The sequence below is a fragment of the Pongo abelii genome, chromosome 7 (assembly GCF_028885655.2).
Source record: "Pongo abelii isolate AG06213 chromosome 7, NHGRI_mPonAbe1-v2.0_pri, whole genome shotgun sequence".
NCBI lineage: Eukaryota > Metazoa > Chordata > Mammalia > Primates > Hominidae > Pongo > Pongo abelii.
Window position 1 is genome coordinate 71,832,668 of NC_071992.2, and position 72,089 is coordinate 71,904,756.

At 38.4% G+C, this 72,089-nt stretch overlaps 1 protein-coding gene and 1 pseudogene across 1 annotated transcript; both read right to left on the bottom strand.

Annotated features, from left to right (window-relative positions):
- Window positions 1-9,299: 9,299 nt before the first annotated feature.
- LOC112134641 (histone demethylase UTY-like) lies at window positions 9,300-13,318 on the bottom strand (annotated as a pseudogene).
- BPNT2 (3'(2'), 5'-bisphosphate nucleotidase 2) lies at window positions 9,300-44,979 on the bottom strand. The gene is made up of 5 exons (XM_002819105.6): window positions 44,593-44,979; window positions 31,446-31,608; window positions 29,462-29,557; window positions 17,572-17,733; window positions 9,300-15,453 (listed from the first exon to the last, which is right to left on the bottom strand). Exons 1-5 carry the CDS (start codon window positions 44,977-44,979, stop codon window positions 15,182-15,184), a joined length of 1,080 nt encoding a protein of 359 aa, XP_002819151.1. The 3' UTR covers window positions 9,300-15,181.
- Window positions 44,980-72,089: the final 27,110 nt, after the last annotated feature.

Consider the following 72,089-nt stretch of genomic DNA (forward strand, 5'->3'; position numbering starts at 1 on the left):
TGTTCATCTCTTTCTCCATTTAAACCAGATATTTTTTTCCCAAGAAGTTAACCTGGAGTGCTCTTCACATACCCAGAGAAGAATTTCCCCCCCGACTTCAATAACTAAGCAATTGCTGGAGTCAATAAATATTGTCTCTGAATGAACTAAAGATAAAAACCTTTTCTGTGCAAAAATAAATTTATTCTTTTCTGGTTAGAAACACTTTTAATTGCCTTCACAAATGAAAGAACTCATGCCCTAAGTTGACTGTTATTCTGCTTTTATTACCATATAAATAGCTTTTAAATTCAATATATGACTCAAGTTCATGCAAATTATAGAAATAGAAAATGTTCATTTTCAGAAAACTAAAGTCTAGAGTTTACATTTTTTTATACTCCAATAACTAAGCAGTTTAAATTATGAGCATCACAGGAATCCTGACATTTTTATTAGACTACCTATGTTTAATCTTAAAGTGCATATTAATTCTCAAGACATTGACCATCAAATTTCATTCATTATAAATTATTCTTGGTTTTAAAGGAAAAAATAGTAGATAAACTATATTTGTAGATCATGCTTTACTTTCTCTTCATTTTCTGATGTTTTGTAATAAACAAGTGATAAAAGATGGATATTCAACAAAATGCTTAAAAATAAGTTAGTAAATATTATGTCCTCTGGAGCAGGTGTCCCAAACCCCTGGGCCATGGACCAATATCAATCCATGGCCCATTAGGCACTGGGATGCACAGCAGGAGGTGAGCTGTGGGTGAAGCAAAGCTTCATCTGTATCTACAGCCACTCCCCATTGCTTGCATTACTGCCTGAGCTCCGCCTTCTGTAAGATCAGTAGCAGCAATAGATTCTCATAGGAGTGCAAACCCTACTGTGAACTGCACGTGCGAGGGATCTAGGTTTCACACTCTTCATGAGAATCTAATGCTTGATGATCTATCATTGTCTCCTGTCACCTCCCAGATGGAACCATCTAGTTGCAGTAAAACAAGCTCAGGGCTCCCACTGATTCTACATTATGGTGAGCTATATAATTATTTCATTATATATTACAATGTAATAATAATAGAAATAAAGTGCACAATAAATGTAATGTGCTTGAATCTTCCCAAAACCATCCCCCTCCTGCCTTAGTCTGTGGAAAAATTGTTTTTCATGACACTGGTCTCTTATGCCAAAAAGGTTGAGGACCACTGCTCTGGAGAATATGCACCTCTTAAACAAATTTAAAATTTTGTTGAAATAATTTTTCATTGCTCAAGATGCTGACTTCTTGAAATCAAAAGGAACTACACATGCAAAGAGTCAGGAAAATAAATTTCATAATAAGAAAAAAAATTATTTTTTGAGACAGGGTCTTGCTTTGTCACCCAGAGCCACTGGAGTGCACTGGAGTGCCACTGGAGTGCAGTGGCACAATCTCGGCTCACTGCAACCTCTGCCTCCTGAGTCCAAGTGATTCTCCTGCCTCAGCCTCCCAAGTAGCTGGGATTACAGGTGTGCATCACCATGCCCAGCTAATTTTTTGTATTTTTAGTAGAGATGGGGTTTCACCATATTGACCAGGCTGGCCTCGAACTCCTGACCTCCAGTGATCCACCCACCTCTGCCTCCCAAAATGTTGGGATTACAGGCATGAGCTACCGCACCCAGCCTCATGTCCTCATATTTCAAATTCAATCATGCCTTCCCAACAGTCCCCCAAAGTCTTAACTCATTTCAGCATTAACTCAAAGTCCACAGTCCAAAGTCTCATCTGAAACAAGGCAAGTCCCTTCTGCCTATGAGCCTGTAAAATCAAAAGCAAGTTAGTTACTTCCTAGATACAATGGGGGTACAGGTATTGGGTAAATACAGCTGTTCCAAATGGGAGAAATTGACCAATACAAAGGGGCTACAGGCCGCATGTGAGTCTGAAATCCAGCAGGGCAGTCAAATTTTAAAGCTCCAATATGATCTCCTTTGACTCCGTGTCTCACATTCAGGTCATGCTGATGCAAGAGGTGGGTTCCCATGGTCTTGGGCAGCTCTGTCCCTGTGGCTTTGCAGGATACAGCCTCCCTTTCAGCTGATTTCACAGGCTGTCATTGAGTGTCTGCAACTTTTCCAGGTGCACAGTGCAAGCTGTTGGTGGATCTACCATTCTGGGATCTGGAGGACAGTGGCCCTCTTCTCACAGCTCCACTAGGCAGTGCCCCAGCAGGGACTTTGTGTGGGGGCTTCAAGCTCACATTTCCCTTCTGCACTGCCCTAGCAGAGGTTCTCCATGAGAGCCCTGCCCCTGCAGCAAACTTCTGCCTGGACATCCAGGCATTTCCATACATCCTCTGAAATCTAGGCAGAGGTTCCCAAACCTCAATTTTTGTTGAGCACCGACAGGCTCAACACCACGTGGAAGTTGCCAAGGCTTGGGTCTTGCACCCTCTGAAGCCATAACCTGAGCTGTACCTTGGCCCCTTTTTGCCATGGCTAAAGCAGCTGGGAGGCAGGGCACCAAGTCCCTAGATTGCACAGAGCACGGGGACCCTGAGCCTATGAAACCATTTTTTCCTCCTAGGCCTCTGGACCTGTGATGGGAGGGGCTGCTGCAAAGATCTCTAACATACTCTGAAGACATTTTCCCTATTGTCTTGGTGATTAACAGTTGGCTCCTCTTGCTTATGCAAATTTCTGCAGCTGTCTTGAATTTCTCCTCAGAAAATTTTTTTTTCTATCCCGTCAGGCTGTAAGTTTTCTGAACTTTTATGCTGTTTCCCTTTTAAAACTGAATGCTTTTAACAGCACCCAAGTCGCTTCTTGAATGCTTTGCTGCTTAGAAATTTCTTCCACCAGCTACCTTAAACCACCTTTCTCAAGTTCAAAGTTCCACAAATCTCTATGGCAGGGGCAAAATGCCACCAGTCTCTTTGTTAAAACATAGCAAGAGTCACCTTTACTCCAGTTCCCAAGAAGTTCCTCATCTCCATCTGAGATGACTTCATCCTGGACCTTACTGTCCATATCATTATCAGCATTTTGGTCAAAGCCATTCAACAAGTCTCTAGGAAGTTCCAAACTTTCCCACATTTTCCTTTTTTCTTCTGAGCCCTCAAAACTGTCCCAACCTCTGCCTGTTACCCAGTTCCATAGTCGCTTCCACATTTTCAGGTATCTTTACAGCAGCACCCCATTCTACTGGTCCCAATTTACTGTATTAGTCTGTTCTCACACTGCTGATAAAGACATACCCAAAACTGAGTAATTTATAAAAAAAAAAAAAAAAGGTTTAATGGACTTACAGTTCCACATGGCTGGGGATGCCCTACAATCATGGCAAAGGCAAAAGGCAAATCTTCCATGGTGGCAGACAAGAAAGAAAATGAGAATCAAGTGAAAGGGGTTTCCCCTTATAAAACTATCAAATCTCATAAAACTTATTCACTACCACAAAAACAGTATGGGGGAAACTGCTCCCATGATTCAAGTACCTCCCACTGGGCCCCTCCCACAACACGTGGGAATTATGGGAACTACAATTAAAGATGAGATTTGGATGGGGACAGAGCCAAACCATATCACATTTATACGATAGAATCCTATTCAACAATTATTTTTAAAAATTCAATTGAGTATTTCTAGACAAAGAAAGACTAAGCAAATAGAATACAATATAAATATGATGGGAAACATATTGATAAGAGGCAGGAGGCAGACAAAGGCCTAGGCAGATAGGGAAGGGTCCCCGGAGAATCTCTGACCCTCCCCACAAGTGTTTACCTGCACAGGGGGCTTGCCTGGGCATGCCCGCAGCAGACTGGAGGCCCACAGGCACTAGGGGAATGGGGTGGAAAAACCAGGAATTCATGCCTTATGCAGGGGAGGGGGCTGGCCTCTTAAGCTTGTGTATGGTAGCCCTGGTATTGAACTGTGACAGGGAAACCTGCTTGAAGAACCCCTCTCTTTGCTGACAGCTTTTCTTTTGCTTAATAAATTCCACCCTCCTCACCCTTCAATGGGTCCATGTGCCTAATTTTTCCTCATCATGAGACAAGAACCCGGATGTAGCTGAACTAAGGAGCAAAAATCCTGCATCAATATGTATATAGACATACAAAGAAATCTAGGTTAGAAAGACATACACCATTTAATGGGACATACCCATTCAATGGGTCCACGTGCCTAATTTTTCCTCGTCATGAGACAAGAACCTGGATTTAGCTGAACTAAGGAGCAAAAATCCTGCATCAATATGTATATAGACATACAAAGAAATCTAGGTTAGAAGGACACACACCAGTATGCAGTAAAGGATTAACGTTGACTAGGAATATTTGGCTCTTGACTAATTTCTAGGAAGTAACCTCTAATCCTTGAAATACCCTCCCTGATAGGACAGTATGTGTTTACATGGGGGCTGTGAGCCACACTAGATAGTCTAGGCTAACAACATAATTTATGGCAGGGACTTTGGTTCACATGGTATCAACCTGACCTCTTAAAGAGCTGTAGACTAAAGTCAGTAATGTGGCCTACCAATCATCCTTAAGTAATCCATCCCAGTAAAAACCCTGGACACCAGGGCGTGGGTGAGCCTCCTGAAACAAACTTTGCAAAAATTATAACAGTGAAAAAATTGTAACAGTGAAACAGATCTGCTTTAACCAATTCCATCTTGCCTTTAACCTCCAAACTGTCCTTGGCCATTCCTGGGCTTGGGCCAAGCTAACTTTTGGATAAATTTAGTTTGTAGTTTAAATAATAGACCTTTCCAGAAACTAAACTGCCTTTGTAAAACTAATAAAAGGCCACCAGGTTAGGAGGGGGAGGGAGGCTTGAATTCTGCGACAGATAGTAGTTACATGATTACTATCTGTTATTCTGGAGGTCACAAGATTTCCAACTCCCTAATTTCTCCTATAAATAACATCACTATTGTAGGACTGAAGATTGGCCTTTTGAGATGTCTTTTCAGGCTTTTGCATTTCTGATGACCAGATGGCCCCACCCAGACCAACAACTCCTCTGGTGGCCCCCGTCCAGAAGCAGACTCAATGCACAAGGACTGATTTTCACACCCCTATTGGTTGCATCCCCAACCAATCAGCAGCACTCATTCCTTAGCCCCTTGCCCATCAAACTATTCTTGAAAAACCCTAGTCTCTGAATTTTCAGGGAGGCTAATTTGAGTCATAATAAAGCGTTGATCTTCCACTTAGCCTTACACAGGCTCTACATGTATTAAACTCTTTCTCTATTGCAATTCCCCTGTCTAGATAAATTGGCTTTATCTGGGGAGTGGGCAAAATAAACCTGTCTGGCATTTACAGTCCCAAGGTGGCAATACTCCATGCATGTTGCCACATAGGGTTGATGACAGAAGTGCTGTCTGCATGACTCCACTGGGAGAGGACAATTAGAAGCTTATATCTAGAACTCTTATGGACTCTGCCCTATGACCCTTTTCCCATTATTAATCTTAATCTTTATCCTTTTGCTTTAATAAATAATTACCATATAACAGTTTTACTGAGTTCTATAAATCCTTCTAATAAGTTGAAGCTAAGAGTGGTCTTGGGGAGCTCTAGAACTTGCAGCCATTATGTAGTGTTTGTCTGGGTGGGGTTCTGCAATTTTGGCTGATCTATAAGTCTTCTATGATAAACATGTATTACTGATTTTATCAGAATGTTTCCACTGCTTTAATCCTTTAAATGTGTGTATTATTTTATATAGAAGTAGTTTAAGGAAGTAATCCCAGGGGTGATCATTGTAATGTTATTTGTAATAGCTAAAATGGGAAATAATTGTACAAAAGAGGATACATTAAGTAAATCATACACATCTGTATAGTTGAATATAAGTTTTATAACATGCTATAATGAATATCTACTGACATAAGAAATCAAAGCTATATTGCTAAGTTAAAAAAGCAGAGAAAAAACATATTTCTATTATTATTGAAATACATAATACAATTTATATTTCCATAGGAAAATATAGACAAAAAAACAATAAAAATGTGAATCACAGTTTTCTTTGGATAGCAGGATTAGGGTGGTTTTTATTTTTTGCATTGCACTTATCTGTATTTTACTCATTTTCTTTTTGAGCATGCATTGTTTTAAATTAGGAAGACAGCCAGGTACAGTGGCTCATGCCTGTAATCCCAGCACTTTGGGAGGCAGGTAGATCACCTGAGCCCAGGAGTTCAAGACCACCCTGGCCAACATGGCGAAGCCCTGTGTCTACTAAAAATACAAAAATTAACCAGGCATGGTGGTGCACGCCTGTGTGCACTTGATAGGCTGAGTCAGGAGAATTGCTTGAACCCGGGAGGCAGAGGTTGCAGTGAGCCAAGATTGCGCCACTCCATTCCAGCCTAGGTGACAAAGTGAGACCTTGTCTCAACAAAAACAAAAAAACAGGAAGAAAACTTACTTGGAAAAAAAAATTACTTTCAGTTCTACCCCTCAATTAATTATTTGTAAATCTTCTAAACCAATTTAATGATAGAATCTAAAATTGTTCAATGGCAAATGGAAAAAGAAATAGTCTCAAGAGACATTGGTGAGTATAAGTTCTTGAAGATGGGGTGAAAATAGACGCAGACAATTAGAGAAAAGTGATGAACATATCTCTAAGTTTCCTAGTTTGGGAGGCTTTTGGACACTATTGTCTTTAGCTAAGGAGACTACCAGAGGTTGTGTACTGCAACATAATTACTTTAGATTTGAACATACTGAATTTGAGGAGCATGCAGTATAGTCAATTAAAGATATGCATTTGAAAATATCGGTCTAAAGTGTAGGATAAATTTAAAGCAGGGATGCATAAATCTGTGGTCATCAGCACAGGCGATATTTGAAAATTGCTCTGGGAGAATATGATGAATGGAGACCCAAAAATGGAAACTTTGAAAACACAAACATTGAAGTGTGAATTGTAGCAGAGGACACAGTAAAGAAACTGAAAAGCATAGTTGAAGAGGTAGGAGGATAACCAGGAGAAAACAAGGTCACTGAAATCAAAGGGGGAAAAATAGTTCCCAGAAAGCATTAATTAGCCACAGCAAAGTTCAAGCCAGACAGCAAGACAGGAAACCCACTGGGAAGTTCGGGAAGTCACTATTGGCCAGTATGAAGACCATCTCTAAAATGGGAATATTTGCCTTCCCCTCCATGGGCTGTAAGTAAGGTTGACATAAGAAATGTAAAAATATTATACAAATTATCTAACCATCCTCAGATGCACATAATCCAATTCCCCACCCTTTTATGTGGACACATTACATTTATCTTCAAGTAACTATCAAATATCCACTGTACTCTCTTCTGCTTTTTACCAGCTTACCTTCTGTGATCTTGACTCTTCTAGGTACTACTTGTTTTTATGTAATCCATGAACAAAGGTATTTCAACACAAGAAGCTAGACTCTTAAATATATATATATATATATATGTATTTTGACATGGAGTCTTGCTCTGTCACCCAGGCTGGAGTGCAGTGGCACAATCTCCGCTCACTGCAACCTCTGCCTCCCAGGTTCAAGCAATTTTCCTACCTCAGCCTCCTGAGTAGCTGGGATTACAAGTGCCCGCCACCACGCCCAGCTAATTTTTGCAATTTTAGTAGAGACGGGGTTTCAGCACGTTGGCCAGGCTGGTCTCAAACTTCTGACCTCAGGCAATCCACCAGCCTCGGCCTCCCAAAGTGCTGGGATTATAGGCATGAGGCAATTACAATATTCTAAAAATATAAACCCAATACTCCAATGGACTCATAGACAGTAAAATATTACTTAGGTCTCTAAAAAGCATCAAGAAGTCATGAACTTCTTGTAATATTCAGGTATTTTCTGCCTCTATATGCAATTGTAGCCTGGAGAGTGTTCTTGGAAGTATATGGAAGGAGTGGTAGTGAATTCCAGAACACTGGCCACCTAGACAACACAGGCTGGGGCAGAATTCACCAGCATTCAGAGCAAGCCCACAGTCTCCCCAACCCAGCCATCTTTACATGCAGCTTTGTCAATGGGGAAGTACTAACCTGCAAAGTCAATAAATACTTTTTCCAAGAAGTCCTTAGGAAATTTAATGTGCAAAATTTCAGTCATGCAACATTGGAAAGAATGTCAATTTATACTTAAGAACTATAGCTGAAGAAATTAAGATAATGTTGTGGGTAATAAAATGTTGCTCTCAATGGACTTAAAGAGAGAAACAGTTTGCCAGTGATGGAATGAGAGGTCTTGCTATTTTGAAGCTTGCTTTATTGATCCTCAGAAGAAACTTGAAAAATTTTAAAGAGGCTAGATGATGCCTAACACCTACAAAACTTAAGAACAAAAGCTTGTGTAGCCTTTTCATCATACTTTTTTTATTAGTGAAACTGGCTCAACTAACCAATAGAACTGATGTTTATGGGATTTTTTTCAATCTACATAGAAATTGACCCTCCTGGGCTTAAAGCTTGAAACTTACATTTGTCTTATCTGAGTTCCTTCAGGCCTCCCAGATAATATTAATAGCAAGGAACTGAATCTTACCCAATCATCTCATCCATCCAATGAGATGCCAGACCATTCATTCAACCACTTGCTGCCTGCTGACCCACTCTATTTCCTCACCCCTCCTGTTTTCCTTCTCTGCTACATAAACCTGTAACTTCAGTCAGGAATTTGGGGGGGTTCAGTGACAGACAGATTTGATAGATTTGAGACTTATCTCCCATCTCCCTGACTTAACATCACCCAAATAAATAAAGCCTTTCTTCCTTGGCAATACTCATTGTCTCAGTGATTGGCTTTCTGTGAAGCAAACAACCAGACCTAGACCAAAACCCTGATGTTCAATAACATTACCACCTTTCTACATTTTTTTCCTTTCTTCTTTTGTTCTTTTTTTATCCTCCATCTTACTTTCTAAAAATCTCAGAAAGGATTCAAGTTAGTTTTATAATATGTATGTCATGTACATCCATTCTCAAACAGATGACTTAAGAGTTCAAAATCAGATGAACTCAGAGACAGAAAGCTGAAGAGTTACTAGGAGTTGGCTCGGGGTGGGCGCAGGGATTTTAGCAGTGGCTGGCGAGGATGGTGGAGAATGAAGAGTTACTATTTAATGAGTATAGTTGGTTTAGAAATGATGAATAGGTTCTGGAAATGGTTCCAGGTGGTTGCATAACACTGTAAACGTACTGAATGTCACTGAACTGTACACTTAAAAATGGTTAAAATGGTAAATTTTTATGTGCGTTTTACCACAATGAAAAAAAAAGGGGGGGGGGCGCAAAAAAAGGAGATGCAGCACACCATCTCTTTTAGACACGACCAATTTATTCAGAGAATTCAAATTTCGTTTGGCAAAGTATATCCAGGGCAGAGAGTTTGGGATAATTATGTCATTGGAAGCAATCACATTATCTACAGCAAATTGCCTGGGGTAGTATCTGAAGGAAAGGCAAAACTTTTAAAAACAATTTAGTATGTGGGGGGGGGGTGATAATCATAAATATTTGCAAAGGTAAGAAAACAAACAACCAGCTTATACAACCAAGGCACGAAACATGCTAATGCTAATAATCCTTTATTCAATTTAGCTCAACACACATTAAGTACTTAATTTGTGCAAGTGCTGGGGTTGAGGTGGAAATACAAAAACACCAAGATGCAATCCCTCTCAAGAACTGTATAATCTAGTAAGAGCACATATAGAGATGGTGCTTGCAGTTAAAAACTGCTCTAAGACCATGGGGAGAGAAGAGTTTACTTCCTTCCAGAGGGTGAAGTCGGGACCCATTTAAAGTTGGTAGTATGGGTGAGGAAGGTCATTAACACGCTAAGTAAACTGGTGTCTAAGCATGTGACGGCAACAGCTAATGGTCTAGTTCCTCCATGGCTTTAAATACATGAAAGGGAAAAGAGTATTCAAAGGTATTTTTATTTTAATTTCTCATTGTTAGCCCAGTATAAGGCAGGATGACAAAAAATAAATAAAAGTATGAAGATGCAAGAACATAGATTGAACACTCCATTTCCTAGTTTTAGTGTAAACTCAAGCCCTTGTGCATACACATCTAGTTCCTGAAGTCCACACTGCCAAAAGGGAAAAACAAGAAAAACCAGCCCTAGCAGTGCCCTGTCATCATGGCAGAGCACTGTCTCTTCTGTGGGACTGCAACAGCTAGCTTTGGCTACTGCCAGTAGTGGACAATACGGCACATGGAAATTAAAAGTCCATAAATGTGCCCTCCTAACACGAGAATAAGAAAGGTGGCTAAAGGAGATAATTTTAGTGACGGAGGGGATGAAATATTTTTTGGTTAATTGATGTAATGATGACTCACTACGCCTTATTTCCTATTTTTAAAAACACAGAATGAGCAAGTCATTCCTGAACAAAAATTTACTATGTGTATAACATACACCTCAAAATGAATTTTAAGAGAACATCTTACTAATCAAATAACACAGTTTATGTTTTTTCAATTTCCACAAATTGTTAATTATGATACTTAAGGGAATCCTTACAAACACAATATATAACAAGTCATTTCAATATTATTCATCATCCTTAACTTATGAAAGTTTGGTTTATGTTATCTTATCTAGAAAGAAAACTACTTACAAATCTCATTTTCCCACAAAATTAATTCAACATCCAACCTTAAAAATAAATAAAGCTTTGCCAATGGTAAATTGGAATGCATATACCTGCCAGGCTTTGATGAAATAAAAATAAACAATTTATATAAGCAGTACCTGGTAAAACCAAAACCTCCTTTTGAAGTATAAAATTCCATTCTTTTTGCCCTCTCAGAACTGCCAATCAATTAGAATCCTCTCTCCCAGGAACTGTTCTGGTTTGTAATGTCATACACAGTATTTTTTAACATTAATAAATTATTGATATGCTACCATAAATAAGTAGTCACTTTTTAAACCAAAATGACTGCAGAGGACTAACAGCACACTGAAATAATTTATTTAAAACTAAGATTTGTAAAAACGTGATCTATCCTGGTCTAATATTATTAAAATTAAAAATCAAAAGATGAAATATTATTTCAGACCTATATACATCAAGATGCCAGTTCTTATAAAAAACATACTTTAGTTGTAAATGCTAGGTTATGCAAAAATAATTTTATTTCAATTTAATGAACCTCCCCCAACTATAATATTAAAAACATCAAAAGAACTTAAGTTTTAATGGCAAAAAGTTCCTATTTTCCCCATCTACTAAAAAGATTGTTTTCCCTTATTAACATACAATGCCCTATTGTTAAGGCACAACTTTTTTTAGATTAAAAATGAAACCATAGATTAGGTTTATTTTATACAACAGTTACAAGACAGACTTTTTGTAGGCATATAAATACATCTTACATTCAATCAAGATCTAAAATGAAAAATTATTTTTTCTTTCTAGGATCAATCAACACATAGCCCATAGGTAGTTACAGCTAGAATAATTCCAACAGTTCCTGTTTTAACCCGTCAGATTGTCTCCAGAAGGCCATCTTCAAAGTGCGATCTAAGAGAGGAAAGCTGAATATTTTCCTTTCTGCAATGGCATTCCACCTTTCTTTACTTATGCTCAGCTATCAGAGATGGCTGTCACCTTCAAAGCCTAAGTGAGCTCCAATTTTTGAATTCAACATGAGACAAGGACAGATATCCTGACCCCTGGGGTGACCAGGGGAGATGTCTGCTTTGCATCCTCCCTGTTACCCTTCCCCTGACCTCCCTCTAGCTTCTTTCTGACCCTCTTCCTAGTCACCACCTCTCTCCCTCTGACACAGTTCACAAAATATTCAAAGGGAGCACCTAACAAACAGGAGGAATTTGCACAACTGTTACTTGAAACATACAAACCAAAATGTTTTTGTCACTTCATTATATAGTATAAACAATCAACTGAATAATTACTGATTTAAAATAAAAAAAGAAACACTAAAATTGGGGTAGCACATACCAAGACAAACATGACCATCTTGTAGGTCCTTGTAAATTCAACTGAACTGGGGATACAAGTAGGAAAACAGTAAAAGCAAGTTTCCTCAAGCATGCGTATCTACCCAACTCTCTTGTATTTTTTTTTACATTTACATTCTTGAACAATGGGTAGAAAGAAATACTTTGTAAAAACACTTATATTAGACTTGACAACGTAAAGGTTTGTGGTTTCGAAGGTGATTTTTCCTTTACTTTCTGAGGAGTCTTTGTAATGTAATAGTTAACTAGGCCTCCTCCAGGATTGATCTCTGGTACTAGGAACTTTACCAGAGCTTCAGATTTCAGCAGCCAATATCCAGAAAAATGTATATCTAAAAGAATTTGGGAGTGAGAGTTGTGAGGGACGTATCCTGGCTAAGAAAGAAAAGCAGAGATAAAGGAGAACATGAACCGGTAAGGGAAATGGTCACAAGGTAGAAGAGATGAAGAGGGGCAGAGGAGGGGGACAGCTGATGGGTACTGAGATCACTGATGTCACTGCCTCTACTAAATGTGGTGCATAAAAGTCATATTTTAACGAAAAATTGCCTCAAAATAAGGGCAACAGTGAAGAAAAGACCAGGAGCTGGTGAGGTGTGGGTCATTAAAAGCAAAAGGTAATGACTTTGCTACTTTTTAGAAATAATTTTCATGTAATTCTGGGAGATTACATTACTCATTCATGAAGGTGTTTTACTAGTATGCTCTAGCACAATGTCTTGTGTAAATAAATATAAATACTGTTCCTAATTCTGCAATGTATATTGGCTTTTAAAAACAAACAATTTTAAAAATGAACTTTTTATAAAAGTACTTAAAAATCATTAGTAACTAGACTATACCCAACATATTATAAAAACAATGTATTTAACTCTCAACCAGTATCTTAAGTTTTGCACACAACACACATCCTTCACAAAGTCATTATCTACATGCAGATTAATACAATTAAAAATAAAAATAAAATCATCACTTTGGGAGGCCGAGGCGGGCGGATCACCTGAGGTCGGGAGTTTGAGACCAGCCTGACCAACATGGAGAAAACCTGTCTCTAACAAAAATACAAAAAAATTAGCTGGGTGTGGTGGTGCATGCCTGTAATCCCAGCTACTTGAGAGGCTGAGGCAGGAGAATCGCTTGAACCCGGGAGGCAGAGGCTGTGGTGAGCCGAGATCACTCCATTGCATTCCAGCCTGGCCAACAAGAGTGAAATTCTGTCTCGAAAAAATAAAATAAAATAAAATAATTCCTGCTAATATGAACTAGTTTGCTTCCCATTAAATCAGAGTTCCCATATAACATTGAAATTAAATTCCATTTTTTACTTGCCAGTCCCATTTCCCTAACTTTGACATACTATAATAAAAACAGATGCTTATACCACAGGACTCTGGCAACAGCATATACCTTTGCCATCTCTCCTGAAAAAGAAAGCTTCTTCAGCTTATTGCAAAGTAAAAAAGATGAGGTCTCTGATACTCTTTTCAAAATTTTCAAGTCCTATTTAAATATCAAGTGTTCCACCTACCAAAACTTTGAATGAATTTTCACTGAAAAGGCCTACTAATGAGGCCCACCACCTTCTCAAATTTGACCAGTTGGAAGAGATTGGGTGAAAACATTTGTGTCATATTAGATTCAGTAATATGACTAATAAGAAAGTAAAGGGCTTTGGACAATGTAACATACAAACCTAAAGTATGCACATTCCACCAGGCTAGAACGTACATTCTTTGGTCAATTTTACTTCCAAGATAGGAAAATAAACGGAAAGCTGCTTTACGGTTAAAAAATTTAGCAAAGAAAGAAACCATGAGAAATCCCTCTTCTTATCAGTATGTTATGGAATACAAGGGCACTGGAGTCACATGAAATAATGGCATGGATACTTTACATGAAGTTTCCAGATTTCACATTGAGAGAAACCATACATCCCAATGAAAGATAGTTCACAAAGCAAGGTTCTAGTTATGGTAACACAATGAATATGTCACAACTTTTTTTTTCTAACCAGACTAGAAAAAAATTTCATCAAAAAGTACCTCCAACCTTCTCTATTTTAATCTGAAGGGAAATTAAGAGAATCTCAAAAGTTACTACACTTTCAGAGTTTGGTTAGGCTAGATACATTTATTAATAGTAAAAGTAACCATGGCAAAAGCAACCATACTCATTCTTGATAATGAAAGGATCTTCTATATACAAACCTGGCAAATTTAAAAAAATATACTAAAACAAAGTATCTGAAAATAATGAAAGCTAGTTCAATTAATGTAATGTCAAGTAACTTTCAATTGTAATAGAATCATTTATATTCTTATAGTGCCTTACATCATATTTTATCCTTAATGAGAAAATGAACCAAAACTATAGTGCTAACCCTGAAACCTTAAACCGAACCTTACAAAGTTAAAGACTAAGTGTTGGTCAGAAGGAAAAGGATGCAACCATGCATCTTCCACAGGGAAAATGAAAATAGCAAGATAGCAGAAATGCTGAACTCATGGGTACAAACACACTTTTCTTTATAAAAACAAAACAACACACACACATACACACAGAAATTATTACAATGCAAACCATCATGTGTCTCTATTTCCTACCAGCTGGTGAACCTGTTATTAAAATTTCAAAGAAAAAATCAATTAAACTTTTTCTATTTTAATCCATAGAAATATTCAGTAACATAAATACAACATTTGTTGCATATTAATGAATGTGTGGCTTCTTGTGCTTTCCATCCAACTTAGAGGTAAAAATCCCCAATGACTTTATTTTCAATGAGATATAGTTGTAAAGTTATATTAAACATCTACACAAAAATCAATCTTTCCTTCAACCGAATTCTATATGAAAGTACTAACAGTGAAGATTCATGATGTTGTGTGAAAATGGTGACTCATAACAATGTAGACTCAGTTACAGATTTTAATTCACAAATATATATATGCGCCTTGTGTATGACAACTGTATGAAAATAGTCTCAAAAATAAAGACAATACTTGAGACACAAAGCAACCCATTTTCCCTGATCTTGCATCCTATTACAGGGAAAATAAATCTCTGATGCTTCATAAATACTTTAAAAAGTTCAGGATGGCCTTAACCATGCATAGTCTCCACCAATCTTTTGAAGCTTCCAGCATCTCAGGCTAATAACCATTTCAGCTGTGAAGAACTGTACCCTGTAGTCAGTTATGCTTATTTATGTCCTGTCTTTTCTAGATCTGGGAGTTTTCTGACCAGGGCCTGGTGGTTCATTCTGATGCTAGCAAGGAGTCCCCCTTCAATGCCGTCTGAACCAGTGTAACTGATTTCTTCACCACTCAGGGTAGTCATATGCCCCCCTAGGGCTTTTAAGATGGCATTACCAGCACATATATCCCACTTTTTGATGTATGTCACATGGATATATAAATCAGCTTTTTCTTGACTCTTATCAGGCACATCCAAAAGTGCTAAAACTTTATAACCTAAAAGATAAACAAAGAATTTAGGTTATTATTCAAAAAATTTTAAGAAAGTAGCATACTTTTTTGATTAAGTATCCTGTTAAAATAACAGGATGGGGTGTGCAGGAGCTTGCTGCAGTCTCTGCAACTGCCTAAGTTTAAAATTATTTCAAATTTAAAAAATTTTAAAGTAACAGTATAAACATTAAACTCAGAACAAAAATACATTGCAAAGTAACTTATTTTTTATTTTTATTTATTTATTTATTTATTTATTGAGACAGAGTCTCGCTCTGTCACCCAGGCTGGAGTGCAACAGGGTGATCTCGGCTCACTGCAACTTCCACCTCTCGGGTTCAAGTGATTCTCCTGCCTCAGCCTCCTGAGCAGCTGGGATTACAGGTGCGTGCCACCATGCCCTGCTAAATTTTTTTGTATTTTTTAGTAGAGACGGGGTTTCTCCATGTTGGTCATGCTGGTCTTGAACTCCTGGCCTCGTGATCCGCCTGCCTCGGCCTCCCAAAGTGCTGGGATTACAGGCGTGAGCCACTGCACCAGGCCTGCAAAGTAACTTATTAAGCTAGTCTCAAATGTAACCAAATATATACCTACCATTTAAAAATTTTAAATCTACATTGTGGTTATTTTCTATGGAATGACACATTCAGTATGTGCCATTTTCTATGGAATGACATATTATACACACAAGTTTTACCTAAACATCTAAGTAGGCCTGATGTGAAAGAGAACTAATAGTAACACTACCACTCTAAAGCCTTTCTGTAATGAGGCAGAATTTAAAAATTAAAGTAATAAAACAAATGCAGAAGAAACTGGGTCTAGAACCTAGTCATCTCATCCCTGCTGGGTATTCTGGACATTATTTTTCCTAACCAACCTAACAGAGAGCCTCTAAGAAAATAATGAAGCCATATGAAAGAAGGCAGATATATAGAACAGAAAATTAAAATTATTAGGCATAAAAGTTAAAAAGTATTGGCCAGGTGTGGTGGCTCACGCCTGTAATCCTAGCACTTTGGGAGGCCACAGCAGGCAGACTGCCTGAGCTCAGGAGCTCAAGACCAGCCTGGGCAATGTGGCAAAACCCTGTCTCTACTAAAAATAAAAAATTAGCCAGGCATGGTGGTGCATGCCTGTAGTCCGAGCTACTTGGGAGGCTGAGGCACGAAAATCACCTGAGCCCGGGAGGCGGAGGTTGCAATGAGCCTAGATCATACCACTGCACTCCAGCCTGGGAGACAGAATGAGACCCTATCTCAAAAAAAGAAAAAAAAAAAAAAAAGAACTATTACTTCTCCCTTTATGTGTGCTGAGGTGGTTTTCCAACACATTTATTTTCTGACCATAATTTGCTATTAACCTGAATTAAAACATTTCTGACATGTTAGACAGTACTCATAACAGGAATTGACAAACAGCCCCTCAAGCTAAATCCAGGTCATGGCCTGTTTGTACAGGGCTCTTAAGATGAGAATTTTTAAAAAAATATGTTCAAAAGTTCATTAAAGAAAATCAAAGAATAGTATGCAACAGAGACGGTATATGGCTCACAAGGCTTGAAATTTTATTATCAGTTTATTTTCTGAAAAACTAGGCTGACTATAATACAATAGTACAGAATATACGGTACGGTAGGTGCGCACTAGCCTCTCTTGCTCATCCCAGGCATGCAGGTTAAAGAGTTCAGGGGTGTTAAAAGTGACTTAGGGATTAGCCTTTCTAATAATACTTATGATGACTCCTGGCGTCTTTCTGCCATATGAAGCATCTTAAGTGCTTGATCTTTCTTCCTCTCCCTGATATTCCCACAGTTAAGTAAGACAATTATTTTGAAATCAGATTGCATAAAAAGCAATTAATGGTAGATCTAATGGGAATATGCTTTTGTGTATTCAAGAAAGAGAAATCACTGTTGTGAGATTGCTTCTTTCTAATAAGAAGGGCAGAGTGACTAAAATCCCACCCTCGAGGTTACCAAACAGGAGACCAAGCCTGCCTTGAAAGTACACCACTCCTCCTCACTTTCTTCGCAAGCATGGACAAGCAAATTAGTCTCCTAACATAGCCTTGACCATGCCAGGAACATTCTCCAGGGATCACACAGGAAGAGGAACATACCAGCACCACCAGCTGGGATAATTGTAGTCTGGTTTCCAAAAGTCTGAAGAGCGACCTGTTTGACCATCCCTGAATGGGAACGAGACACAACGATCCTTGGGGTCTTCTCATTGTAGGAAGAGCGGGCTTTCACATTTGAACCACCATCTACCATTGCCCAAGCTGAAAAGCAAATATAATATCCATTAATGGCACTGAAGCTTTAAAACTAAAGGTTATATTCTTCAGAACCCAAAGTGCCATGTATGACTGACAAAATAACTCTCTTCTAAAAAATTATTTGTATTTTCCCCCAAAACAGAAAGCTTTTTTTCCACAGTACAAAAGTAGTATATGTGTATTTGTAAAATAGACATGTATTAAGACAAAACTAAAAAAGGTCATGTTATCTTGCACAGCCAAAGACAATGACTATTAAATATTTGGCTTAAGGATTCCCATGCTCCACTGGGATGACACTGCAACTCCACTTCTCCCTGCATCTATCCCACTTCCTTCCCTCTCTTTCACAGTTGTGATCCCAACAGCACTCCCTAATAAACATCCCGAAGCTAATCTCCAGCTCCAAGTCTGATTCCTGGAGAACCCAACCTGCAACATAAGCACAAGTAACTTCCCTAACTCCAATTTTAAAACGCATTTTCTCCTATACTGCCTCCACTTCTATATACTCATGGTTTCAATTATTTGCATATTAGCTCAATCTCCTAAGTGACTTTATAAACAGAAAACAGTTAAAAGAGGTGAGTTAGGTTTACATATCAGCCTTATCAGAGAGTATTAAAGAAAAAGCCTTAGATTTCAAAACAGAATAGATTTTTTAAAAGGGAAGGGGATGTCAGAGATGGCTTCAGATGATTTTCTTGGTTTGGAAGTTTTCTTCACTGACTATAAAACTATACAAGAGAACAAACTTACTCAGAATTATCCCAATTAGATTGTTGTTTTAGCAGTCACTCACTACAGGGCAAGATATAGTCAGTCCACCATGGCTAGTAATGAAACCAGCTGCATCACCAGCTTATTTCTGGCTGCAGAGAAAAAAATCAAAAACATTAGCTGAGTTTGGGTTTCTGAGTTCCCCAAGAATGATGGCAGTCTCCTGGACTCTTCTCATACCTCCTTCTAAAAACTATACACAGCAACAAGAAGAACAAATAGAAATACCCATGCTCTGTACCTACAGAGTAAGTAGGAGACAGACAGAAGAGAGCTATCAACACAAACGTATGAGAAAGTAGGGAGGTAAACACTGAAGAACAGCAGGATAAGTGCTAGAGCTGACCCTAGTGTGAGGATTACAGCAAGAGCTTCACAGAGGTGCTAAGAGGTCAGAGAACTCTCAGTGGCTGTAGGACTCAGGTAACAGCAGCCAGGATTTCTCCCCAGAAGGAAGAGGTTCCATCTAAAATGGGAAGTACTGAAAAAGGCCTGAAACTTGGCAACAAAGCATCAAGAAGCAGCTTGGAGGAGACACGGGACCAGAATTGTAGTCTTGAGAACACCCTGGTGGCAGCAAGGGAGGGGATGATGATGTAAGACATCTTTTGGGATTTGGAAGGTAGCAACTAGAGCTGAAGAGAAGGAAGAGATTAAGATAGGGGCTTTATTGAAACAAGGTCAGATCAAACAAGAAAGAAGAGCTCTGAAAACCAAAAACCATACTGACAATGAAGATAAAGCCTTTCCCACACTAACAGAAATGAAAGCTCCTGAACTGAGAATCATCCAAACTCCCTTCCTGCCACCAACCTTCCATTAATCCCACAATAGCTGGCCCAAACAGGGATAAGAAGTATAAAACTGCAATGTCCACTGAAAAATATAAAAAGAAAACATAAAGAACATAGATTAAAACATTTCAGGATACTCAAATTTCCACAATGCAGAGAAAAACCATAAACCAATATTCTAACATGATTAAAAATAATAAGCAACAATATATTGAATAAATGCCATGAAACACAAGATCAACAACTCAGAAAAGATGGGCAAACAATAACAAGATGTAAAGTGGGAACTCATATAACACAGAAAAGAAACTGAATAAAAAGAACAGAACAAAATCACTGCAGGCTTAGCACTAAATCACAAGACACACAAAGGGCAACAGACTTCTCCAAAAGTATGGCAAGCAATGAGAAAAGCAAAAAGGAAAGTGAAACAAGTAAACAGATAAAAGGGACCACAGAGAAAGTGATAGATTAACAAAAAAAGAAAACAAAAAAGAGTCAACATACATATATAAGGAGTCCCTGAAAAAGAAAAATTAATGGGATAGAGCTAATCTTTAAAATTACAATTCAAGAAAATGTCCCTAAAAAACAAAAGAGAACCTTAGTCTGGGCTCAGTGGCTTGTGCCTATAATCCTAGCACTATGGGAGGCCAAGGTCGGAGGATCACTTGTTGAGCCCAAGAGTTCAAGGCTGCAGTGAGCTATGATCATGCCACTGCACTCCAGTCTGGGCAACAGAGTGAGATCTTGTCTCTAAAAAAATAAAAAATGTAGGAGAGGACCTAAACATCTACACTGAGAGACACACCGAGTACCTGGGAAATTTGCCCAGAATGCCAATTCTAAAAGACATCATAGTTACATCATTGAAGTTTAGTGGGTTGAACAGTGTCCTACCAAACTTCATGTCCACTTGGAACCTTCAGATTGTGAACTCATTTGGAAGTAGGATCTTTGCAAATGCAATTAGTTCAGCTGAGGTCATAGTGGAGTAAGGTGGGCCCTAAATCTAATGACTGGTGTCCTTATAAGCAGGGGAGACAGAAAGGAGACTGTCATGTGAAGATAGGCAGAGACTGGCTGGAGTGATGCATCTACTGACTAAGGAATGCCAACAATGTCTGGAGCCACCAAAAGCTGCAAGAGAAAACTTCCTTCAAGCACGCAGAGAAAGCATGGCCCTACTGACTCCTTGATACCAGACTTCTGGCCTCCAAAACTTCGAAAGAATAATTTTCTGTTGTTTCAAGTTTGTGGTAACTTATTACAACAGCCCGAGGAAACTAATACAGGGTGAACCAAAGACTGTATAACTAGCCAAGTAGTCTTTTAAGTATCAAGACTATAGACAAAGTTGTTAGTATGTACTCAGGGAAGATCATACCATGAGTTAGCTCTTCTAAGGTAATCTATTAGAGGACAAGCTTTATCCAACCAAGGGGTGACTGAGAAACTCTCAGCAAATGCATTGTCGGTTACCATTGAACAAATTTAACTGTGGATTTAAGGGGAAACCAAAGATGAGAATAAGGTAAAAGAATAAAGGTGTATAAATGGTTTTCTCATAGTTGGCTGATAAAAGTTAAAGGACACCATTTAACTCTGACAAGCTGAACAGCAGTCGAAAAGTAAACATCAAAAAAAAAACTGTCTAAAATGAAATGACGGTCAAGGATGAAATATGCTAATTTCACTGATGCTTATAGTAGTGAACCAAGAGACAATGAGACAATGTCTAAAGAAAAGGACTACATGAGTATGTAAAGAAAAAAGGATAAATAAACGCACTAGTAAAAGCAACAAAAAGAACAAATTTAACTTAAAAATAATAACAGTAGTTGTTTGAACCACATTGAACATATAAAATTCATTAAGATCATAAGAGTATTTTACAGAGAGAGAAAGCCTGTTCCTTCCTGGAAAAACATGTTACCGCTAGAAGGGTTCGATACTCTAACTCCTTACTCTGAAAATTGGTAAGTAAAGTAAAAGAATTAAACATTTATCCTGCTTTTCTAGAAAAAACATTTCAGGATAAACAAACTAATTCCAGTTAATAGAGAAAGTTCTCTATAGAAGAATTCATGCTAATATATGTAGAAACAACAGAAATAGAAAATCTCATTTTATAACATCTTTAATAGATCTTAAAACTATTATGCAAAAGGTTTAATAAAACTGGATCTCAAATGATGTCAAAATCTCTCCAGATTACCTGCTAGTAGCAAAAAAATAAAAATTTTGTAACTAAGAGATCAGGTCATGAACACTTTAATCATCTGAGCATCATGAATGGCGAGACAAGTATTATGTAATATGATGCAGTAGGAAGTATGTGAAAAGTACCTACAATGTATTCATGACAAAAATGCTTAACCTCAATCCAATCAAGGATTCAGATCTAATCTGCACTTTATAAGAGGATATAAAAATAAAGAAGTTAAATGACATCCTTTGGAAACAATCAGACAAGTCCAAAAGACGGACTATTCTAAACGAGAAATGACTTAAGCTTCCCAACATCAATGTCATGGGGGGCATAAGGGGCCTAGGGGTTGTTCTAGATTAAGAAACCTTAACTTAACAACCTATCAACCAAAATAAATGCTTGTTGGTTGACTGGATCTTGGTTTGAAGTAACCAGCTGTAAAATCCACTTTAGCAGCATTTGCTGTTAAATGGGGAAATGTAAATATTTGATGACATTAGGAAATAATTGTTAATTTTATTACATTAATATACTGCCCTTTTGTAGAAAATCTCCTTACTTTTTAGAGATGCATACTGAAGTATAAGGGTAAAATGTTTATTATGATCCTTATAATTTTCTTTAAGGTACATAGGCCAAAAAATAGGAAAGCAAATATGTAAAACTGTTATCAACTGTTAAATCAGGATGAAGGGGTATATAAGTATTCATTATAATTTTATGTTTGTTTGAAATTATGCATAAAAGTAAAAAAAAATGAAGAGGAAAAAAACAAAAAATCCTCTTAATGCTTTTTATAAATATTCCAAAAACCAGTTTTACTAAGTGAATTTACAGTGCTTTATCTCTAGAGGTCAGTACTGCGTAAGAGAATAAAAATATTATAGCATATCTCAGTACATACTACCGGAATAATGTAAGAATTGCTGACTTAGTATTTTTAAAAATGTTCTTCATGTTACATAAACTCAATACATTTATTAGTAACACTTACATGAACATAATTATTTCAAGTGTCTAGTACAGTAGGTGCTTAAATAAATATAAATGATGGATGATAATGAGGTATAGTGGTAAGGCAGAAGAGCAGCTACAAAATGTGTTTATTTTACCTGTAAGATATGCTAAAAAAAAAAAAAAAAAAAAAAAAAAAAAAAAGCCCAGTAGGAAATAAAAAGTGGTTGGTACGTTCCTACACCTACTTCAGACATAACAATTTATTATTAATAGCTACAAAATTTCCACCAAGTGAATATACACTTGACCCTTGAACAACACAGGTTTGAACTGTGTGGCTCCCCTTATACCCAGATATTTTTCAATAAATATTTTGGTAAGCTTTTTGGAGATTTGTGACGATTTGAAAAAAATTCACGGACAAATTATGTAGCCTAGAAATATTAAAAATTTAAGAAAAAGCTAGGTATGTTATGAATGCATAAAATGTATGTTGGTACTAACTTATTTTATCATTTACTACCATAAAATATACACAAAGTATAAAAAGTTAAAACCAAAACTTAGGCACACAAGCACTTACAGACCATACATACGTAGCGCCATTCACAGTTTAGAGAAATGTAAAGAAATATAAAATCATAAACTGCACAGAATTATAGTACGTATTACTGAAATAATTTTGTACCACCCCCCCCCCTCCAATGCTATTGTGTGAGCCCAAGTGTCATGAGCACCCACTTAAAACCCCATGTGACTTTGGGAGGCTGAGGCGTGCAGATCACGAGGTCAGAAGATCGAGACCATCCTGGCTAACATGGTGAAACCCCGTCTCTACTAAAAATACAAAAAATTAGCCGGGCGTGGTGGCGGGCATCTGTAGTCCCAGCTACTCGGGAGGCTGAAGCAGGAGAACGGCGTGAACCTGGGAGGTGGAGCCTGCAGTGAGCTGAGATCGCGCCACTGCACTCCAGCCCGGGCGACAGAGTGAGACTCCATCTCAAAAAAAAAGAAAAAAAAAAAAGGAAACCTATGTGATGTAATCATCTCTGTGTGAGCAGTTTCTCTCTCCGGCAAATTGCTTATCATGGTAAAAAGTGATCTTTTGTGGGTTTTGCATATTTTTCATAGTGTTTAATACAATTTCATAGTGTTTAATGAAAACTTTGAATAACACCATGAGACTCATTTGAAGAGCCACTAGTGATGCCAGAAGTGCTCCCACCTAGAGAAAAATCATGACATTACAAGAAAAAGTTGAATTGCTTGATATACACCACAGATTGAGGTCTGTAACTGTGGCTGCCTGCTATCTCAAGATAAATGAATACAGCGTAAGAATAATTGTGGAAAAAAAAAAACAAGAAAACTCATGAAGCCATTGCTGAAGCTACACCAACAGGTGCAAAAACCTTAACACTTTTTAATGAATTACCTTTTTATCTCATATTGAAAATGCAGCTATTATGTGGGTACAAAATTGCTATATGCCTAAAGGCTTTAGCATGATTCAAGAAAAAATGAAGTCATATGACAACTTTAAAAAAACAGAAGGTGAAGAATCTAAAGCTGTATTATTTAATGCCAGTAAAGGATGGTTTGATAATTTTAGAAAGAGATCTGGTTTTACAAAATGCCAAGATAACAGGAGTAGCAGCTTCTACTAACCAAGAGGCAGCAGACAAGTCCCCAGATGCCATTAAGAAAATCACTGAGTTCTGTCTGCTTGAACAGGTTTTCAATGCAGACAAGTGTCCTATTCTGGAAAAAAAAAAAAAAAAATTTAAAAAAAGGGCCACAAAATACATTTATTAGTAAGGAAGAGAAATGAGCACTAGGATTTAAGACAGGAAGGGATGGGCTAACTCTACTGTTTTGTATAATGCAGTCAGGTTTATGACCAGGACAGCCCTTATCTACAAAACCGCTAAACCCCGAGTCTTGAAAGGAAAAGATAAAACACCAGCTGCTTGCTAGTCTTCTGACTACAACAAGAAGGCCTGGACAACAAGAATCCTTTTCTGGATTGAGTCCACTGATGCTTTGACTCTGAAGTCTGAAAGTACTTTGCCAGTAAGGGACTGCCTTTTAAAGTTCTTTGAGTACTGGACAATGCCCCTGGCTACCGAGAACTCCACGAGTTCAACACTAAAAGCATCAAGTGATCTACTTGCCCCCAAACACTATGTCTCTAACCCAGCCTCTACAGCATGAGGTCATAAGGACCTTTAAGGCTCATTATACAAAGTACTCTATGGAAAGGATTGTCAATACTAACAGTAGAGAACCCTGACAGAGAAAATCATTCAAAGTCTGGAAGGATTACACCACTAAAGATGCCACTGTTACAGAAAAAACCCATGAATTCATTAAGCCCAAAATAATAAGTTTCTGCTGGAAAAAACCGTCCAGATGTTGTGCATGTCTCCACAAGATTCATAACAGAGGCAATCAAGAAAATCATGAGAGTGCAGATATTATTTTTAAAAGGTAGGGGGTAGAGGGTTTCAAGATAGGGATCTTGGAGACATTCAAGAGTGAACAGACACCACACCAGATGAATTAACAGAAGACGACTTGATGGAGATGAATGCTTCAAACCAGGGCTAGACAATGAGAAAGAAGATGTAGAAGAAGCAGTGCCAGAAAATAAATTGATTTTAGACAAACTGGAAGAAAGGTTCTCATTATTCAAGACTGCTTTTGACTTCTTTTATGACATGGACCATTTTACGATACAGTCACTGAAACTAAAGCAAATAAGGAAGGATTGGTACCATATAGTAAAATTTTTAGAGAAATGAAAAGTAAAAAAGTCAAACAGACATTACAACATATTTTCACAAAGTTACATCAAGTATATCCTGCCTCTCCTTCCACCTCCTCCACCCGAGACAACAAGACTAATAATCCTTTCTCTTTCTCCTCCTCCTCTGCCTATTCAATGTGAAGACAAAGAGGATGAAGACCTTTAGGATAAGCCATTTCCCTCTTATTCAATCATGTATTTGCTCTTATGATTTTCTCAGTAACATTTTCTTTCCTCTAGCTTACTTTATTGTAAGAAACAGTACATCATAAATATGCAAAATCTGTGTTAATCAGCTCTTTATGTTGTTAAGATTTCTGGTCAAAATGAGGCTATTCGCAGTTAAGTTTTTAAGGAGTCAAAAGTTACACACAGATTTTCAACAATCAGTGCCCCAACCCCTGCACTGTTCGTGGGTCTACTGTACTACACTTACTTATACATTTATATATTACTTCAGTAAAATACTATTCAAGTATCTCTTGATTCTAAGAATTTCAAACTCAAGGAATTAATTCTAATTAAGTCTGATAAAAATTTTTATAAGCTTTGCTCCAACTACTGCCAACAACAATAATATCTAGTTCCCACTATAGTGAAGTGTAGCTAAATTCTGGTAAACATACCAATACTTAACAACTGGTATTCCTCCAACATCAACATACCGTCTGGATCTGAAAATAATATTCCAGGAGGAGGGCACAAGCAAACATTCAGTGTGGGAATGGAAGGTCAACCTAACACAATTATAAACGTATTGATTATTTTAGAGAGTTTGCGGACTAGCAAGCACCTTTGTGTTCCAGTACATTGGGCAAGTTAGCTGCATTACAGAAGAATGGGGTATTATATTACTAACTTAAAAAGACATTTTTAGAAACCACTTTTTGCTAAGTTAGGGACGTTTGACTTCTTTAAGGTGGGTAAGCCTACAGATGAGACAAGAATATATATTCTTATTAAATAAAGGTTTCTAAAAAGGGGCATTTTATTATCCCTATTCTTCCCCCTAATACGTACAGATGTGGAAATCAATGCCCAGAGAATGTCAATCTATTTGCCTATCTAATATCAATTTCCTCTTCATTTCCTTTATTGAGCTTCCAATTCTCTTTGGAATAGCAGGCTTTGTTTGCAGCTAAGGGTGTCATGTGACATTCGGCCAATAAAATGAAGCAGAGGTTTAATGGATAGGACTTCCAAGATATTTTTTTCCTCATACAAAGAATATCTAGGGTAGACCTTTTGTCTCTCTTCTTTCTCCTTTCTTTCTGCCTAGAACAGAGAACATGGTAAATGAGAGGAGCCACCTTTGTGAACATGCAAACAAAAAGCTACCTTCTAAGAAAAAAAAGCAAAAAGAGAGGAGTCAGATCCTTATACGTATTATGGAGCCACTAAAGCACACCTATGCTTTGGCCTTCTTGTTAGTTGAGAAAAAGAAACCCTTGTTGAACCACTGTAATCAGATTTACACTGTGTGTAGCTAAATGCCATTCTAACTGATATAGTGAGATAATAAGGGACAGTGTCAAAAGAACAAGAGGGATTCAAAGACTTAAGCTCTGTATTTAACTTTTATATGCCTGTTTTTTTAATTTAAAAAAGTCATAATTTCCATTTTATATTCCTTCCAGAGTTACTGAAGACTGAAAAAACTTATGTCAATGCACTTCATAAACTGTGAAAATATAAAATAATTGTAAGATACTATTAAGGAGTGGTTAGTTCTTAGAGTAACATTTTGAACTTATGGTTTCATGATAGGAGCTCCTAAGTCCATTTTTTCATCTACAAAAAAAGATGTCTTTCCTTGTCACATAGTTACTGAAAGGTTCAAATGAGATAACATTAAGTATACTGCAAATTGTTAAACATGACATAAATGCTAGAAATTATGGAGTTACTATTTTGAAAGTGGTGTGATACTGATTTGAATAAAATTTCTATGGTTGATTCTACCACTAATTTACATGAATGACCTTGAGGAAGGTATTAAATTTTTGAGTCTCATTTCCTCATTTGTAAGTGAGAGTACTGATTTTAGAAACTGTGTCCCTCTCTCTGTGTAGCAGTACTATGCTGTACTCCAACATCCACTTTCCCTGTTTTCCTTGAATGACAGAATCCCTACATTTTAGTTTGGATGGCCATTGAAAATAAGGACTACATTTTTTTGCCTCCTTTGTGACTAGGTTCTAGATAGCAATGGGATGTGAGCTGAAGAGATGCATGTTTGACTTCACAAGTCAAACCCTTAGTGGGAAATGTCCTCCACGTCTTCCCGTTTACCCTTTCCACGGTGAAATACAGCTGAAGTGGTGAGCCATCCTCAGTTACACAGAGGACGACAACAGCAAAGCAGCAATAGAGATAGTACTGCATGCCTGGCACCAGGGAACTACCTTGGCAGTCATGGGCTGCTTATATACTGTCTGTTAGAGAAGAGAAAAATAAACTACTTTGTATTCAACCTCATATATTTTGGTGTACATTACAGCAGTCTAAATTAACGGCCTAGTGTGTATCTTAACTAATTCAGTAAAGATTAAGGAAAATATGTGAAGGTAATCCATAAGCCATAAAGCAATTATATAATTAATCTTACAGTATATTGTCATAGCAATGGCACAAATCTTTTGTAGCTTATCAAACCATCAACTTTAAAAATTATTTGAATTATAAAAAGAAGAAAAAAGGTCAGATAGCACAAAGTGGACTTGATTTTGAAACACAGAGCCAACACTCAAATAGATGTTTAGCCAATCTCAGAGCAGCCAGAATTTGGGATTCAGTTATTCAGCAAAACAAATACATAATTTTAGAGTAATCAAAAATTAACTTTGTCTTTCCGTTTCTCCCCACTTCACAGACAGCCTTTTTATGCAATTATCAGTCACGCCCTTAAGACACAATGGGGATGACTGCAGTAAACGACGGTAGTATGGGATGCCCATTGTATCAGTGTCCTAAAGCTGCCATAAAAAACTACAGGTTGAGAATCCCTAATCCAAAATTCCAAAATCTGAAATGCCAGGACAAGCACTGACATGATGTCACAAGTGGAAAATTCCATACTGGACCTCATGATAGCTCACAGATACAACTTTGCTTCAACCATAAAATTATTTAAAATGTTGTATAACATTACCTTCAAGCTATGTAAACAAGCTATATATGAAATATAAATAAATTTCATGTTTATACTTGGGTCCCATCTCCAAGATATCTCATTATATATATGCAAATACATTAAATCTGCAAGGTGAAACACTTCTGGTCCCCAAACATTTCAGATAATGGATACTCAATCTGTACCACAAACTTGGTGGCTTACAAAAATATATATATTTTCTTATAGTTCTAAAGGCCAGAAGTCTAAAATCAAGGGGTCAGCAGGGTGAGTTTCTTCTGGAGGCTCTGAGGGAAAATAACTTTCATGGCTCTCTCCTAGCTTCTGGTGACTGCAGTCCTTAGCCTATTAAAGACATCACTCCAATCTCTGCCTCCACCTTCACATCATCTTATACCACGTGTCTATGTCCTTTCTCTTTCTTATAAAAACACTCTAATTGGCTTAAGAACCTTCTCTAATCCAGTATAATCTCATCTCAATGCTTACCTTAACTTTCTGGGTTGTTATGATTAAACTGTGTCCCCCAAAAAGATATGTTGACATCCTCACTCCCAGCACCTCGAAATCTGACTTTATTTGGAAATAGGGTCATGGCAGATGTACTAGGTTGAGATGAGGTCACACTAGAGTAGAGTGGGCGCTGAATCCAATATGACTGGTGTGCTTGTAAGAGGAGAAGAGACACAGACACACAGAGAGAATGCCATATGATGATGGAGGCAGACACTGGAATAAGCACTTATAAGCCAATGAACACCACAGAATGCTGGCAAATTGCCAGCTAAGAGAAACACAAAAAGATAGTCCCTTACAGGTTTCAGGGAGAGCATGGCTCTGCCAGCACCACAATTTTAGATTTCTAGGCTCCAGAACTGTCAGACACTACATTTTTGTTGTTTAAGACACATACTTTGCGTTTTTTTGTTACAGCAGCCCTAGGAAACTAATACAGAAATGGACACAAATTTAGGTACATGACAGTAAACACTATAGACAAACGGTTCAACAACAATAATTCTTGAAAGCTCTAGCAAATTTCATACCTGTATATTCGGAAAATGGCTTATGTATAACTCCTAGCATGGGTTTACCATTTACAGCCACACACACCATAGTAGTGACGTACTTTCGAAGATCCTCTATGAGAAAAAAAACAAAACAACATACACAAATGCCAAAGTAATGTGCATAAATTCAGGATACAATATTACACTTTAGTTCATTAAAAAATTTATATACATGAAATATCTTTCCAAAACAATCCCTTCAAGCAAATAGAGTCCGAGGGCAAGAGCCCGTTTAAAGGAGTGGCTAACAGTTCTGGTTCACGATGAGATACCATCTCACACCAGTTAGAATGGCTATTATTAAAAAGTCAAAAAATAACAGATGCAAGTGAGGTTGTGGAAAAAAAGGAATGCTTATACAACGTTGGTGGGAGTGTAAATTAGTTAAGCCACTGTGGAAGACAGTGTGGCAATTCCTCAAAGGCTTAAAGAAAGAAATACTATTCGACCCAGCATTCCCATTACTGGTCCAAAAGAATATAAATCATTCTATTATAAAAACACATGCATGTGTATGTTCATTGCAGCACTATTCACAATAGCAAAGACATGGAATCATCTTAAATGCCCATCAATGATAGACCAGGTAAAAAAAAAAATGTGGTACATATACACCATGCAATACTATGCAGCCATAAAAAAGAACAAGATCAGGTCCTTTGCAGGGGCATGGATGGAGCTGGAGGCCATTATCCTTAGCAAACTAACACAGGAACAGAAAACCAAATACCACGTGTTCTCTAAGTGGGGAGCTAAATGATGAGAACACATGGACACACAGAGGGGGACAACACACACTGGGGCCTTTCAGAGGATAGAGAGTGGGAGGAGGAAGAGAATCAGGAAAAATAACTAATGGATACTAACTAGGCTTAATACTTGGGTGTTGAAATAAATCTGTACAACAAACCCTCATGACACAAGTTTACCCTATGTAACAAACCTGCACTTGTACTCCTGAACTTAAAAGTTTTAAAACAAATTGCATTTAGAGTCAAGACCCTTTTATATTATTAAAATCACACAAACAAAAGAGTTCTGGTTCTACAGGCATTACCTGGGTTATTCTCCTAGCCCACCATTTTGTTAACTGAATGTCTTTGAGTAAATTACTTAAATTCAGCTTCCTTGTCTATATAATACAAACAATAACTAAGCACTCATCTTTAGGTATAAATTAACTTTTAATTAAAAAAATCAAATTAGACTCTTAAGATAGTCCCTGCACAAGGGATGTGCTCACTAAATGTTATTATTATATGAACAGGCCAATCTCAGTTTAGGAATAACTTTTTATGACCAAATTTCTCAATATTCCATATTTCTATTATCTACTCCTGAAAAGTTCTGTGTTGTAATTTTAGTTACTATTAGATATATACATCTAGTGTCTTCTCCCTGTTCTCCAAAGTTATGTATTGATTGTTATGGTTCAAATTCAGTGCAAAAGCACTGAAATATAAAGGTAAAAAGGTAGAAGCCTCCACATTTAGGGAACTTACCATCTATCAGGATAAATAGATAAATTTTAACATATAAACCAAATGAAGAGTGAAAAGGCAGAAATTAGCTACCTCTGGGTAAGAAACAAGGCCTGAGAGGGGATCTACAAAAATAAAATCTGACTAGGACTAGGTAAAAAAGGGGACTGGAGGGACAGTAGTTCTGTTTTGTTACTTACTTGCCTTCTGGGTACCTAGAAATTTACTATTTTGAATTCCAAAGTCAGACGTACATGCATTAAAACTTAAATTCCTAATATCCCGAGTAAACATTAAATTCTGGCTAAAGAAGTTTCTTCAATTATAGGTGTCCAATATAAAACATTCCGCTACTACTGTTAAAAATGCTTCTTTACTGAACAATCAGTGAGCCACTATCACCTACAGGAAGTATGCCTTGGTTCTGGTTCTCTACTACTAAACGTCAATCAAATGTTTTGAGTTCAGTTTAAATGTACCTGTATATTCCTGTGTAGCATCAAGTGGGTCAATCCAGACAGTAACACTTTCTGCTGGTACCTCTTTAGGAGTAGTTACTTCCTTTAGAATATCCTCAGGAATCTTATGATCCCACAAGATAACCTCCTGATCAGCTGCATCCACGTGTTCCTCAGTATTAATCTGCATTAAAAACAGGTGACAGTTAAAAAAGATAAGAAAAACAATCACTATTTGATAAACTACAAAAGAAAAAGTATTTCAGACAAAAATCTCACAAATTATAAATAAGTAAATCCCTATTTTTATTTCTTTTGATGCTCCATATTGCAAAATGAAAATGACAAAAAAATCCATGACATCAGGTCTTTAAATGCTTCCCAATCTAATATTCAAGCCTGGTTTGTTGACTAATCAAGACAGATAATTCGGATATAGAGAAATATAGAGAAACTGAGCATTGAAGAAACAAGCTATTTAAACCTTAACAATGCTTTATGAAAGATAATAGCTCTAAAGTATGAAAATAGACAATATTCTGGAACACAACACAAGAAACTAGAGTTAGAAGAAAGACGTATCACAGAATAGGGAGGTACAGTCAAATTTTCTACCTTTTTTTTTTTAACTAAGGAACAAAATTAAAACATAAAATAAATTTGACTTACCATACAGATATGTAAGGATGTGGGGTAAGGAGAGAAATATAAGTAGAGAAAGGGTTGTTACGAGAATAGAGGAATATATTCTCTCCTTACCCCACACCCTTACATACACACATATATACATATACACACACACACACACACACAAACCCCCCTTACATATATATATTCTCTCTATATAATATATATTATATATTATTTCTATATATAACGTATATATACATGTGTTTGTATAGTACTTTATGTAAGTATTCTATTCATTTACAAACACATTACAGATTCCTTTAAATTGAGATTGGTCAACTTTGGCACGACTGACAATTTGGACTGTATAATTCTTTGTTGTGGGGCTGTCCTGTGCATTGTAGGATGTTTAACAGCATCCCTGGCTAAATGCCACTAGAACACACCAGATGCCAGCAGCAACACCCTCAGGTGTGACAAACAAAAATGTCTCCAGACATTGTCAAGTATGCCCCTGTCCCATCCTATGTAAAAAACACTGTTTTCAACCGTGTGCTTCTTAATGCATCCTAAAATATAGTCTAATTTGTAAAATAGTGTTTTAAAAATAATGTTTTGGCCAAGTGTGGTGGCTCACGCCTGTAATCCCAGCACTTTGGGAGGCGGAGGTGGGCGGATCACGAGGTCAAGAGATCAAGGCCATCCTGGCCAACATGGTAAAACCCCATCTCTACTAAAAATACAAAAATTAGCCGGGCGTGGTGGTGCATGCCTGTAGTTCCAACCACTCGGGAGGCTGAGGCAGGAGAATCACTTGAACCCCGGAAGTGGAGGTTGCAGTGAGCCAAGATCACGCCACTGCACTCCAGCCTGGCGACAGAGCAAGACTCCATCTCAAAAAAACAAAAAATAATAATAAAAAAAATGTTTTAGAACTGCATTTACTTTTGTAAACTGGCATATACCAATTGACTAAATCTAAGAATTGAGTGTTCTTTAAGAATTAAGTTAATAACAGATCATCAATCTTATTTGAATACTGCCTCACCACGAGACTTCTATCACATCACAATACACACACACAAGAAAAAATGTCCCCAAAATTTGGATTTTAGTTAGGGACTTACACTCTCAGCAGGACAGGCTGTTGGGTCCTGTGCTTTCTGACAAGCTCCCTTTCCAGAGTAGATCATGTTTATGCTACATGTGATGCCATGCCTAGACCCCATGCTACAATGCCAGAGTGATTACAGCATTGACAATACATGAGTACTGTCAATACACCATCTCTCACCTGTAGTCTTCAGAAAGTCACAGACACACAGACATGATTTTAAAAAATACAACTATTAGCAGTCTCCAGAAGGTACCCTGAAACACCCCAAATTATCACAGGAGAGGTTAAAAATAGTAATATTCTAGAAACATCAAACCACTTAAATCATTAAATATCTTTTTTTTTTTTTGAGACGGAGTCTCACTCTGTCACCAGGTTGGAGTGCAGTGGTGTGATCTCAGCACACTGCAACCTCCACTTTCCAGGTTCAAGTGATTCTCCTGCCTCAGCCTCTGAGTAGCCGGCACTACAGGCACCCACTACCACACCCAGCTAATTTTTGTATTTTTAGTAGAGACGAGATTTCACCGTGTTGGCCAGGATGGTCTCGATCTCCTGACTTCATGATCTGCCCCCCTCGGCCTCCCAAAGCACTGGGATTACAGGCATGAGCCACCGCGCCTGGCAAATCATTAAATATTTCTCAGTATAGAGCAAAGTAAACATTCAATTTATTCACTTATGTCTTTATTAATTCAGCAAATGCTTATTGATTGCCTACTATATGACAGACACAGTTACAGGTCCTAAAGATACCACAGTGATCAATGTGAGACAAAAATTTCTGCCCTGTGGAACTTAGATTCTAGTATAGATAAACAACAAGACACATGAAGAAACATGTAGTATGCTGGATAGTGATAAAGAGGAAAAAATAAAGACCAAAAGGACAGAAAGAGTGTTGTTGGAGAGTAGAGAAAGGACTGTTAGAGAGTACAGGAAGGGTTATTCTTTAAGAAAAAGGGGTAGATAGGATTAAGAAAGGGTGGCTAGGCAATTATTCATAATGGCTAAAACCAGAAAACTACTAATTCCATCAATTAGTAGTTTATCCATTATCCTGATGAATGGATAAATATATTTGGTATATCCATACAATGGAAAGTTAGCCATATATAGGAATAAAGTATTGATCATGCTAAATCATGGATGAACCCCCTTGCTTTGTGAAAGCATCAACATACAACAGATCATATACTGTCTGATTCCATTAATGTAAAATGTCCGGAAAGGCAAATCTATAGAGAAAGACCAATTAGCGTTGCCTGGGATAAGGGATAAAAACAAGAATAAACAGTTAATGGGGACAGGGGTATTATTAGGGTGGTGAAAATGTTCTAAAACTGATTAATGATGATAGTTGTACAATTTGGCAGTTCTAACAATTACTGAATTGTATACTTGAAATACGCAAATTGTAAGATATAAAAACTATGCTGCAATGAAGTTGTTTTGAAAAAAAGGTAATGTAGCTAGAGAAGCCCCTCACTGAAAAGACGGTATTTGAGTGAAGAGATCTAAAGAAAATAAGCCTGGCAGGCATCTAGAAGTGCATTCTAGCCCAATAAATAACAAATGAAAAGATCCTAAGGTGGGAATGTGCCTGGTGTGTTCAGAGGGCAGCAAGGAGGCCAGCAAGGCTACAGCAGAGTGAGCCAAGGAGAAAGCCTAAGGAGTTGAGGTCAGAGAGTAATGGAAGCCAGATGGTGAAGGACCTTGCAGGCTGCAACACAGAGCCAGTTGCCTTCCATCATAACAACTATTAACAATGTGCAGAGGGTCCTAGTCATTGCAGTAAGCTAAAGGGAGAGAGGAGCAAGTGGGGAGGTACAAAGTTTAGAAAGAAAGAAACCAATCCATAATATGAAGTTGATTATTGAGCACTGAGAAAATCTAAAACAGCTTGCAGATAAATGCAACTCCAATCAAAATCCCGTGTTTTTTGTTGTTGTTGGTTTTTTTAACCTTCTCCTTGGAAAGTGGACAAGCCATTTCTGAAAATTACATGGTAGAACAAAAAGTCAAGAAGCAACACAACATTTTGGGAAGAGCGGAAAAAAAATAGCATCATGGTGTGGTGACTTACCTTACCAGATATCAAGACCAGAATAATTAAGACAGTGTGGCACTGGTGAGGCATTTTGGCTTCAGAAACCACTCTTAACAACAATGCCAGACTACCTCAGATGAATGAAGGTAACAGTAACACCATGCAAAAAGGAATAAACTTAAAAAAAAAAAAGAAACGTGACTCCTAGAAAAGACGAAGTAGCTTATGGGCCCTAACCACTGTAGCTTACAAAAAAGGCAGTGCCAAGTCTGGCAACTACTGAGCTTCACTGATTTTTTGCACAATTCAAGTCAGCTTCTCCATATACTTGCAGCTGAGTATGAGCGAACACATTATAGAACAGTATTTGAAAAGATCTTCACTGAGAATCGGGTTAGGGAGAAACAGAGCAGGAGAACAAGAACATTAGCACAAATACCTAATCTGCTTTTGGGTAACTGCTATTTACAACCTGCCACAACCACTACACATCTACAAATTTGAAAAATCTACTACCCACCAATGTAAACAACCTTATCAATAGTTGCTATGGTCAACACCAGAAAGTCTTCCTCTATCCTTTTTCACGTGCCACATCCAATCAGTCAGTAAGTCCTGGAAATTCCACCTCCCAATTCTAAATATGTCATCATGTCTACCAAGAAAATCTTAGTTTAGGCCACCATCTCTCACCTGGATTTCTACAATAGTCCTCAATTGTTCTCGCCTCCTACAGTATATTCATTCACCCATTCGTTCAATATCTAATGGCTATATACTCTAAACTGTTTTGGGCATTGGAATACAGTAATGAACAAAATAGACAAAATCACTGCTTTTACAGAGCTTCCCTTCTCACCCCAGCAACCTGCCATCTTCCTAAATCAGACCATGGCACTCTAGTTTAAAACCTTCCAATGGTTTCTCATTATGCAGAGATAAAATCCAGACTCCTTATCATAATCTACAACATTAAGTTCCAGATGATCTGGGTAATGACAGCAGTAAGTGCTATCCCGTAATCTCTCTCTTGTTTGCACCCTTATTTACTGTACCCCAGATTTACTCGTCTTCTCATGGTCACTCAGCCTCAGGGCCTTTGTACTTACTGTATTCTTCTGTTTGTACACACTTTCCCAGATCTCTGCATGACATCCTGGTTCTTATTAAGGTCTCGGCTCAAATGAGACTGCCTCAAAGTGGCCTTTCCTGACTACCATTGATAAAGAAGGACCAGACACTCTCCCGGCATGACCCTATTTTTTCTTCTTCAAAGCCCTTATCAGAAACGATGTTACATTTACTATATTGTTTACATTTACTATCTTGATCAGCTAGAACGTAAATTCTGTGAGTGCAAGGACACAATTTTCTTCATTACTGTAGCTCCATCCCCATTGTCTAAACCAAAGTAGGTACTCAATAAATACACCTTAACTGACAATATTATTCTCAGCCACTGTAGTTTTTCATTTCTTCCCCATAATCCTCTTCCACTCAACCTACTCTTCCTTCCTCATCCTTACTGCCTGTCAAAGACCTCAACAGGGAACTGAAGCATAAGAAATCAACCCAAGCTCCAAAAACCCATACCTACAAACAGCCCTGGCCAATCCCTGCCCCCTCCCGACACCCAGCCAATCACTCCCAAAGAAGCCCATTATGGTGGGAATGAACAATGCACCTTTTAGAGAACCTATAATTTTAGAAGGGTAAGCATAAAAAGGTTCTAGAAATCAGAAAACACTAAACTGATCTTGGTCTATGCTGATACATAATAGCTCATCTTGCAGTCTCCACCTATACCTGGCAACTATCAAAACATTCTCAGATCCTTTTGTTAGCCTCTATGTATAGCAAGTAGGGATTTCTTTAGGTTAACTTGCCTCCTGTGTAGGCATTTCTAGTACTCACAATGTCCACTTTTCTTTTCCTTCGTGAACATCTGGGAGACTATACTTCCCATATGCCTCGTAGTTAGAGGCAAATGAGAGTAATTCTGGCCAGTAGAATATGGACAAAAATGTAGATGTACAAAATATGGACAAAAATGTGAATGTGCATCACTTTCTGGCTTAGGCAATAAAAAGAAAGCTCCTGCCCAATTCTCCAATCTCTTCTCTTTCCCTGCTATGTTGACATGGCAGAATCACATATCAACATCAACCAGGTCACAGTCACTTCACGGAGGACAATTGCTTTGTAGAGTGTCAGGCTTCTGAGAATTGGAGGATGTCGTTACTACAGCATTGCCTACTCAGTCTTTCCTGACTAATGCATTTTCCCTTTTATAAAAGTAAATACTCCTAAGTAGTTTAAGAGCCAGAAGAAATTCACACATGTGAATCAATTTAATTTGAGTCTCTTCCTTTAAACCTCAACCTTGCATCAGGAACTCTGAGAAAAAACAAAACAAAAAATTGTTGTTACTGGATGGGAGGTAGGGGAAATAGGAAAAATAATTTGGGGGATAAAATAGTAATAGCTAGGTGCAGATCTGAAGGCAAAGCACAGCTTAAATGAGGCAGCATTAGATATGAGAATAGGTACAGAATAGTAGGAGTGTTCCATAATTGTGAGGACAGAAAATGTTTAATCTATATGCTAAATAATACCTTAAAATTAGTACAACCAAGTCAGGAGTCAGGAATCAAATGCTTATGCAATACAAATGCTCCTCAACTTACAATGGGGTTACGTCCTGATAAACCCATTGTGAATTGAGAAGCATTTGTACTGCATAAGTTGAAAATATCTGAAGTCAAAAATGCATTTGATACATCTAACCTACCAAACATCACAGCATAGCCTAGCCAACCTTAAATGTAGTCAGAACACTAACACTAGCCTACAGTTGGGCACAATCATCTAACACAAAGCCTAATTCATAATAAAGTATTAAATATCTCATGTAATTTATTGACTACCCTATTAAAACTGGAAAACAGAACAGTTGTATGGGTACTACAAGTACAGTTTCTTTGCAATGAATGGCGCATATCATTTTTGCACCATTGTAAAGAAATCCTAAGTTGAACCATCTTAAGTTGGGAACCATCTGTACAAAGGTTCTTAAGACAAGTTTGTCTATTTAAAGATTTTATTTAATTATATGGACATATACACACACATATACATATACATATAATACATATACACACATATGTGTATCTAGGCTAGTCTTTTAAATTCCAGAAAGGGGAAGGAAACTATTCTCCATCAGTATTGTCAAAGTTCAAGGCCCCCAAACACAATCAATGCCATTAGTATGCTAGTTCAGTTACTTTGGGGTTTGAAGGGACTTCTGGTTAATGCCTTAAGAAGGAATCGATCATTTACTTCATTTCTCCATAAATCATTATATCCTAACCTCACACAGTGCCTATCATACCATAGGTGTGATAGTTAATTTTATATGGCAACTTGACTGGATTATGGAATGCCCAGAGATTTGGCTAACATTATTTCTGGTTGTATTTGTGAGGGTGTTTCTGGAGAAGATTAGCATTTGAATCAGTGAACTCAATAAAATAGACTGCCCTCTCTAATGTGGATGGGCAGCACTCAATGTTTTCAGAGTGTGAATAGAACAAAAGGAGGGAGAAGAAAGACTCTGCCCCTTCTTCTGCCTTACTGCTGAGCTGAAACATCAGTCTTCTCCTGCCCTCCAACTGAGACTACCACCACCAGCTCTCCTGGTTCTCAGCCCTTTGGACTTGGACTGAATCACATCACTTGCTTTCCTGGGTTTCCAGCTTGCAGGTTTCCAGCTGACAGATCAAGGGACTTCTCAACCTCCATAATCACATGAGCCAATTCCTTATAATAAATCTCTATTGGTTCTCTTTCTCTGGAAAACTCTGATCAATACAGTAGGCATTCAATAACTATTTTCTTTCCTTTTTTTTTTTTTTTGAGATGGAGTCTTGCTCTGCCACCCAGACTGGAATGCAGTGGTGTGATCTCGGCTCACTGCAAGCTCCACCTCCCAAGTTCACGCCAGTCTCCTACCTCACCCTCCCGAGTAGCTGGGACTACAGACGCCCGCCACCACGCCCAGCTAATTTTTTGTATTTTCAGTAAAGACGGGGTTTCACTGTGTTAGCCAGAATGGTCTCGATCTCCCAACCTCATGATCTACCCACCTTGGCCTCCCAAAGTGATGGGATTACAGGCATGAGCCACCACGCCCGGCCTCAATAACTATTTTCTAAACATATAAATAAACGTCCCTCTACCTGTCCTATTCTCTTCCCACCTTTACAGAAACCTTTTACTATCAGCTATTATCTCTCAAATATATCTCTATAAACAATTAAACATGCTGTAGTGTCTCATATCTTAAAAACAAATATACCAAAAAGAAAGCACAGAACCTTCTCTTAGGAAACATAATACACCTAACACCCCAGCCAACTTCCTTAAAAGCCCAATTTCTCACAAGACTTGTCTTTACTCACTGTCTCCATTTCCTCACCTCCTAATCATAGGTTGCCTGAGTTCAAATGCCAACTCCTCAATTTATTGGGTATATGAATAATTTAGGCTAGTCACCTAAACTTTCTGAGCTACAATTACCTCATTGGTAAAAAGGGACAATGATCTAGCTCCCTGTAAGGTTCTTAAGAAGACTGAAAGAGAAAAGGTAAAACAAACTTAGTACAGTGCTTAGCACAGAGTAAGCATTTAATAAAGGTTGGTTGCTGCTATTCTTCTTAAATGATTGTTTTCAGTCTTCATTATCCTTGGTTCAAGGCCCTGATATTCCCCTTTCATGTTATATTCTCTCCCTAACCAATTCTGTCCACAACCAGTTTCAATTAACATCACAACACCGATGACTCGCAGATTTGTATTTTCAGTTCAGATGTTTCTTCAGAGCTTCAGACTCATATATTCAACTGCCTCTTTGACAGCTCCCCTTGGACATATCAAAGGCATCTCTAACATAGCAAGTCTAAACTGGCATTCATAATCTGTCCCCCAACTTAACCACCACTCCCCTTCACCAGCAACAAAACCCCAATTGTGAAAGCTATAGAGGAGTTATTTTTGACATATCCCTAAAAATTCTTTCATTTCCTTCTACATCTATCTTCTCTACAACCATAACCCTAATTCAAAAGATATTAGCTCTCACCTGAAAAAGGGCCTCCTAACTGGTCTCCCAGTATTTACTTTGCTCCCCTCCAAACCATCCTCCAAGCAACTACTCTGAGTCCTTCCATTCATTTTTAACACTGTAGTTAAGAGTATACTTCTGTTACATCTGCTATACTGCCTTATATAGAGAATTAGACAGACCTGAGATGATTCTTTGATCATTAAGTTAATCTCAGTGACTCTAAGATTATTCTCATGGTGAAACCCCGTCTCTACTAAAAATACAAAAAATTAGCTGGGCGTAGTGGCGGCACCTGTAGTACCAGCTACTGGGGAGGCTGAGGCAGGAGAATGGCATGAACCTGGGAGGCAGAGCTTGCAGTGAGATGAGATTGCGCCACTGCACTCCAGCCTGGGCGACAGAGCGAGACTCCACCTCAAAAAAAAAAAAAAAAAAAATTTCTAGCTGGACAATCTTTGGCAAATTATTTAGCCTCTCCAAGTCTTTACCTGAAACATAGAGGCTGTAATACTTAACCTCCTTTGTTGCTGTGAAGATAAAATTAATAATGTCATTAAGAAGTTTAATTCAATTTTTGTGGCTTGCAAAAGGCTATGCAAATGTTAGCTAGTAAAACAAGCTCAGCATAACTTCCCCACTGCTTGAGTCCTGGTCCTCATCTCTCACATGGCCTGTTCTAACAGTCTCTAACTAGTTCCTATCTACCTCCAAATGCCCAAAGCCCAAAGTATGGCTTACTGCAGGCCTCAAGAAAAGTCAGCCAAATCTGGCCTTCTTTTAGTATTCTAGCAGTCAACTATGGACTAGGTCCAAATTCCTTTGAGCTTGGAATATGACCTAGCCCCTACCTACCTTTCCAGTCTCTTCCACAATAATTCTCCCAAGTGCATTTTACTCAAACTCATTCAATTACAAGAATTAGCTGTCCTACTATCTCTCGGGCCTGTTCCTTTGAACTAGATTCTTTTCCTCTGTTTTCAGTGCTTATGTCTACACCAATTACTAGTTATTCTGATTTTACAGAAGAGGAAACTATGGCTCAAAAAAGTTAAATGACTGGCCAGTACCACCTAGGCTGGTGACTGCACAAGATGTCAATGCAAGTGCTCTGTGCACTATATTAGTGCTTCTCAAACTTTTCTGGGACATACTTCTGTTGAAAGAGAGAAGCTTAACTTCCATCTCATAGGTCAAGGAAGGCACAGACCCAAGTGGCTGCTACCAGCTTGGAGTACCATGCTTTACCTTCAGATAAGTCATTGTCAGAACTTTGAACAAATCAAGTTGAGGATAGGAGCCCCTCAAACAGACAGTCCCCTGTACATTAAATCAAAACTATAAATCTCGGTTTGTCTGTTCTGTGGCTGCAAACCCACTCCACAAAAGTATCGTCAGCCTTCATTTTCATCGTTACCTGCAAGGATAAAGAGACAGTGCTATACAAATGGCTGGAGTTACTATTACTTTGACATAATGAAGTCAAGCATTGCCAAAGTGTTTAGGAAGAGGAGACTAGCTGCCCGGAGGACTCTCTGGGATCTCTAACCTGGAGAAAACTGAAGACAAAAGGAAATCCAGGGAGCCTAGGTGAAATCTGAGTTTTGTTAGGACAGCAGTCACTTGTCTGGAGTATGATTCCTCAACTTGGGCATCAATTGACAAATGGAGCAGATAACTCTTCGTTACAGGGGGCTGTCCTGTGCATTACAGGATGTTTACCCTCCACCTACTAGATGCCAATAGCATCCCACCCCTGGTTGTGACAACCAAAAATGTCTTCCGACGTTGTCAAATGTCAGTTAGGGAACAAAACTGTCTCCAGCTGAGTGCTCTAGGATAACCTCTGGTATATCCTTTTACTAGGGAGTGAACATTACATATGAAAGCTCAGACTTCAGACTCTACATAGGAAAGTAGTGGGAGAAAACAGATCTTTCTACATTTACATAGGGCACTAGGATAAAAGAAAGAAGTATCTGTTGCTTCTCAATGGTCTTTTTCCACTAGGAAGTAAACTAAGTGGGATATAATTTAAGTTTCTTACCAAGAAATTTGGGGTGAGGCTTCAAAATCAACCAGGCATTTAAGACTGTACTTCTGGGCATTAGGAGAGGGGAAGGCAAAAAAGGAGAAAGATTCTTTTGGGTTGATTCTCCACTTAGCTGGCTACAATATTTGGCCTCTAGCCTATAACACAGGGGTATAAGGAGATCGCTCAACATGACACCATCCCTACTTTGACACTGTTTAAATAAGCACAAACCTCCTCTATTCCTTCAGTCATGACCCAACATGAATACTACAGAAGCACATGCAAACATTCAAATAGTCACAAGAAAACAAAAAGTTATTTTATATTAAGCCACAGACTTCAACATCTGCAATTCCAAAAGCTTAGCTTTTGTGTTAATAAAATGCAGCTCACTACCCTTGGCAGCCATTCCCTTATTGTTTGCTAATAAATGAGAATGCACACACATACAGATGTGTTTTCAACATTTAAGATACTTTTGTTTTTACTCAAAAAAGAAAAATCAACTCTGCTTGCTGTATTTCACTATTACTGCTTTTAAGCTTCTACAATTATAAGTTTTAAATAGCCTTCTAAAGATCTAGCTAAAATGTGGGATAGTTCATATAAGCTGGAGTGTCATGAGCCTCAGATTTCCCATTTGTATAGTAGGCAGAAATAAAATTTGCTTCTTAAAGTTGCTGTTAAGGATCAAATGAAGTCCTGTGTAGCCAGTATTTGGGCATGTAGAATATATTCAATAAATGCTTATTATTAGTACTGTTATAACCATTAAATAGCAATTTCTCTGAATCTCCTGTTTCCTCTATAAATTCTTGGGGAAAGAAACACATATGTTTTGTAAAGGGGGTAAAATATTTCATAAACACATCTTACATCTAGATGCAAAAAAATTTAAGTATTATTTGTGATGTTAAAAACAGAGTAGGGAAGAAGAAAAAGTGGAAATATTCTGTGTTTTAAGTAGAAATTTGAAAAAAAAAAATTCTAACGTTAATTACATCTGGTATCCAGTAGCTCATGATAGGAAATCCAATGTTCCTTTCCACCGGAAAAAAGAAAAAGACGAAAGAAAAGGGAGGAAGAGAGGAAAATAAAAAACAAAACCAAAGCAATATTATGATAGACTGGAAGAAGCCTTACACAAAATACATAACTAAACAATAACAATATTCTCCTCTTTCAAGATCAGCAGTAAAAGGTGAGTCACCTTCCAAAGAAGCCTAGGTTTGCACATCACTGTTCATCTAATAAAATTCCAGTGAAGACAATTTTTCTTCCCAGTAGCCAAAACTACAGTTAGGTGAGTTAAGATATATGTTAATAAGGTGCTGCTACGCTATGTTGAGCTCTTCCTCAACAAAATTTGCAGTTCCTGGAATTGCAAATTTTAAATATGCTTTATTCAACTCAATAGCAGCTCCAGTGAAATGATGAATTCAAAAAGTATTAATAACAAATCCAAAATGTCTGCATTTCCTTAAGAAAATGTCAACTCCCTTCCTAGAAACCTATCCAAAGAAAAGACAAATGTTATTTAATTCTTATTCTCTGGAGTAAATATGGATCTTTAATCAAGGGCCAGGTAGGATCAACAGCTGGTATATGTCTAAATACCTCCTTAAAGGGCCCGCAAACTATAAACTGAAGAGCGTCCTGACAAAACGACAGCTAAATGAGCATACTCATCCCCCACTCCCCCACCCCCACCACCGCGCGCGCACACACGCACACACAAATGCCCCGCACGCTAACAGCTCTGCAACAAGACTCGGTCTTTCAGCTGGCTACTGGCAGGCCAACCAGAAAATGTGTACTCCAGTTTCGACCCTTCTAGGGATGAAATCAAGGAAGGATAGAGGGTCTTGGTGGATTTTAGCCAACTCCTTAATTCTACAGAGGAGCCTGAAGCTGCGGGTGCAATTAACTTTGTCAGCCTTTTCGTTTCAAGGCCTTCTGATCCCAGGTACACACGGCGCACACCCGACCCAGGACGAGCCAAAAGGGCACGGGCCCTGAGTCAGACTACGTGCAACCTCACTCAGCTCCTCTGCTGTTTGTCTGACCTTGTGCACGTTAACTTCTGCGTCTCAATTTCCACATCTACATAATGGAACCAGAAGCTCCACACCCCATACTGTTAAGAGTCGACAGAGTCGACTGGCCGAGACGCGCTACCCGGCTCGAGTGGGCGCTCCGCCCGTGGGCTCCCACCTGGACGCTGGGGAAGGCGGTCTTGAGCAGGTAGAACATCTTGCGGTTGGACAGCACGTCGCCGCTGGTCATCTTGTCCTCGGCTCCCTCGCGCGTCTTCCCCTTGGACTTCTCGTGGAGGACGTTGCTCTCGCGGACGCGCCTCACCTCGTCGCCGCCGCGGACTGCGGCCAGCACTGACACAGCCAGCATCTCGCGCAAGTCCACGGTGCCCCCGTCGGCCGCGGCCGCGGGCCCCGCCGCGCCGCCGCCAGGCTCGCCGCCCAGGCCGAAGAAGCTGAAGCGGCCGGCCAAGAAGCCCGAGTAGAGGTGGTAGAGCACGCCGAGCCCCAGCAGGCAAAACACGGCCACCCCCAGTGGGGAAAGGCGGATGCCCATGGGAGCCATGGCGCGGGAAGCCGGGCGCTCCGAGCTGCGGCTCTCACAGGCCTCCCAGCGCCCGCCGCCGCCGCCGCCGCGCTTCGGGCCAGCCGCCCGCGGGCTACACCGGCGCCCGCTCCCCGGCCCCGGTGCGCCCCATCACTCCCTCCCAGAAAAGGCCGAGTTGCGCCGCGAAGACCACCAACGCCACCCCGCGCGCCTGACTCGCCAGGCAGCGCGGTCTAGGTTCTTCCGCCGGCCGGCTGGTCCGACTTCCACGTTAGCCTACGGCCGCGAGGTGAAAGGGGAGCGTGGGTGTGTATCCGGGTTACGCGACGGGGCGGGGCGAGGGCGAGGGCGAGGGGCGGGGAGAGCTGGGCACCTCCCCTTAGGGCGGGGCGAGACGGGAGGCGCTGGACTGAGCTGCCTTTCTTGGTCTGGGTGGGAAGGTATTCCTGGAAGTGGCGAGCAGCAATCCGCGCAGGAAAGTGTGCTGTGCTGAGTGCCTTGTGGATGTTTAAATTAAATATCCCATTGTACGACTATGGATGACTGTAATAAAGCCACAGTAACAATCTAGTCTTCTTATCACTCTCAGATTATTGAGGAATGGAGGAAAACACAATAAACCATTTTAAAAGATTGATGTGCAAGCTTTTTTAGCCAGCGGGGGTGTAGACAGCCTGTACCTTTAAGTCGCTTCTCCGCGCTATTCCCGGCAAGACGGGGAACTGGGCGGTAAGGGGAAGAATTTTACTTGGCTCTTTATTCTGTTGACATCTTTGTCGTGCCCTAAATGCTTATGTGTGTATAGAGTTTCCCTCCTCCACCTGCCAGAATAAACCATCCTTGAAGCAGCTGAAAAACATGCCTTGACCCGGGTTTTTCATAATGAAAGAAAACAAACCAGGCTTCTCTCATTTCCAAGGGTACTCGAGCCTGGCTCTCCTACCAGAGCTTAAGGAGAAGAGGAATTGCTTGACAGAGTCCACTTAAAATAGAGGTTATCCGGAGATGGTCAATCTAGAACATGTAATCTTTGAGTCAGTGTAGGCTCTCGAAGTGTTTGACAGAAATAACTACCTTCTACTATAACACCGATCTTAGCTAGAATGATAGTGAATACTTTATAAGTATTCATGAGTTTATCTTTAATCTTAAAAGTGAATATTAAGATGTATAGTATTGTTCTTAAATTTTAAAATATCTATATAAATCAACTTAAAATGTAGCCTGTTTTACTGTTCATAGCAAAACAGCATTGGTTTTAAGTGGACTTTAGAATTAACCACCTGAAAAACTGCAAGTATACCAAACTTCTAAACATCCATTGCTAAGCAAGTCATGTAGAGCCTGACCTTTACCCCTTACTTAGAGTTCAGGGCATCCCTAGAATTTGCATGTGATTATACAGATACAACAAAAGCACTGACTATTGATTGTTTGATTTCTCTGCCAGCAATCTAAGTAGCTTGAAAATAATCACAGCACAAAATCAAGTACAAATACAAATCAATGAAAGAATAATCCCTAGAGTATTGACAGCACCAGAACTTAAAGAACTAGCATCGCCTTTCTTGTCAGCTTTTGAGAGTAACTTTGCAATGAAGCAAAGCTGCTTTCAAATATCTAAAAGTGAATGTCACAGAGTAATTCTCAAAACCCATCCCAGGGATAAAGATAAAGATCAGGGTTGAAATATAAAGGTTTAAGTTAAACAGAACCACCCCAACCTACACTATGAGAGCAACAAAAAGATGAGTTAGATAGTAGTCATGTCAATATTAAAAGCATCATTGGGAAGTCTGAGATTTCTCAAAATAAACGGAATAATATTTTCCAAGGATATTGGAGAATAATATAGGGTCACATTCAGTGTGGCAGTATACACAGTATACCACTGAGGGAAATACTAAAAGTTCTGGAGCATTTCTACTGCAAAAAAGGGATTTAAGACTTGAGGGAGAAAATGCCAAGGTATATGGAAAGAAGGAGTGACTTTAAAGATTGTAGCTCCAAGAGGCATTCTAGCACTCAAGTGATAATTGATCCTAGAGAATGGGTATTAACAGATAACATTTAATCAACAAGAGAAGTTATGATAATAAGAAAACATTTGATTAATTACGTGTGGTACAGTGATGTCAGAAAACCTTTACAGGAATTTGATTGAAAGAAACTTGTTTTTTTAGTATCAAGTTGTCAGAAGCTTCAAACAATGCATACATACAAATGAAAATTATATGGCTTTCATATTAAGATTGTGGACAGTCTGTTCCTAAAACATAATCTACATCTATTCTTAAAACTGTTTTCCCCAAGATTTTGAAATAAACAATTAAATGTGTTAACGTTTAGGCCGGGCGCTGTGGCTCATGCCTGTAATCCCAGCACTTTGGGAGGCCGAGGCGGGTGGATCACGAGGTCAGGAGATTGAGACCATCCTGGCTAACACGGTGAAACCCCGTCTCTACTAAAGAAAAAAAAAAATACAAAAAATTAGCTGGGCGTGGTGGTGAGGGCCTTCCAGCCTGGGCGACAGAGCCAGACTTCGTCTCAAAAAAAAAAAAAAGTGTTTTTACTACCTCTCTGAGAAAGAAAACAATGAACTGATGGCATTTTACATGTTTAAAATATAAAACTTCCAGGAAGATTATTATTTGCATATTCTTTCCTTAAGTGATTATATCCTATAGAAACAATAATTCTGTTTTTTAATAGATCCAGTGATATGGTGTTTGCTTCTGCCATTAAAGTTCTTTCTTTGGCAGATAATTGAAGTTCAGAAACAGTGGCTTTCATATATCAAGGTTGTGGATAGTCTTTTTCTAAAACAGGATCTACATCTATTCTTAAAATTGTTTCTCCCAGATTTAGAAATAAACAATTAAACGTGTAACTTTTAAAATTAATGTAAAATAATTATGTTAGCATTATAACATTGTACTATGGTTCCAGTCCTAGCACTAGTAATATTGAATTCTTATTGGAGACAGTTCTGTAGGTATAATCATACTTTGGTATCCGCAGGGTTTGGTTCCAAGACCCCCACAGATACCAACATTTGAGATGCTCAAGTTCCTTATAAAAAATGATATAGTGTTTGCATATAGCCTACACACATCCTTCCATTTACTTTAAATCAACCCTAGATTACTTATAATACCTAATACAATATAAATGGTACATAAATAGTTGTTATACTGTATTGCTTATTTGTATTATTTTTACCATGGCATTGTTATTTTTACTGGTATTTTGTTTTTCAAATATTTTTGATCTTGTTGATTGAATGCATGGATGTGGAACCCACAGATAGAGAGGGACAACTATATATACAACAGAAAACTGGAAATAGTTGCAACCCTTGGAAATTATAATCACTCTGATCCATAGGCACAACATAAAGCCAGGTAAGTAATTTACATATCTTTGTATCTTCTGACTTAACTCAGATCATATGCATATAGCAAGAACTCAGGAAGTATTTATGAAACTGGACTTTTAAAAGCTACTTTTTAATGAAATGTTATATATTTTGTAAAGTGTTTCTCAAAAAATGAATTTAACAAATACATTAAGGACCCAACATTCATTTTGCTTATTCAAAACACTTGTTTCACAAGCATACAAATCGGCCTAAACATATATATATATATATATTTGCTTTGGCACCATTAAGATATCAAATATTTGTTAACTTTTTTGTCTGTACTTTTCATTAAATCTTATTGCTTGCAAAGCATCAATTCAGTGAGTAATGTAAAATTTCCCACATTATATTTTATTCTCTAGGTGATCTGGACATATACATTTTGCTCACTACCTATCTAAAACCTGAGGTAAAATTATCACCTTAAAATTTCATTTATTAAAAAAAATATAGTCTTGGCACAATGGCTCACACCTGTAATCCCAACACTTTGGGAGGTCAAGATGGGTAGATTGCCTGAGCTCAGGAGTTTGAGACCAGGCTGGGCAACATGGCAAAACCCTGTCTCTACAAAAAATACAAAAGTTAGCTGGGTGTGGTGGTGCATGCCTATAGTCCCAGCTACTTGAGAGGCTGAGGCAGGAGGATTGCTTGACTCCAAGAGGCTGAGGCTGCAGTGAGTCCAGATCCCACCACTGCACTCCAGTCTGAGTGAAAGAGCAAGACCCTGTCTCTAAAAAGTATATATATATAATATCTAAAATTTTCTCATCTGCAGAAAATAGCATTTGAATGCTATTCATCAATCATAATTAGAATATGTAGTCTGTGGACTTTTGTTCATAATTTATATTATGTAAAAATCTCAACATAATACATATTGCTATTACACAGATTTAGACACAAAACAAGACAAATTGTGTCACCTAGAATGTAAGAACTCAATGTAGCCATCATGTCCTAGCAAGTTTCTCAAACTTTTTGGAATTAAAATAAGTTTTACATTTAGATATAGCAAACAAAGGCTTTGCTAAATAATACTTACCCTGATGCATGACATATTCTTGTATATTTTTATACCCTTCAAACTGATTTGAAGTTTCCATTAGTGAGTCGCTGTTGAGAGACAAATCTCTGTGATTTCTTGTGTTTCTCAATGTCTTTCCTGCAGAGGGACTGACTCCCTTTTCAAGAATGTTATCTTTTCAATGATGTTTATACAGCCTTGGAAGACACAGATGGTGTTTCCCTCTAGAGCAAAGGACAAGTTGGTTTTATTTACATTATAATGTAAATGATGGCTCACTCTGGGGCAAAGGTAGGGCAGGTTTATTGCCAGTTATAAAAGATTTAGGATTCCTCAACTCAGAGTTCCTTTCCTGGAATGCATCCAATTGTGTGTGCACAAGTTGAGACCCTCTTAGTGTCACCCTGTGGAAGCTGGGGCTTGAGGAACAAGTGCAAATGCTGACACTCTAAATGCCATAATTGCTTTGTCTTGAGCCTGGAGTCTAGTGACTTCTGCCAGCATCCATGTGGCTAGCAGACTCACTTGTTAGCTGCAAGGAGAGTAAAGTCTCAGAACCTTCACACTCTTGACAGTCACAATCCCCACATTTTGGAGAAAACTTCTGTGGTTTATATATAGAACTATAATTTTGTCCACACTGAGATTTCACTACACCCTCAAGTTAAAAAAAAAACTTGAAAATTAAAGGATAATCATATGAAAAATGACATTTTTTAAAATTCAGACTTCTTCAGAGATGACTTAGAGTTTTTTATAACTTCCTGTAACTTTTAAGCAAAGTTGAACTATAAGATAAATTTTTCCTTGTCATGTTATTTCAAATACTTCATGTTAGCATGCCCAGAAATTGGCCTAAAAAGGATTAATAATAAAGCCAGTCTTTCTAATAGCAAAAAAACCCCTTTTTTGCTTTTATGAGTTTGAAGAAAATTCTAATCATAATTCAATAAATAAAACACAACCCAAATTAATTAAGTGGTAAAACCAACTTTCCCAATTTATTTCTTTATCTTAGTCTCGGACCAAATAGAAAATATATAGTTTTGCCACATCAACTTGGTAAAACTGTATTATGCTGTAAGGTCTTCCTGAATAACCCATTCTTTGAGAAGAACTAGCTGCTTACTCATCTGTCTTCACGTATAAGCCCCATTCAGATGGAGACATCCTCCTGCCTGCCCCTGAGGTTTTCACAGTTGTAAAAGATGAGACACACCCATATTTCTCTGGGTGATAGGAGTTTGTGAACAAATACCTGTAGTAAAGAGGAGCCCAGGAAGGCAAGCAACTGTAGAGTCATTCTGTCTCTCAGCACTTCTAAAACTCATGTTCAGCAGATCCTGAAGCTCTTCAAGAATGACTCATAGTCATGCAGAATACAAAAGCAACTCTACTGACCCACTTTTTCTTTTTTTTTTTTTTTTGAGATGGAATCTCTCTCTGTCACCCAGGCTGGAGTGCAGTGGCACCATCTTGCCTCACTACAACCTCCGCCTCCCAGGTTCAAGCAATTCTCATGCCTCAGGCTCCCGAGTAGCTGGAATTACAGGCATGCACCACCAGCCCAGCTAATTTTTGTATTTTTTGTAGAGATGGGGTTTCACCATGTTGGTCAGGCTGGCCTCGAACTCCTGACCTCAAGTTATCCGCCCGCCTTAGCCTCCCAAAGTGCTGGGGTTACAGGTGTGAGCCACCGCACTCGACCTTTCTCTTCCACGTATCAATGTTCACACCGGCATGAAGAGCTCCCGTTGGGTCATTGATGCTGGTTGTGTTTCACCCCAAGCTCCTTGTCACTCTGTAGTTCTCACATACATTCACATAGCTGTCTTGCATCTGGCCAAATCATTTCAGCCAGAGTAGCAAGGTTGTTTGTATTTGACTTCCACACACATGGGAAAAGCCATAGCAACTTGAAGAAGTGTAATGGCCTGATGGTACTTTCCTTTGCAGAGGGCTGTGGCAGATATGGCCATTGTTACCCTTCTAATAAAGTTCCTCAAGAACTAACATGATTATACCTCATGACAAAGTTATAAACATCTGCTGAGTGCACGTCAAATCAGAAAATTTTAGAGGTTAGAGCGCTAGAGCCATAATTTAGCTCAATCTCTCGATTGTATAGGTGAGTAAACTGAGTTTTCTGAAGGCTAGGCCAAATTGAGAAACGTGGTCTCCCAGTTCCCATTTAACATGATTTCCACCAAATGCCCAGATATGGATGATGCAAATATCCTTGGGAACAGAGTAAATGTGTTAGCCCCTCAAATGCAGAGAACGAGTTTTCAGCCCCTGCTATCGTGCCTGCTCCATAGTGTGGTGCAGAGTGTTCTTTCTCATTCTTTCTTTTTTCATTTTTTAAAATTTCTTTGAACCACTTTTGATTTCCATATGATTCAGATTGCATTTTTATTTTTCTTCACTTCTTAAGTGCTTTTGATTGATACAACTTAATTTTAAATATTCTCCTATTTCTCCTTTATGAATCACTTATTACTATGAACAACCCTGACAAATTCTCAAGTTTTATATGCCTCATATTTTTCAAGGCTGGTTTTAGATATCACAATCTTTAAGAAGCCTGCTTGACCACAAGACATTTCGTGTTTTGCTTTTGTTTTTGTGTGTGGTAAATACAAATTTTATTCTGTATAAATATAATAAAAACATTCCTGCATTCTAAAGGTCTTAAAACTCCAATCAGTGCAACATTTTTGGTATTTAAATAAACAAAATACTTATTTCAAATTAAAATACAGTACATATTCTGTTTCTTTTAACTTTTTAGTTTTAGGGGCACATGTACAGGTTTGTTACATAGGAATATTGTGTATTGCTGAGATTTGGTGTATGAATGATACTGTCACCTAGGTAGTAAGCATAGTACCTGATAGGTAGTTTTTCAACCCCCACCTCCCACCCCCTTTAATTGTCCCCTGTGTCTATTGTTCCCATCTTTGTGTCCATGTATATTCAATGGTTAGCTCAAAACTTACAAGTGAGAACATGCAGTGTTTGGTTTTTTGTTCCTGCATTAATCCATTTAGGGTAATGGCCTCCAGCTCCATTCATGTTGCTACAAAGGAGTGTTATCTCATTCTTTTATATGGCTCATTCCTTTTTATGGCTGTGTAGTATTCTACAGTGCATATGTACCACATTTTCTTGATCCATTCCACCACTGAGGGGCATCAAGGTTGATTCGTGTTTTTGTAATTGTGAATAGTGCTACAATGAACAAATGAGTGTGTGTGTATTTTTGGTGATACAATTTATTTTGTTTTGGGTACATACCCAGTAATGGGGTTGCAGGGTCAAATGGTAGTTCTGTTGTAAGTTCTTTGAGCAATCTCAAAATCAAAGTAACTAATTTACTTTCCTGCCAACAGTGTGTAAGCATTCCATTTTCTCTGCAACCTTGCCAGCATGTGTTATTTTTTGACTTTTTAATAATAGCCATTGTGACTGGTGTAAGATGGTATCTCATTTTGATTTGCATTTCTCTAATGATTAGTGATGTTGAGCACTTTTTCATATCTTTGTTGGCCACATATATGTCTTCTTTTGAAAAGTGTCTATTCATGTCCTTTGCTTATTTTTTAATGGGGCTGCTTGTTTTTTGCTTGTTGAATTGTTTAAATTCCTTATAGATTCTAGATATTAGACCTTTGTTGGCTGCATAGTTTGATAATATTTTCTTCCATTCTGTAGGTTGTCTGTATACTCTGTTGATAGTTTCTTCTGCTGTGCAGAAGCTCTTTAGTTTAATTAGATTCCTCTTGCCAATTTTCGTTTTTGTTGAAACTGCTTTTGGTGACAGCTTATTAATTCTTTGCCAAGGCCAATGTCCAGAATGGTATTTCCTAGGTATTCTTCCAGGATTTTTATAGTGTAAGGACTTCAGTTAAGTCTTTAATCCATCTTGAGTTGATTTTTTTTGTTTGTTGTTTTTTTTGTTTTTTTTTTTTTTGAGACAGAGTTTCACTCTTGTTGCCCAGGCTGGAGTGCAATGGCACAATCTCAGCTCACTGCAACCTCCTTTTCCCAGGTTCAAGCAATTCTCCTGCCTCAGCCTCCCAAGTAGCTGGGATTATAGGCACCTGCCACCACGCCTGGCTAATTTTTGTATTTTTTAGTAGCAATGGGGTTTCACCCTGTTGGCCAGGCTGGTCTCGAACTCTTGATCTCAGGTGATCCACCCACCTCAGCCTCCCAAAGTGCTGGGATTACAGGTGTGACCCACGGCACCCAGCTGAGTTGAGTTTTATGTATAGTAAAAGGTAGGGGGGGTTCAGATTCAATCTGCTAGCCAGTTATCCCAACACCATTGTTGGGAACAGGCCCCCAAATCTGGCCATAAACTGGCCCCAAACTGACCATAAACAAAATCTCTGCAGCACTGTGACATGTTGGTGATGGCCATGATGCCCACGCTGAAGGCATCGGAATGAGTGCAAAGAACACCTGACCCACCCAGGGTGGAAAACCACTTAAAGGCATTGCTCAGCCACAAATAATAGCATGAGCAATCTATGCCTTAAGTACATGTTCCTGCTGTAGATAACTAGCCAGAGGCCATCCCTTTGTTTCGACCCATCCCTTTGTTTCGACCCATCCCTTTGTTTCCTGTAAGGAATACTTTTAGTTAATCTATAATCTATAGAAATAATGCTTATCACTGGCTTGCTGTCAATAAATACGTGGGTAAATCTCTGTTCCGGGCTCTCAGCTCTGAAGGCTGTGAGTCCCCTGATTTCCCACTCCACATGCTATATTTCTGTGTGTGTGTCTTTAATTTCTCTAGCACCTGTGGGTTAGGGTCTCCCTGACCGAGCTGGCCTCAGCACCATTTATTGAAATGGGATTCCTTTCCCCCATTGCTTGTCATTATCAGCTTTGTTGAAGGTCAGATAGTTGCAGGTATGTAGCTTTATTTCTGGATTCTCTATCCTCTTCCATTTGTCTATGTATCTGTTTTTGTACCAGTACCAAGCTGTTTTGGTTACTGTAGCCTTGCAGTATAGTTTGAAGTCAGGCAGCATGATGTCTCCAGGTTTGTTCTTTTCGCTTGGGATCGCTTTGTCTATTCAGGCTCTTTTCTGGTTCCATGTGAATTTTGGAGTAGTATTTTCTAGTTCTGTGATAAATTATGTTTATGGTTTAATAGGAAGTGCATTGAATCTATAGACTGCTTTGGACAGTATGGCCATTTTAACAATATTGATTCTTCTATCCATGAGCATGGAATGGTGGGATGTTTTTCTATTTGTTTTTGTCATCTCTGATTTCTTTCAGCAGTGCCTTGTAATTCTCATTGTAGAGTTCTTTCACCTCTTTGGTTAGCTCTATTCCTAGGTATTTTGTTCTTTTTGTGGCTATTGTAAGTGGTGTTCTTAATTTGGCTGTCAGCTTGCTCATTAGTGGTGTATAGAAATGCCACTGATTTGTGTATGTTGATTTTGTATCCTAAATCTTTACTGAAGTTATTTATCAGTTCAAGGAGCTTTTTGGTGGAGTGCTTAGGGATTTCTAAGTATAGACTTATATTGTCTGTGAAGAAAGATGATTTGACTTCCTCTCTTTCTATTTAGATACCTTTTATTTCTTTCTCTTACCAGATTGCTCTGGCTAGGACTTCCAGTACTATGCTGAATAAGAGCAGTGAGAGTGGGCATCCTTGTCTTGTCCCAGTTCTCAGGGATAATACTTCCAGTTTTTGCTCATCAGTTATAATCTTGGTGGTGGGTTTGGATCTTATTATTTTGAGGTATATTCCTTTGATGCCTAATTTGTTGAAAAGTTTTAAGATGAAATGATATTGAATTTTATCAAAAGTCTTTTCTTCTTCTAAGGAAATGGTCGTGTGTTTTTGTTTTAATTCTGTTTGTGTGGTGATCACATTTATTGACTTGTGTATGTTGAACCAACCTTTCATTTTAGGAATAAACCCTGCTTGATCATGTTGAATTAGCTTTTTGACGTGCTGCTGGATTCAGTTTGTTAGTATTTTGTTAAGGAATTTTGTGTCTGTGCTCATCAGGGATATTGACTGGAGATTTTCTCTTTTCATTGTGTCTCTGCACAACTTTGGTATCAGAATGATGCTGGTTTCATAAAATGCATTAAAGAGGAGTCCTTCCTCCTTGATTTTTGCAACAATTTTAATAAAACTGTTCTTTATTTCTCTCGAGGGTTTGACTGGTATAAATTGGGTATAGTTTACTGACTTTGTTTCTGGCTCAGCTTGACACTCCTAGGCTGTACTCTCTAACCCTGGGGGCTGGCACCAGTCCTGTGGTTTTATTCTCTGACCCCTCAAAGTCAAGTACCAGCTGTGCCAGGGGTGCTGAGGTGCTCTCTGGCTGCTAGCAAAAGCACTCCATTGGGGGGCCACCAGCTAAAGCACTCCTTTGGGGACAGCAGAGGCTGCTGGTGGTACACTCCCTGGGGTGGTAAGGACTGCTAGCGAGGGCACTCTGTCAGGAGGCTGTTGGCAAAAGTGCTCCAGTAGAGTGGTGGGGGCCATCAGTAAAAGCACGACAGCAGTGGTCTTCAGCAGAACACCAGTAGAGCAGTGGAGGCTGTGCTATGTGCTCACTCCATTGCAAGCAGCCAGGCAGGGACCCTAGGAGGGGCCAGTAAACAGGAGACATGTAGCTCCAATTTGCCCTAGTTCCAGGAGGAAGACAGGCCAGATCTTTCCAGGTCTGGCAGTTAACAAAGGCCTGAGCCACCTAGAGGAGTATGGAGAGCCTTGGGGAATGGGTATCTATGGCTGTGTTCCTTTGCAGCTGTCTCTGCACCAAACTTCCTAGGTTTTGTGCAGACTCAAGCTCTGTCTCTGTTGACTCTCTGGGCAGGTCCCCCTGCCAAGTCAAATGTCCATGGGTATTGTGAGATTTCCTGCAGCTAGGATCCCAGAGGTCCATGGTGAGAGTGAGCCACACTGCAGTTATTTCACTTACCCTTTCCTTAGAAGCTGTTTAGGGGGCCAGGTGTGGTGGCTCACACCTGTAATCCCAGCACTTTGGGAGGCTGACATGGGTGTATCACTTGAGGTCAGGAGTTCTAGACCGGCCTGACCAACATGGTGAAACCCTATCTCTACTAAAATACAAAATTAGCCAAACGTGGTGACACACACTTGTAATCCCAGCTACTTGGGAGGCTGAGGCAGGATAATCGCTTGAACCCAGGAGGCGGAGGTTGCAGTGAGCCAAGATCACACCATTGCCCTCCAGCCTGGGTGACAAGAGCAAAACTCCATCCCCCCAAAAAAAAGAAAAGAAAAGAAAAGAAGGTGTTTAGGGCCAGGAATGAGTCCTAGCACTTGGGCAACCCTGTGCAGGGTTCCGAGCTTCCTTCTCCTGTAGCCCCACTGTCTCTGTCACCTTTCCATCCACTTTCAGCACATTCTCTCAGAATATCTCAGCCTGCTTTTTGTGTGTGCTCCCATAGAAAATAGTGTTGCTGCTCTCATTGCATGCATCACTTATCATCTTTGCCTGATTACCTGGCTGTCTCCCCTACTTGGATGTATGCCTGTGGGTGAGAATCACAGCATATTCTGGTTTAGTATCTCAGAATTGTGCTTGACACGTGCTCAACAAATGGTTTATAATGAATTTTTATTCATCTCACCATATTTGTACTGCAATTGTCCATCCTCTAGATGCATTGCTCGAGCCTCATTCACTCATTATTCCTTATCTTTTCCTACTTCCACAGGTTAATAACATAACAATCTTTCAGAAACAAAGCTTTATCAAAATCTAGCCAAAGGGTAATAGAAAAATAAGTAGGAGTTGGAGTTTACTACATTTAATTGCATCTGTGCATCTCATTCTCTTTAAGCACAGAGTGTGTTTTCAACCTCTGAGGAGATGCCAATTAGCATGACATATCTTTGGAAACATGGAGCTAGTATATCTTTGATATACATGGAGCAAATCAACAAAGATAATGAGTCCAGCTGGTGGCTATGGAAGTGGACAGAAGGTAGGCAGATTTTAATGATTTCCAATTCTTCCGGATGCCAATTAGGAAATGACCAACAACGTGCAATCACTGTAGATTAAGAACAAGATGCCATAGGGAACATTTACATTACCAAGCTGTTTTTTAGACTGTCAACATTCCTCTTCATATTTAAGATAGGGAACAAGTTTCCCAGGGACAAGGCTAGGAGAAGGGGATTGACTGCGAGGGCCTCTGAAGGGACATCTGGAGTGGCAGGAGTGTTCTACATCATGATTGTGGGGTAGCTATGTGACTCTATACACTTACCAAACATTATCAGATTGAGCATTTAAAATCGGTGAATTTTTGTATGTGAATGAAACCTTGAGAAAACTGATTTTTTAGAAGAAAGAAAGAAAAAGTAAAAAATAACAAAGAAAAAAGAAAGGGGGAAAGAAAAAAGGCGATCAAGTCAAGAAGCAGAATGCTGTGGTTCACATGTTTGTCTTCTTCAAAACTCATGTTGAAGTTTAATCTCCATAGTGATAGTTTTGAGTGGTGAAGCCTTTAAGGGGAGAATGAATTAATCCACTTATGAATTAATAAATTAATAAATTAATGGGCTATCATGAGAATGGAGCTGGTGGCTTTGTAAGAAGAGGAAGAGAGATCTGAGCTAGCATATTAGCATGCTCATCCTCCTTACCATGTGATGCTCTGCTCCCCTTCAAGACTCTGCAGAGTGTCCCCACCAGCAAGAAGGCTGTCACCAGATGCAACCCCTCAACCCTGGATTTCCCAGCTGGCAGAACTGTAATAAATAAATTTTGTCCCTTATAAAGTATTCTGTTTCAGTGTTCTGTTGGAAGCAACAGAAAACTAAGATAGAAAATTGGTACTGAGGAATGTGGTATTGATGATAATGAATACCTGAAAACATGGAAGCAGCTTTGGAGCCAGATAATGGGGTGAGGCTGGAAGAATTTGGGAAAGCAGGCTAGAAAAACCCTATATTTCTGTAAATGGAACATTAAAGATGGTTCTGGAGAGATCCTCAGAAGGCAAAAAGACTAGGGAATGTTTGGAATTCCTTAGAAATTGGTTAAGTGGTCATACCAAAATGCAGATAGAACTATGGTCAGTAAAGGCCATTCTAATGAAATCTCGGATGGAACTGGGATACAGATATCTACATATATGTATATATATATGTGTTTGTATGTGTGTGTGTGTGCGCCTGTGTGTGTGTGTACACAGAAGGGATAAGCTCATGGGTTATGGATCTAGAATATATCTTGATAGGTAGGTAGATAGATAGTCCATTTTGAAGCTGTTTCTTCAAAATGTAAAAAATCTCTCAAGCCACTACCACTCATCACTTTTTAATTACATGTGCATCATGACAGCCATGGCTCAAAGATTTGGGTTATAGCTTCATGAGGTTAGTTCTTGCTATAGACTATATCTTTACTTTTACTTCTTATTGCCAGGCTCTTAGGTTATTAATGAGTTTCTTTTTCTTAAAAAAGAAAGCCGGGTAAGAGGCTTATGCATAGAAATCTAAGAATCATGGGAATTATATGGTCTAATTACATTGATGTTTATTAAATATTTATAATTTCATATATAATAAAAAATATATGATAAAAATACATTATCTTAAAACATCAGATACTAAATAGAAAAAGGAAGAAAATAATTTAGCTAGTTATAAATAATGCTATCATTTATTGAGCATTTAATTCATACCTAGACCTTGGATAAGAACTTAAGAAAAATTATCTCATTTAATAAAAGCTTTGTAGCTTTTAATAAAAGGGTAACTTCTAAGATTTCTGAATTATTGAAGTATTTAATCTTGCTTTTTTCAGCTTTGAACTCTTATATATAACAGCTTGATTGGGTTGAAAATTATTTTCTCTTAAAATTCTTTCTAATTTATTTATTTTTTTTTGAGACAGAGTCTCACTTTGTCACTCAGGCTGGAATACAGCAGCATGATCATAGCTCACTATAGCCTCAACCTCCTGGGCTCAAGTGATCCTCCCACCTCAGCCTCCTAAGTATCTGGGACCATAAGCACAAGCCATCATACATGGCTAATTTTTAAATTTTTTGTACAGATGGGGGTCTTGCCATGTTGCCCAGGCTGGTCTTGAACTCCTGGACTCAATCTTCCTACCTCAGCCTCCCTAAGTGCTGGCATTACAGGTGTGAGCTACCATATCCAGCCTAAATTCTTAATTATTTATGAGTTGTTACAAACTAGAGTCACTATACATTACTCAGGTGGCTTCCATTAATTAGCATTAATTATTTATAATACATTTTATTGTATATATTTAAGGTATACAACATGATACTGTGGACTACGTGTAGATGGTAAAACCATTATTATAGTGGAGCAGATTATCATTTCACATAGTTACCCTTTGTTTGTGTGGCAAGAATAGCTAAAATCTACTCATTTAGTATGAAACCTAAAACCGTGTAGTTTTATTACCTAAAGCCTTTAAGTCATACATTAGATCTCAAGACTTGTTTATCCTCCATGTCTGTTCCTTTGTATCCTCTGATCTGCATCTCCTCTAATCTTCATCAATCTGAGCTCTTCCCTAGGTAAGCCAAACCCCACTCAGTCCTGCTCTATTTGTGGAGCAACACTGTCTTTTATTCAATGTATGTGTTATTACTATGCTTATATAGATGCTGCACGGATATAGGACAGAGTCAAAATACAGAAATCTAGATAGAAACAAATTTAGTACTCTTTTGTTGAAGATGTACTCATCCTTTGGGAAAGTTCCTACTAGACAATGTGATTGTTGCAGCTTAGCTTACATTTGAAAGCATATTAACATATAATTTAACCTTCCATACAATGGAATATACAGATTACATTTTAACCAAACAGTATGAGTCATAAGCCAAATTTGTCACTAAAATTCACTGCTAAATAGCTGGTTTAGCCTAGAGGAAAACAATAGGAAATGTGTAGGAAAAAGGTAATTCCAGGATATTCTGAGCATGGAGGCAAGCAGAAAATAAACATTCTGGTTTGGTACTGTAATATGGTCATAAGTGAATAACATTGAATGTGGCTTTTTTTTATAACAAGATTTTAAAAAATAAGTGAATAACAATTCAAATAAGATTTAAAGTGCCTGCATTTCCTTCCCAGTAAGCTCTAAATGGAGGAAGATAAATAAGAGTCTAAAACAAAGGCTATTAAGAAAAGACACTCTGGCTCTAAGGGTTTGCCAAAAAAGAAAAAAAAAGGAAAGACAGAAAAGTTGAGAGGAAGATGGATAGAGCAATTTTTACAAAGGTTTTTTTCATTGCAATGTGTTTGGCATATGCCTGACATCCTTCTGATTTAATGTTGCTATTGAAACGACACTTGCTGTAGCTTGGGCCTGCATTGTAATTAGGAAAACACACTATACTCTGAAGCCGAGATGATCACTTGCTCTTTGTTCTGGAAACAGTATAGTTTCCAGAAAATGTCTTAACCTATCCAGTCAAACTGACACAATCCACATTGTGTTAATCCAATTGTGGATTTTGTTGATTTGATTGGATATGTGAACTGTTAAAGTTAACAGACATACTTTTATAAAACAAACGGAACCGTCAATTTAGAAAATATAGCATATGTAACTAGATTCCTAAAGTGGAGCATTTTAAAATGTTTGAATCAGAATACCACAATACCAAAGAAATTCTCTGCAACTTGAAAGAGTACCTGCTAAACATTTTTTTTTTTTTTTTTTTTTTTTTTTTGAGACTGAGTCTGGCTCTGTCACCCAGGCTGGAGTGCAGTGACGGGATCTCGGCTCACTGCAAGCTCTGCCTCCTGGGTTCACGCCATTCTCCTGCCTCAGCCTCCCGAGTAGCTGGAACTGCAGGCGCCCACCACTACGCCTGGCTAATTTTTTTTGTATTTTTAGTAGAGATGGCGTTTCACTGTGTTAACCAGGATGGTCTTGGTCTTCTGACCTTGTGATCCACCCGCCTCGGCCTCCCAAAGTCCTGGGATTACAGGCGTGAGCCACTGTGCCTGGCCTAGAACTTTTTATTCCAGCATGGTCCACAGACCCAACAGCATCAGCATCACTTGGGAGCCAGTTAGAAATGCAGACCTTCTAATTTAGAATTTGAACTTTAGATGATTCTTATCCCTGCTAGAGTTTGAGGGGCACTAGCTTAGAATACTTACTCTACTACCAGTGAGTGAAAGGTATGAAGGGAAGAAGAAGCCCTTTTCTGACACCATTTTTCTCCTTTTAAACCAGTAATTTCTTCAGAATAGGAACGTTTCTTATTTATCTTTGTGATACTTATAACTAGTAGTATCTGGTCTGTAACAGGCAATCAAATATTTGTTAAATAGCTGAATTTGCTAATAATCCATTTTTTAAACTCTCTTTAGCACAGGCAAGCTTAGAGAGATGCCGATAGAGAGGTTAATTCACCAGACTGATATTTTTTAACGGCAGCTCTAGCAAATGAATATAGGTATATAATTCTATGTGGAAGACATTTTTCCTCAGTAGTTTGAAGACCTTGCTCAAAACTGTGAAGTCAGCCCTATGTAAAGTATAATATTTTGTCCTTTATAAGTAAGCTATTTTTTCACTCTGGTTTCTTTAATATTTTTCTTCTTTTTTGTCCTGTAGTTTCATCATATTCTAAATGTGGATTTTTTTCTTTCTTTTTTTTCTTTAATCTTGCTTTCTTTTTTATTTTTATTTTAGGTTTGGAGGTACATGTGCAGGTTTGTTATATAGGTAAACTCATGTGACAGGGGTTTGTTTTACAGATTATTTTATCATTCAGGTACTAAGCCTAGTACCCAATAGTTATTTTTTCTGCTCCTCTCCCTCCTCCTACCCTCCACCCTTAAGGTGGGCCCAGTGTGTGTTCTCTCCTTTATGCCCATGAGTTCTCATTATGTAGCTCCCACTGATAAGACAGAACATGTGGTATTTGGTTTTCTGTTACTGCGTTAGTTTGCTAAAGATAATGGCCTCCAGCTCCATCCATGTTCCCACAAAAGACATGATCTCGTTCTTTTTATGACTGCCTAGTATTCCATGGTGTATAAGTACCACCAAATGTGGATTATTTTCTTCTTGTTTAAAACTGCATGTTTCTTCCGCATGCTCTCACTCATAGGTGGGAATTGAACAATGAGAACACTTGGACACAGGATGGGGAACATCACACACTGGGGCTGTTGTGAGGTTGGGGGAGGGGGGAGGGATAGCATTAGGAGATATACCTAATGTAAATGACGAGTTAATGGGTGCAGCACACCAACATGGCACATGTATACATGTGTAACAAACTTGCACATTGTGCACATGTACCCTAGAACTTTAAGTATAATAATAAAAACAATAATAATAATAAAAAGATTTTAGAAAAAAAATTGTGTTTCTTGAATCTAAGGATTATCTTCCAGTAACTTTTGAAAATTATTTATTTGACATTCTATCTTCAAATACATCTATTTTCTCAATGATTTACAGCCTCTTCTTCTGGGACTCTGGTATACATATATATGATAGATCTTATCTCTACCCAGTCTCTACCTTTCTGTAATAGTTTCATTCTAATAAATCTTGGGTTATATTTTGGATAATTCCATCAATTTATAGCCCAATCTGCTATTAATAAATCCATTTATTTTTTAATTTTACTAGCTATATGTTGTATTACTAGCATTCTATTCTTTTTTCCCTTTTTTATACTTTGGTAAGTTTACTTTAAAAACTATCTCATAAGAAAGAATAAAATATTTCTTAGGTCTCAAATATTTCTGTTATTTTAAATTATTTTCAGCATAGGCTTTTAAAATCATCTTTTTAGTTTGTTTCTATAGTTACACGCCCTTGGGGTGGTAAGTCTGCTGACTCTTGCTCATGGTGACTGTTTCCTCAAGTTTTTAATAATATTTTATCTTAAGTGTATCTTCAGTGGAGGTTTGTCTATTAGATTCTCATGTACTCTGGACTATAGGAGGAGTTTTGCATTCACTTCTGCCAAATTCTTCAGGGGTGTTGTTACAGGATCTTCGAGGTGTCATTTTTCTGGCTAGAAAACTTTGTGACCTGTGGTACCTTTGCCCAAGTTTTGCTCAACTCCCTTGGGCTTTTTTCGCCCACTTGGCATGTCAGGCTGTGCTTGGCTTATACTACTGGCCTGGGTCCCACACCTGCCAAGGGTGAGTCAGGCATGGAGTTGTGACGGGTGTGTGGGCAAGCATGGGGTCTGGCCACTGTGCAGTCAGACATGCCAGCTGCTGCAGCAGGGCAGGGAGCTCCAGGTGCTGGCATGGGCTCAGGCTCTCTGCAAGGATGCAGCCGGACTAGGTGCACTGGAAGCAGCTTCCACGACTGGCACTGGAAACACGGTGGCACCTGGAAGCTTGGAGATGCCAGGAACCATAGGGCCCCAAAGAGGGAATCACAGCCCTGGCTTGGGGAGCCCCCAGGTCTGGGGTCCCTGAAAGGACCACAGCTCTTTTCTCCTCTTCACCTGCAACATGGTGAGCAAGGAGCATGTTTCAGCCCTGTTTGTGTTACAGCTCTTTTAGTCCTGCCATTCGACAGGTCCCAAGTTCTTGTTTTGCACCCAGGAAGAATGAGGTATGCAGCCAAGTGGAGGGTGAGCAAGATGAAGAGGAGCTTTATTGAGCAATGGAATAGCTCAGCCTTCCACAGGGGGCAGCTCCTTTCCACAGACAGGATGTTCTGATGAGTGTTCAGCTCCTAGCAGAGAGGAGACTTGGAGTGGGAAGATCCTCTCTGCAGGCAGGTCATCCAGTCATCTCTGCAGCTCTCAGCAGAGAGGAGGCCCTGGAGTTGGTAGCTCCTCTCTGCAGCTGGTTGTCCTGACGTCTGCCCAGCTCTGGCTGAGCTGGGGCTTCTCTGGGCCTCAGAGGGGAGGAAGTGCACACTGATTGGCCCATGGGCGGTCATGGGCAGGCCTGGAAAAGGCACCACATTATCTCCACACTGGTCCGTGGCACTGGCAGCCCAGCCCCTAGCTTTCAGGCCCTCCCTGGCCTGAAGGTGGAGCCTCACTGGGGACGTGCCCCCTTCTACCCAGGAACCTGTCTATCTCCTGCTGCTCTTCATGGTGCCGAGGCCGTAGGTGCCAAGGGGCGCCTGCAGGCCAGTGTGAGCTGCCCTCAGACCCTCCTCGGCTTCCCTCCTATGCTCAGTGGCACCCAAAATCTGGAGGGGGACAAGGCGGCAGGGACTGGCATGTCAGCTCTGCCCTGAGCATGTGCACACCCCATGGGGCTGTCACAGTGCCCAAGATCAGCCCTGACTTTGCTCTGATATCAGAACAGGTGGTGACAGCAGGGAGAAGCCAGGCAGTGGGAACAGGCATTTCTGAGCTTGCGAGGGCAGGGGTCCTTCCCGAGCTCCCAAGAGTGCAGGGATGCCTGGGTCTGCAGCCACAATTTGGGCAGCTGCCGCTATGCCTTGGGGGATGGGGATCCTGCCTGCTCTGTGGAGCAGGAAGCCTGGGTCTGCAGCTGAGGTTGGGGCAGCTGCAGCAGTCCTGCCACCTCTATGGAGAGGGAGGCCTGGGTCGGCAGCTGTGTTTGGGGCAGCTGCGGCTGCACCTTGGGAGCTCCTGCTCCACCAGCTTGGAAGGGGTGGGGCTCCCACTTGTTGCCAGCTCCACAGAGTGTGCAGCCCCAGCTGTGTCTCCTTGCTGCAGCTGGCATGATGGCAGTGGCCGCTCCAGATGGCCCTTGCTGCCATCAGTATCACTAATAAAGGAACATTTTTTTCGTTGATTTCTCAGCTTGGAATTTCTCACATCATGCAGAGAGTATGGATACTCATTTCTGGAATTTTTAAAAGGTAACTATTTTCTACCCTAACTCAGAAAGAAAACATTTCCCTGAGTTTAATGAACTGTTTTTCTCAGCCACCAAAGTGCAGCCCTCGATGAGAGGGCACTTGTGTGTATGTAAATATCAATGCCCAGCCATTTTCTAGTCTAATAATCCTCCATCAGTCTCTGCATAATTAGCTTCTGTACTAACTGCTCATCTTCTTTCTTCATAGTACTAACTTCTTTCTTTATTGCCTTAAGCATATTGATAATTATTTATTAGGATTGATCAGAATTCTGCTTTGTGTATTATATGTAGTTCAACTTGTCTTTCTTTTATAGTATTTGTATCCATCTGGTATGTAGATATTTTAGCTCACAAAGTCATATTCTGATACATCATAACATGATGTATCAGCTACTATGTCTGGCAAAGTTCCTTGAGGAAGGACAGGAGACCAAACCCCAGTCTAGATCCTTTCCATTGAGATTAAGGAGAGGAGGGGATCAGTGCCAGGGCAAAGAGCCCCAAGCACCGCAGAACCACTCTTTGCAATTCTGATTTGCAATCACTCCACTGACAACACATAAGGAAGATGGATGGAGAGAAGACAATCTCCTGGGTTTTGATTCACCCTCCCTGGGTATTTGAAAAGAGAGCTTAGAGGAAAGAACGCCTGATGTGGCTCACCTCTGATCTCAGGCTTTGCACTGCCCTGGTATTACTCTATGAACACCAGTAATCTGGGGCTTTTGTCTTTACTTTCTGTTCTGAGTGCAAAAAGTGATGCTTGCCCCTAGACAGCTCAGGAAGAGACTGGACTATAGCTCAAAACCTTTCTCTAAGCTTTCCTCTCACTGCTGTCACCAAGGTACAGACTGTGAGACTGAGGCCATCCTTCAGCCAAGATGTAGCTGCCCATCCACTCACAAGTCCAGACTGATCTCAGCCTTTTTTTTTTTAATTTCTCAAATCCTCTTCTTTTTCCTTTCTATTGTTTCTTTAGGTTTGATTTTCAAATAGAGAACCAACAGTTCATACTGATTTTAATATCTTGATAGACATATATAATCTGGCATATTGATCTTCCTTTCTGGATATTTCCTTTAACTCCTGCTATCTCTCAGATATGCATTAAAGGTCATTGTTATATTTTATTCAACACTGGGGGGCTTTACAATATAAGGGTTTGGGAATTGGCGTGCTCAAAAATTATTGAAACCAGAAATCACTTTGATCTTTTCAAATCTGTGAAACACATATCCTTATGCATTTGAATTGGCTGCTTTTCTTTCACCCTTTGCCAAGTTTTCCATGAGATCGTTTTTAAAATCAACTTAATATTGCTTGGGTCATATGAGCTTCATGATAAACCCTATGATCTTTAAAATAAACAGGAATGTGGCAAAGAAAAAATTAAGAACCTCTGCCTCAACATGAAGCCATAAAGCAGGGTTTTGTTTTGTTTTGTTTCTAATGAGGTAGTGATATAATTATGGTTAAGAGTGTGGGCTTTAAAGTCAGAAATTCAAGTTGGATCACGTGAAGGCTCACTCAGTTTTAAACTACATAAACTTCAGTTGGGTTCTTAATCCCTCTAAGCTTTAGTTTGTGCATCTGTAAAAGTGGCTAATAATAATAGCTACCACATGCATTGATGTGAGAATTAAATTTTATAACAGCTCTGTATTTTATATACAGAGCTGATCATACAGCAAGTACCTAATTAAAAGCTATCATTATTTTTATTATGTTTATTATGTTTTTTGACTTAGGCATATTGCAAAAGATGAATTAAGGTGTTAGACAACTCCCCTTTTTGTTTTTCCCTGTAAAGGCTCATCTACTCTCATGTCCTGCATTTATATTTATATTTGAAAAGTGACAAACCCCCTAGACTGGCAGATATTCAAGTATTATTTCAATGTAAACCCTCAGCTGCCTCTTTCAGTTTTACTGGTCTTCCCTATTATTTGCAGTTTCTGCAAAGTATGGTAATTTATATGAACCAGAAAGACTTTAGAGCCATTTAAATCTATTGTATTTGTTTAGTCTGATAACGATTTGGAATTAAGATACGTATTTTCCAGGTTTAGCAATACTCTACCTATCTCATGGGTTTTGTATTAGGATCACAAGAAGTAACATATGTTAAAGTGCACTGAAATTAGACTATATGAGTATCATAACGGCTACATAAAATAATGCTATAAAATAGATAAAACTATGCCTACATAATTTTGCTATTAAATATATATTTAAATACATTAAGGATTTAAAACAGAAATTTATATATTGCTGACTGGGGATAAGTTTGAAGAATTTATCTTGTTTCATGATTGCTTGAGTTTCTATTGATGCTTTTGTATTTTGCTTTTGTAGATTTTATTAACATCATTTGAAAAATCTTTGGATCATTGATTTAGATGTTTAAGATAGGGTTTAGGAGACATTTATTCTGGCCAAGATTGAATAACAGGGACTAATTCACACTCCTGCCTAAACAACAAAAAAGCTGGACAAAATATATAAAAACAATACTTTTCAGACATTCAACAACAGTAAGCTCATGACCCTGACTCCCAAAAGAAGGGAAGTACGCAAGGTGAGGCTTGCGGTCATCTCTGTTTTCTGCTGCAGGCATTTAGTGAATTTTGGCACAGGAAGGAGTGAAGCAGGAACAGGGCCATATGAGGGAAAGTCCAGTGAGATCCAGAAGATGCAAAATTTAGAGAGATGCTTGCTGCCAGGGCCATGCAGGCACAGAGTTAGCCCAGAGGAAGAAGAATGTGGAGTCCTCCTTGAGCTGGGGAAGGTTAGGTGACAGGAATTCATAAGAAAGAGTCCAAAGTAAAAGGGATGATGCAGAAAAACAGTTCCAGATATCTGCATTGAGTCCCCTTGACTTTCTGACTGATTACTAAGTTCTGCAGGTATAAAGTGACCCCAAGTGAATGAGAAAGGAAACATTATATAGGGCAGAACATTACTGTAGATAACATAGGGCTGGTGTGGATATTGAGTTCTAACCAACCAGCTAAAGCAACCATGCTGAACAATGAGAACATTCAGTAGAGACTCAAGAGCTGTCATTATTTAAGAGGAGAACCAAAGTAGTTTTAGAGTAAAGGCTAATCCAAACTCATCCTAACAAACCTTAAAAACAAGTTTCAAAAGGGTCAAGTTGTTCTGCAATTAAATTAACTGCCTACCGGAAGAAAATGTGACAATTTTTAAAAGAAGTTAACAAAACTAGACAAACAACATTATATTAACAAGAATAAGCACCCAATTAAAATTAGTACAGAGGTGAAGAAGCAGAAAAATGTCACATACAGAGGAGAAAAATCAGTTAATAGAGTCAGACTAAGAATGACATAGGTGACAGAATTAGCAGTCTAAAGGAAACATTAAAATAATGAAGAAAGAAATAAAATTTTCACTAAATTTAAGAAGATTTGAAATTAAACAGGCAATGTTTTCTGACTGTACCAGATTCAAATTAAAAATCAATAACCAAAAGATACATGTAATATATCCAAACACTAGAACATTACACACACACACACACACACACACACACACATTTTAATAACACATGGGTCAAATAATCAGAAGAAACATTAAAAAATATTTCAAACTGAATGATAAGAAAGCACAATATATCAAAACATGTGAGACATAGGTAGAGCAGAGCATAAAGCAAAATGTATAGCTTTAAATTACTGTTAGAAAAAAGACTAACATTAATAATCTAAGCTTCTGACTTCATAAACTAGAAAAAACAATTTGAATTTAATAATAAGTAAAAGAAGGAACTAATAAATGTAGAAGCTAAAATCAGTAAAATTTTTAAATTGAAATAATATAATTCTATAAACTCCTTCAGAAAATATAAGTTGATACTTTCCAACTCATTTTATGAATCCGTCATGACTCTGATAGCAAAATCAGACAAAGGCATTGCAAGAAAAGAAAATTACGAACAATACCACTGATGAACATGGACAAAATAGTCCTTAACAAAGTTGTCATGGAGAATCCAGTAATATGTATAGATGATTATATATTATAACTAAGTAGAATTTGTGAAAGAAGTGAGAGGTTGTTATAACATTGGAAAATCAAGCAATATAATTTATATATTAATGAAATATAAAGAAAATCATATGATTGTTTCAATATAGGAAGAAAATACATTTGGTAAAATTAATTTCCTACTTATGTCACAAACTGTCAAAAACCCAAGCAACTCCAAATTGATGAAGACCGTACATGAAAAATCTACAGCTGAAATAATACTTCTTGGTTGGTAGGCTGAGGCAGGCAGATCACTTGAGGCCAGGAGTTTGAGACCAGACTGGCCAAAATAGCAAAACCCCCTCTCTAAATTAAAATTTTTTAAAAAACACTTCTTGGTAAAATATATTTTTTCCTCTAAAATTGGGAACAAAACAAGAATGTCTACTAAACACTTCTAATAAATATTGTCCTAGGGTTCTTGGCCAGTTAAATATGGCAAAGAGAATAAATAAAAGACTTATAGATTAAAAAGAAAGAAAAAAAAGCTATTGGCAGATGGTATAATTACATATTAGAAAATTCCAAAGAATCTACAAAACAACAACTATATCTATTTAATGAATTTAGCAACTTTACAGAAACATCAATATACAGAAAAATTAATTGTATGTCTATATACTGGAAATGATTGGGAAAAAATTTAAGAAATAACATATTCTCAGTAACTTCAAAAAATCATCATAAATTTACGTAAACTTAACAAAATATGGTCAAGATCTGTATGCTAAAATCTACAAAATATTTCTTTTTTCTTTTTTTTTTTTTTGAGACAATCTTGCTCTTGTCACCTAGACTGAAGTGCAGTGGCGCATCTCAGATCACTGCAACCTCCACCTCCCTGGTTCAAGGAATTCTCCTGCCTCAGCCTCCTGAGTAGCTGAGACTACAGGCATGCACCACCATGCCTGACTAATTTTTGTATTTTTAGTAGAGGCGGGGTTTCACCATGTTGGCCAAGCTGGTCTTGAACTCCTGACCTCTGGTGGTCTGCCCACCTCGGCCTCCCAAAATGCTGGGATTACAGGCGTGAGCCACTGCACCCAGCCAAAATATTCCTGAGAAAAATTATGAAAGATCTAAATAAATGGAGAGATATACCATGCTCATTGATTGGAAGTCTTGGCATTGTTCTAATGTCAATGTTTTCTAAATTGATCTATAGATTCAGTGCAATCTCAATCAAACTCTCAATGGAATATTTTCATAGAAATTGACAAGCTGATTTTAAAATTTATGTAGAAAATGCAAAGAACCTAATAAAGCTAAAAGAGTTTTGAAAAAAGCAGACAGAACTTAATAACAAAATTTGAGGACTGTGATTTCCTTCCTGACTTCAAGACTTCTTATATGGCTACAATAATCAGGTCACTGTGATATGGTCATTATAGTAAATATACAGGCCAATGAATCAGAATAAAGAATTTTTAAGTTGATCTACACTACTTTGTCAATCAAATTTTTACAAAATTGCCAAAATAATTTAATGGGGCAAAATAGTCTTTCAACAAATGGTGCTAAAACAACTGAATTGTATGGAATGCCATACAAAGAAATAAATTTGACATAAATCATAGTCTTACACATAAAAACTAAAACTAGAAAATTCCTGGAATAAATTTTCACTATCTTATGAAAGGCAATGATTTCTTATGACAGGCAATGATTTCTTATGACACAATAAACACAAACCATAAAACAAATAAATTGATAAATTTTATCAAAACTAAAACCTGCTCTGCAAAACAGAATGTTAAAAAAACAGAAAAGCAAGCCACACACCTAGAGAAACAACTATTAATATTTGAAATACATATATCTGACAAAGTTCTTATATTCAGAATATATAAAAAACTCTAATAATTCAATTCAATTCAGATTACAAACCAATTTTTTAAAAAATATAGAAAATATTTGAGTAGCAATTTTACAAAAGAAGAGAATGCCCAATAAGCTCATGAAAAGATGTTTAATAGCATTAGTCATTAGAGAAATGCAAATTCAAACTACCATGAGACACTCTCTAGACTCGCTATAGGCTCTCTAGACTGGGCAATATTAAAAAGAAATAGAAAATGATGATACTAAGTGTTGGAAAAGATGTGGAGCAACTAGGACTCATACACTGCTGGTAGAAGTGTAAAATGTTATAACCACCTTGGACAAGAGTTTGGCACATTCTTACAAAGTTAAATATATACTTACCAGTAATTTCACTCCTAGATATTTGCCCCAAATAAGTAAAAACTTCTGTTGACATCAAAAGACATGGACACAAAAATTTATAGCCATTTTATTCATACTAACTAGTAACTGAAAATAATACAAATATCCATTAACTGGTGAATGGATAAAAATTATGATATATTTACACAATGGACCACTACTCAGAAATAAAAAGAAATGGCATCACAATATGAATGAGTTTCAAAAACATTATACTGAGCAAAAAGCCAGAAACAATAGATTGTATAGTGTATAATTTCATTTATATGGCACTATAGAACAGGCAGTAGTAATCTGTGATGGTAGAAATCAGATCAGTGATTGCTTAGATCTGAGAGTAGAGGGTTATTGTCTGCAAAGGGGCATAAAAGGAACTTTTGGAATTGTAGAAATACCTAGGAATCCAACTTACAAGGGATGTGAAGGACCTCTTCAAGGAGAACTACAAACCACTGCTCAATGAAATAAAAGAGGATACAAACAAATGGAAGAACATTCCATGCTCATGGGTAGGAAGAATCAATATTGTGAAAATGGCCATACTGCCC

Coding starts and splice junctions, on each gene's coding strand:
- BPNT2 (XM_002819105.6), bottom strand. CDS start 44,979: ATGGCTCCCATGGGCATCCGCCTTTCCCCACTGGGGGTGGCCGTGTTT. Junction 31,609..44,592: donor CCGCCTTCCCCAGCGTCCAG/GTGGGAGCCCAC, acceptor TTTTTAATGCAG/ATTAATACTGAGGAACACGT. Junction 17,734..29,461: donor GCCATTTTCCGAATATACAG/GTATGAAATTTG, acceptor TTTGCTTTTCAG/CTTGGGCAATGGTAGATGGT.